Raw genomic sequence first — 69277 nt, 5'->3', positions numbered from 1 at the left:
TTATACACCACAAATGTTCTTAACGAGAAACAATAATGTTTTAGTTGTGGAAAAATATTATTATGGGCAACAAACCCTTCCTCCATTTTATTTTACAAGATTTTGTTTTTTAATTTGCTAATACGAGGGCTAGGGGCCAGGGTAAAATTTGTTTTTTTTTTCACCGTAAAATATCAAAGTCCAAAGTCTAGAAGAATTAGGGTTCTTTTGAGCTAGCATTTTGTTATGTTTTTTGCCCGTTGCGTTTAGGCTCTTAATTGTGTGTTGTTTCGAAGAGAACAGAAGGATAATGAAAAGGAAGTCTGCTTAAGGAAGCAATGTTAATGACTATAATTTTCAACAATTTTACAAAGAGACAAACATAATGTCAATGTTCCAAAAATAAATAAGTATGATGCACCTTGCACACACAAAAGGAAAGAAAAGATTATGCACTTAATTTGGACCAACTATCACTGCCAATATTTTGTTTCTAATAAGTGTCAAATTTTAGTTATTTTTGAGATTAAATTGTTATCACTTATCTTTTGATTGTAATAATTTTCTTATAAACTACCTTTAAATCTAGTTGTATTATATATACTATATATTTACTAATGTTGTTTAAATATGAAAGATTCACCCATGATTTTGTAGGTTTTGATGATTGTTAGGTAGATCCAAAAATAAAGCCAAAAGGAAGGACAAAATGGTTATTTTATAAAGATTTCTGACACCCAATTCGCCTAGGCGAATTTCCTTACACTCTTTGGTTGTTTTCTATAAATAGCCATGCATTGTTGAAAGGAAAGACATCCAGCAAAATTAGAAAGCAGAGAATAAATGCAGAGGCTAAGGAAGAAAAAGGAGAAAAGGAAAAGTGGAGTCGAGGCGCTGCAATGTTTACCATGGATTACATCCTTCGTCATTTCTCTTGTTAGTCTTATGCTCTAAGTAATGATCGGTTAATTTTTCTTAAGGATTAGATGTAATCTTTGTACCTTTATGTATCCCTTTTGATATTATATATGTATGAATCTTTTCTATTAATTATTGGTGATTTCATTCTACTCGTAATGATTGATTCTATTTGGTCACTAGTGTCATGAAATTGGATTTTAAGCCAAACTAGAAAGTAATCTTAGAATTTGAATCGAATGATTTTACTCTTTATGTTATGTTGCTAGGAATAAAGCATAACATTTTGATTGCAAAAAACACATAAATATGATTATAATGCTAGAGTATTTACTGCATGTGAGGGATTGATATTGAGTAAATATTCTTAGGTACCAAGTGCGAGGGATCGATTTGGGATAACTTAATGTAAGTAACTCAGGTCCCTATGAAGATGAACTCTTTTTATAAATGTGTAACCTACAATGACAATTGGTATGCTTGCCAAAAGTCTAACAAATTCCTAGATCTTGAAAACCATATTTGAAAAGCACAGCCGAAACCATTTTACATGCTAACAATTTTGAAAGGAAGATCTAAAAATTGAAAAAGAAACCACTTCGTCATTTTAAGATAATAATAACAAATTACTCTATGTTGCTGCTTCATCTCAAAATTCTGGGTGTTTTGGTGCTAATAATCCCATAGATTAGTCATGCCATAATTTTATTACAATTCTAAATTCTAGATAGATGCTTTTAGTCTTTTTTAGTAATAGAGATTTCATATTGATGATTAGTGATATGATCAAATTAAAATATATAACCTAAGAGTCCTAACTTTACAAATTAGTTTTGTAGAGTTGACTTAATTCCTAATCCAAAATTCTATAATGATATAAAAGTTTATCCTATCAATTATTGTTGGACCTATTAGATTAGTCACTATCGGATCATTATCAAATCATCTGCAGATGTCTAGTTTTATAAACTTTACATTTGAGATTTTTAGTTTTCAATGTAAGGGGAGTGTCGAATATCTCACATTGACTAATAATATGATCAAAATAAAATATTTAAAAATTGTCGCAACTAAATCCTTATCAAGTTGGGGTTGAAGTGTAACTTGTAAAATGTGTGTAGTGACTAAATGAATTGAGATTTGAAGAATTTTTGTACTTTATGACTATTTTCTAACAATTTGTTTTCCTTTGAACTTTTTTTTTTGGTTCCATGTTAGTCATTCTAGCTTAGAATTTGTTTTCTAATATGTGATTTGGGATATGTACCTCAATCAACACAAAAACTATCCATCACCACACTATCACAAGACATGCGAAGACAATATTTCAAACTAAAGACTCTTGTCCATAATCACCCTAGCTAGACTAGAAAGCATCACTAAAATTCTATTAACAAGAAGAGTCAATCTTCTCCCTATTTAAAAAATTGCTTCCTATCATACCCATTATAAAGCGTTCAAACATGAAAACAAAGATCATAAAATAACCATTGGTAGAAAACAATGTAATTGAAATAAATCTCTATTGGGATCCATATCTACCAACATTTATAAATAAGTAGAGCTAATTATTCTCCCTCTAAGTACACTATTCTCTCCCTATACTAGGGTTGGAAATAACTCTCAACTCAATTTATTAATATTTAATTCATTTCAAATCTTGACATTAATATTTTTTTTATTTGAATTTGATTTGATTTAAGCTCACAAATAATTTGATTTAGCTCGTTAGTTCAAATTATGTGAAATAAGAATATTTTTTTATAAGTCCTAAACATTTTAAATTTTAAATTTATTTGTAAATTTTAGATAAAATAATTTTATATTTTTATAAGAAAACAAAACTAAACTTATTTTATTGGCTTTGTAAAGCTACAAGATATGATAAAAAAACAACTACATCCAAAATATACATAAATAAAATTATCCCATCTTACACATAAAATAATAAAAAATTCAATCAATTATATATATATATATATATATATATATATATATAATAAAAAATTCAATCAATTATATATATATATCTCCGATTCATGAATCAAATAAATCAAATTATATATAACTCAAGTTTAATTTATTTTATTGATGAATCAAATTTAATAAGTTAATTATCAAACTAAATTTAAAATTATTTTTGAATTTATTCGGTTGATTATCAACCCTGCTCCCTATTCTCCCCCAAACAGTATTTTCTTACCAGAATCCTCTCTCCAACCATCATATATTGAAGTATCCTACCATGAATCAGTTGATCAATCATGGGTCACTACAATACAATACTCTCTTTTTATTTTCGACATCTTACGGAATATCACGAATTATGTAACAATCCTTCTTTTTAAATTGACAAACAATTTTTTTTAAAGATATTATCGCTGAGATTCCAGACGCTTTTTGGCTTAATTAATTTAACAGTATAGTACCAATGAGTTTAACCATAATAATAATTAACACCATTAAGTTAACAGAAATAATTGATCATAGTTACCAGATGTCAGACTATGACTAATGCTGGTGCCATTTTTCCATCCCACGTCAAAATCAGCGAGGCACGAGTGTCTTAAGAGCCAAATATTGTGCTTGTGCGCACTATTCACAAATTTACATGTTCTCATTTTTATTCCCCAGTAAGGTAATTTCCCCCTCATATAAATAACATTCAATGAAAATTTCCTGAGTCTGACTCTGAGATCATCATCCTCACTTCCGGATCAGCGGAATCAATAAACTATAATTTCTTTACCACTTAAAATTTGCAATCTTGGATTTCAGAAAACTCTACGGGGCCAATCATAAACCCTAGATTCATAGAGGGGGGATTTTGTTTTTTCAGTGTAATATAACCGTATTTCAGTTGATTTTTCTGTTATTTGGGGATCTGGAATACCCAGAAAGAGAAATCAACTTTGTTTTGTTGTTAATTTGTTGAGTTTGGAGTGAGAGAGGGATTGGTGAGAGTGCATTGGGAATTGGTGTGATCTGGGGGTGGAGGGAGAGAAAGAGAAGGGGGTGAGGAATGAGAGGAGGGGCATAAATGTCTGCTCCATTGGGTATTGGAATTCGTTCTGGAAGTTATGGGTCTTTGGATAAACAGGTACAGAACGGGATTGCACGCAAGGCTTCGAAGATGCTCAAGGAGAAGGAGAAGGAGAGGCTGTTCCTTTGGATCTGCAAGTTCGCCGGCCGCAAGAAGGTCGGAATGCTCTTCCTTTGCCTCATCTCCGCCGCGGTTTTCGTCTGGGTTTTGTATGTTGGAAAAGGTTCCTCACTTTCTTCCTTTTCCTTAAAAGGTTCCTCACTTTCTTCCTTTTCCTTTCTTTCTTCTTCGATTTGTTTATATATATATATATATATAGTTACTGTGCTAAATTGTAATTATGTGATTGCATTAAGTATCATATTGTAATTTGAGCACCAACCCGAGTTGGGTCTAGCGGAAGGGACTAGTTTCCGTAATGTGGCGAATCAAGGTTTGAATAATGCTGGTTAGAAGAGGTGTCTAGTGTTTGATAGTGTCTCAAACAGGATTGCGTCTGAAGGGAGGATAACTAGGAGGGATTACAATAATGTGTGGTGAACCACGGTTCAAATACATATTTGAAGAGGTGTCTAGTGTCTGATAGTGTATTGAACAGAATTGCCTCCAAAGGGAGGATACCCGGTAGGGTGGATTTGGGATTACAATTTGAGCTTTCATATTTTTAGTTTTGATATGCCGTTGCTATCTTGTTCTTTTGATTGGCTCAACTGGGTATACTACAATGTGCTGTGAGTTGTGATTTGCATATGTTGTTTGATTTCTACCTTAATTAGAACATAGCACGGTGCTTGTGGTGTGGCTTGCTTTCAGGTGAAGATTCTCAGGACGGAAACACTGTGACAAACATTAATGTTAATGAAAGTGTGTCTACAAGTGATTCTACATTTGAGAACTCTATGACAAATGCAATGGGCTTAACTAAGAGATTGGTATTACTCCCTCCACCCACGGGTTATTTTTTGGGCTACCATCTTCCTCCAGGGCATCCGTGTAATAGCTTCACACTCCCTCCCCCGCCTGCTGATAAAAAGCGTACTGGGCCACGTCGTAAGTTTTAGTTTACTATTTTGCTAGATAAGATATCTTTCTTATACACTATTTGACTCTTAATAATTTGGAATAGTTTCCATCATCCATGCATATATCAATTAGTTTTTGGAAGTTGTGATATATGACTGTATGGACGACATGGGATATATTTTAGATCGCCTAATGTGTATGGTATTTCTACTTTCTACTGAATATTTAGGCTTGTGTTATGTTTTAGCATGCCCAGTGTGTTACCTTCCTGTGGAAGAAGCCATTGGACTGATGCCAGCATTGCCCTCACCTTCACCGGTCCTTGGGAATTTAACATATGTCTATGAAGAAAATTTAAGTAGAGATGGAGAATTTGGTGGTTCAGACTTTGGTGGGTATCCTACTTTGAAGCAGAGAAATGATTCTTTTGATATACGAGAGTCGATGACTGTGCACTGTGGGTATGTTTTGCTTTTTGTTGAATGTTTCCCTAATAAGTAACATCTATACCCACCAAGGAATGTTCTTTGTGGTTATAGTTGTCTGCGCTAGTAATTAAGCATTCTTGTAATTTCTTACTGACATGAATTCATTCTCCATCTTCAATAATGAATATACCAATCAGATTTGTTAGAGGAATTAAACCTGGCCGCAACACAGGATTTGACATTGATGGAGCTGACCTTTTTGAAATGGAGCAGTGTGATGGAGTGGTTGTTGCATCAGCCATATTTGGTCTGTATTATGTGATTTCTGCATTTATTTACTTGTTTATAAGCTTGCAATTGATAGTATATCAAATTTATTGTTCAGGAAACTTTGATGTGATAAATGAGCCAAACAATATAAGTGATTATTCAAGGAAGACTGTATGCTTCCTTATGTTTGTAGATGAACAAACAGAAAAATATCTGATTAGTTCTGGTAAATTGGGAATCAGCAAGAAGATTGGTTTATGGAGAACTATTGTTGCTCGTAATCTTCCTTACCCTGATGCAAGACGGACAGGAAAGGTCAGAGTTACATAATTCACCAGAACCATGGTGACTGAAATAGAAATTAGCATATGGGATGTTAGCCATTTTTGTTACTGAAACATTTTTTACTATGCGGTTCTTTATGATCTAAATGTTTGTGTAGAAAAGTAATACTTTTTGGCTGTGGTTTCATCTTTTTGTATTCTACCTGTCGGTTAATATTGCTGTACTGATTTGTCCTCAATACACAGAAAGGGGAGGGGAAAATTCTTAGATCAATAGACCTCCTAGTATTGGCTAGATCCTATGTATGAATTGAATAAAATTAAACTTTTGACTAGGTGCTGATGTGTTTTCATGTTCCTAAAGTAGTACTTTACATACCCTATAAATTTTACCACCTTTTCCACAGATTCCAAAGCTTTTGTTGCATAGATTGGTTCCGAATGCTCGCTATTCTATATGGCTTGATGGGAAGCTTGAGCTTGTTGTGGATCCATATCAAATTCTTGAAAGGTATATTCCGGTGTATCTCTTTGTTACTGCATATAATATTATACCCCTATACCTATTCATTCTATATGTGAATGTGATGTAAATATTCTCATTTCAGTCCCATGCTTAGTTTTATATGTAGTTTGGCATGTGGTTTACTGTTCTATCCACTTCTGTTTGAGATAGATACCATATGCCTGCTATTTTGCTTTAAGACTGCTTACATGTTTCAAACTAGATCCACCGTGGGACTAGATGAGGTGATAAGAGTTTGATGTTTGTTAGTATGCATCCCTTGCTTTAACTAGATTGTTATTCATGTAGTTTTGCTACGTGTAACAATTCCTCTGTAAGTCTATATGCTTATATTCTCTTCACAATCCAGTGCATGATTTGTCCTCCAAGATTGAAGGTGCAACTCACATATCTCCATATTATGTGCTTGCTGCTTCATTAATATCTTTCTCTGATTGTTATAGCTTAACATGAAAATTCTTTAAGTCCAAGTACGGAATTTCTTTTCTGCCCAAGGTGAAGGTGACATATTAATCTATCTAGACACAAAGGCCCATTCAGATTTTCTATAGATTATGTCCTTAGTGTAGTTACGAGTTTTCAAAGAAAACAAATGAATGGTCTTACCACAGAGCGTTCTGCCTTGAAATGGTTGCCAATACTCAAGCTGTAGATTTTCTTATTTTTCTACTATTGTATGTTGCGGAGTAGATTGCTAACCAATGATAAAATAGTCTTTTCAGAGCATAGCAGTGGAAAATGAGGATAACTTACTAATCAACTAGATTAAACTCTACTATAGTTCCACTTTCAATTAATCCCCGATAGACTGCTAGTTTAACTTTTAGGAACCTTAAAAAACAAGCCCTATAGTTTATTGCACTTGGGAGTTGGGACTCAATATTTTCAGCTGCATGGGCCCAGAAACACCTGATGCACCAATACAATCTCTCGTGCTTTTTTTGAATGAGAAAGAAGTAGGGAAACAAAAAAAAGGAGAATAAGAAGTCCTCTAAGAAATAAGAATAAACCAAAAGAAAAGAAACAATAGCTCTGCATAGCTCCTACATGTGACTCATTTTCCTTCCTCCCAAACTTCCCATCTGGTCTGCATGGCATGCCTGCTTGCAGATCCCAAAATACCATTTATGACAGCTTGGTGTAAAATTGTTTGTTTTGGGGGCTACTGAGGTATGGTAACATGAGACTAGAAGCCCGTGATTACTGGCTAGAAAATCAATGCATACTGTAGATAAGATTGGATCAGAAGTCTTGATCTTTGCCTCTGTTTTGTTGATATTAGGATAATTATTGTCTTGTGGTGTAGGTATTTCTTCAAATTGATCTCTCTGACATTAGAGCTCATTGAGGGCTGGCATAAGTGGAGTTTTCAGTTATGGAAAAGTTGAAAGTGAATTTTGTCTCTGAAGCATACAAGTAAGGGTATATCCACTCTCGACTAATTTAAAATACATTGTGATCATAACTCACTAAAATTCAATGGTGGATATACCCTTCTTTGAGCACTAAAAAATAAGCTTACTTGAGAGGAGCCTTATCCATCAATTATCTCCTTTATTGCCTTTCCTCTAGGAAATATTTTATAGGCTTGTAACATTAATATTACTTATATGCAAGTACTAGAATCTTGTCAAATGCTTACCTCAGCTTATAGGACTGTCATTTAGAGGTTGTGTAATTGAAATGTTAACAGCCTTGATGCTTTCATTTTTTATTTTGTTGATGTTTACTGCACAATATTGTTGGTTTTGCAATTGATTTTGTTTGATTCTTCTCTTCCCTTCACTCTGCTGAATTTACCTTCCATTTTGAGTGACTTTCCAAGGTGTAACAATTTGTTCATGGATGAACAAGATACTGATATATATTGTATTTTTTCTATGAAAATAAAGCTTTAGATTTTACTGGATTTGTATGTATGTTAATTTGGAGTGTGTACCAAATTGTAATTAATTTGGGGTCATATTTCATACATGATTTTTCTGACTTTTTACAAGCTATATTTTGCTTTATGTATCCATAATACATGTTTTGACACCTAAACTCCCTTCACACTTGTTTAGGTTTTTGTGGAGAAAGAATGCTACTTTTGCCATATCAAAACATTATAGACGCTTTGATGTATTCATTGAGGCTGAGGCAAATAAAGCTGCTGGAAAGTATGATAATGCCTCTATTGACTTTCAGATAGAGTTTTACAAGAAAGAGGGATTGACCCCATATACAGAGGCTAAGCTTCCTCTTATAAGTGGTAGGTAAAACTGCCTTCCTGTACTTATCTAGGATGAGTTGCACCTGTTTCATTGTTTTTTTAAAAACATTTTTCAAACGCTACAGATGTTCCTGAAGGATGTGTGATAGTACGAGAGCATGTTCCTATTAGCAACCTCTTTGCTTGTCTTTGGTTCAATGAAGTTGACCGATTTACTTCAAGGGACCAGATTAGTTTCTCAACCGTTAGGGACAAAATTTTGTCGAGGGTAGATTTTCATTTTAACATGTTCTTGGATTGTGAAAGACGCAACTTTGTAGTTCAGGTAACTATTTAGACATGTTTCTATATCTGACTAAAACTTTATATTGCATTGATTTCCAGAAGGTACAAGCTGATTCTGAACAGACAAAAACATTTAGTAATGCAATAAAGATGAGCACATGCATGTGCATGATTCTGAACAGTTAAACATTTAGTAATGCAATAAAGATGTGCACATGCATGTTTGCACTCTTTAGTAAGCAACTAATGTGATAACATTTTCCATATTGATGATTACCCATTTATATTTTCAGAGATAAACCCCTTTATTTCATTTCATTGTTTTTCTTTGTTTCTCTTAATTTTGTCACACTTAGATATGAACTTCCCCTTATTTCACTATTTTAAGTACTTCACTATTTCCATTCCATCATTAGTTTTATGATACAAGCATTTCCTTTAAGTTCACAAAATTTAATTGTGTTATGATAAGTGTACTACAACGACCTTGGTTGAGGTTTTTGATGAAAACCTTGTCTCAAGAAAAAAAAAAAGGTTATTGTTTCTGTATTCTGAATGTCATGTTTTTTATATTGCTAATGGAATTTCATGGTCACTTTTCTCTCATGTTTGGGTGCTTACAGAAATACCACAGGGATCTATTGTTGCGCCTGGCGCCACCAGCTTCACCCCCTCCCCCATCTCCTCCTCCTCCATTGCCAGTGCTTGAAACATCACCTGAAAAGGGTGCAAACTCACCCATTAGAAGAGGCCCTGGAAGGCATGGAAAAGATCGACGAGCTGGTTCACGGCGCCACCGCAAAGTTGTTGCTGGAGGTAGAGAGATGGAACCAAGTTAACAATTTTGTTTGGGTGATTATATTATTAGTAGTTTTGTTTAAAATTCCACCTACAGAAATCATTCGTTGCAGAGCTGGAGGGAAAAAATGTGCAAGATGAGTGTTGTATTGTTTCCACATAGACGCTCTCATTCTTTTAACTATCCGCAATTGTCCATTTTTGTTAATTTTTTGCTGTATATATAGTAAAGTTTTCAATAATTATAGTGGTAACCCATTTTGCTATTCCGCTATCACTAAATTCCTCACAGAAAAAGTGTACTTCCTCTGTTATACTACTCTAAAGATATATTCAAGACTCGTTCATTCGTATTGATAGAAGTAACTTTTATACATTTTAATAGATTTTTTCACATATGTCTGTGTGCCTAATAAGTGTAGATGCCTCTCTTAGTCTCTTTGACTAAATTGATGGTTTATTAAGAATTTCTAAAATCATAATAGAGCTCGTTCACTTTACTCCATGAAGAATTTAAGAAATGAAAATAAAAGAAACAAGAATCCCATAATAAAATCACATTGTTTTAACAGACATGTCGACATTCATTAAGGATGAAAATAGTTGAATTTCAAAGAATAATGTTTTATTTTACAAATCTCATGGAGTAAAGTGAACGAGCCCTACTTTTAACATTCTTCTTCCTCATCCTTTTTACTCCATGCAGCCTACTATTCCCTCTCCTTTCTTTTCCTCTTCAACATCCTTTCTTACAAAATAAAAATTCTGATCGTAGATGAGATCACGTGAAAAACTATGTTCACTTGCACTTCTATTCTTAATATCAAACACAATAGCATAAAATAACAAAATTTAGTTGAATTCTTAATCTCAAGCATTGTTACATAAAATAATTAAACAACAAATTTGTCTTTTTTTTTTATCTTTGCATAAAAAATAAAATTTTTATTTAATATAAACTAATGTTTCACACTTGCTAGTTTCTTCCATATAATAATAAGTCATAATTTTTTAATTTAAATAATAAAAGAAAAATGTATCTTTTTTTTTCTCTCTTAATTGTTCTTCAGACTTCACAATTCATATATATATATATATATATATATATATATATATATATATATATATATATATATATATATATTTGTTTTCGAACATTTTCTCTGGCTGTATCCTGCAACCACTAACACTAATCAGTTAGACTCCACTCTATCCAGAAATGAGAAAAGTGAAAACACGACGTCGTTAACGAAAACGAACCCTATTTATTATCGGCATTGGAATTTGGAAACTGGAACCCCCAATCCAAGGGTACGAAGAAGGATGACAGCGCTGGTGAGAAGAGCAGTGATGAAGCTCAGTCTCCAATTCCAAACCCCTTCTTCTCTGTCTCTCTCTCCTTCTTCCCTCTCCATTTCCAAAACACCAACACCACCCTCTCTCTTCTCTTTCCGCCACCCTCTTTCCCATTCAACCCACGCTTCCAAAACCACCACCAGCCCTCCTCCTTCCTTCGAATTCCAGCTATTCATCCCTCCAGGGATTGAACCCGACGAGGTCAATGACTCCACGGTCCTTCCCGGCTCCAACATCGCCGTCGGACCCTACGCCGGCGATTCCCACATCAAGGACGTCCAGTTCGTAAAGAGCAGCGCCCGCGCCAGGGATTGCCCAAAAGACAACCGACCTGAATTCGCCGTTCTTGGTCGCTCCAACGTCGGAAAATCCTCCCTCATCAATTCCCTCGTCCGCAAGAAAGAGATTGCTCTCACTTCTAAGAAACCAGGTTAGTTAGTTACTTAGTTAGGTTAAGCTTCTTCTTTCTTTTTTTGTGCCTTTTTCTTTTCTATAAATTGATTTCGAACAACTTGCGTAATGTTGGAGATCCCGCGTCTTCGACTAGTGATGAGCATAAAATAGTGTAACAATTGCGTAATGTTGGAGATCCCAGTTTTGTAGGGTTGAGTTAGGCCTATAACCGACATTCTAAGATGTAACAATGTTGTTGTTGTTGTTGTTGCAGGGAAGACGCAGCTCATCAATCACTTCCTGGTCAACAAAAGCTGGTACCTTGTTGACTTGCCTGGTTACGGGTCAGTTTAGTCACTCGCTAATTCCCAATTAGCTCTGCTTCATGCCTTCATGTTTCTATGCTTCTAATGGATGGTTACTGTCATCATAATCTAATAAGTCTATATATCAAAAAGCTTTTAAATTTATAAAGTATTAAGTAGTAGTTATATACACAAATTAAAATGCTCTTGCTGCATGTGTTTGGGTGATCGTTTTGCTAAATTGGTTTAGGTTAATAGAGAGTTTAAAGAGAATGTTTTCAAGTTTTTATCTTATAAGTAGAATTGTGGTATGAAATTTTTAAATCGAAATAAGAGTTACATTTTTAACTTTTAGTCAAACGTGCTTTCAGTAGTAAAGTTTTAAGTGCATGCTTGGATTTACAATTTTCAAATCAAGTTGAAATCCTGGTTTATGTGATTTTAGGTACAAAATGAAATGTTTGTCCTACATTGAGGAATCGATTTTAGGTCCAAAATTCATTTTGACTTAAAGAAACTTTAAGTAGATTTTGCATTGGATTCAAAATTTTATAGTTTTACTACTAACTTGTTTTAATAATAAAAGTGTCCAAACATAAACCACTTTACTTCAAAATCAATGTTGCAAAATCAATTAGTATAAAACCAGCATGACATAATACAAACTACATGGAAATGTATTTTTTTATTAAATCTCAAAGTTATACAGATAGATCCATATTGGGAGAGGTCATCTGATTCCATATTTGATTAATAAAGCTGATTGATGCAGTCCATAGATACCCTCCTTGCTTTTTAAGTTTCTCTAGTTGTTTAATAGTAGTAGCAAATAATTTTTTTAAAACGCTTAATAGCAGTGTCGTATGTTTACTTGTATTTCCTAATTGTCCCGCTTCATCCATGTTTTCTTGAATGATTTTCTTCCATGTATTTCCACCTCCCTCTTGGTTGGAGAGGATTTAGGGTTTTTGATTGGTGGTGATGCTGTCAACTACTCATGATATACTTTTTTTTTATGCAGCTTTGCTAAAGCACCTGAAGCTGCTAAAACGGATTGGTCCTCATTCACAAAAGGGTACTTTTTGAACAAAAGTACTCTGGTCGCTGTCTTGCTGCTCATTGATGCAAGTGTTCCACCTCAAAAAATTGACTTGGATTGTGCAAATTGGCTTGGACGCAATAATGTATGATATTTTATATATAGTCCTAAAGTAACGTTGTCAAGGTACTGAAACAGGTCTAAATACTGTAAAAACTTTTGTGAATTGTAGATACCGATCACTTTTGTTTTCACAAAATGTGACAAAATGAAGGTGGCAAAGGGGAAACGGCCCGATGAGAACATAAGGGATTTTCAAGAGTTAATCAGACAAAACTACAAGCAACATCCCCCATGGATTATGACCAGCAGTGCCACTGGTATGGGCAGAGATGAGCTTCTCTTGCATATGTCTCAACTAAGAAACTACTGGGATCAGTAGGAGAAAATGCTCAAAATTAAGCAAGATGTGACTATCCATGAGAAAACAGGCCATGCAGGGTCAAAGTTGAACTTGTAAAAGATGCAACTATATGGAAGAGTCATGTGAAAGAGCTATGGGTTGGGTTGAGCCTTGAAATATTTCAGCTGGATCTTTGATCAGGATTCAGGATCTTTGTTCTTCTTGAACTGCAACAACATATACAACTTACTTGGGAATCAAGTTTGAGTTGTTTCTGGATAATGAATTTCCACATACTGACACTGAGTATTAGGGTTAATGGTCACGTTATATGCAAATGGGGATAAAACATCACAGGAAATGTTGTATGCTTTCAACTGGGATATAGTATCGTGCTGGCTTTATTTATCCGTAGTTGCCTGAATACATATTTTGGGGTACCATTGCTTTGGCAAGGGTAAGGCTGCGTACAATATCCCTCCCTCATACCTTCGCATAGCGAAGAGCCTCTGGGCAATGAGGTACGCTAGTTTATTGCTTTGGCATTTAAGATTTTCTGGAGCAAAACTAATCTTTTTGCAATATGTAAACATTGTAAATGCTTTGATGTATTTTTAGAGGCTCGAATAATAATGTTGCCAAGTGTGCGCATGTTTGAGAAACCGTCCGAATTGCTGTGGTGTTCATTCTGAAGCACCTTCAACGCATAAGGGGTTTCTTCCTTTTGCCAACGCAGTCGAACAAACATACTCTGTCATTATTCCACTAATAGGATTTCAGATTATGTTTTTTAAGAATGCATATATTTGTTGCAAGTCCCTTTCTCCCTATATTATTAACCTTTCAGTTTGTCCAGAGTTTGGTATTGTTGCTTGCGCAAGGATGTGTCCTTAAGTGTCACTTCTTTTTCTACTGCAATTTGCTCATACTCCGTTTAAACACTTGGTTTTTGTCATGGGAAATGGTTGTTCCACATTATATGTATGTTGGGTGTCGAGAACAATAAATTTCGACCACATAAGAATATATTTATAGGAGGCATAGTTTTTAGTTCACACATTTTGAACTTTTTTTTTTTTACATTATACTCTGGATCAGTGCATAAACGTGTACAAGTTAAAACATGCACCAGACTAGAGTAAACTGTAATAAAACATACACAACATTCTTTTTGACCAAGAAGGATTCTTAATGCTACTCAGTACACGATACTTACAGATGATTTCAAACCTGCATTATTCCCTTTTGCATTTTATTTTCTTTTTTGTTTTTAGGAGATCAAATATTAAATCCATTTTAGTCCAGCTAAGGTGAAGAATAATAGAACATTGATTCAGTTGCTGGTTTGTACACATATTGGACTAGGCTGTAACACTATTTGGCACTCCTCGTCCTGTTGCCCCACGTTCAGAACTTGGTATAAGCAGTTCATATGGTAAAACGTTAACGCCACATCTGTTTCTAAGTTTTGGATCGGCATTTCTTCTCTTGATCTCCATCTCAATACTTTTCATCTCCATTGAAAATTGATTGAATGCATCAATGATCTCAGGCTCTCCCGACCAAGAGGACAAATCCTTTGTTTGTCCTATATATTCCTCGTCAGGCGAGTGTGCAGAACCAATGTTGATCACAGCCATGAACCTTGATGCCTGGAATAAACTTGGCAGTGATGATAAGAAGTATCTCTGTGGATCCATGACAAAATCTGAGTACTCAGGATCCTCTTCCTTGGGAATTAGTTTTCGCATTAGTGGTGGACGGATTGGAACGTACCCACCATATGGGTATTGACCAAAGTTCAAGACAGCATGTTGTGCTGATACAAGCCAAATAACAGTGGTAAGCATGGAGGTGAGATCCTCAGGGATGTCAAGTTTAGGCCACCAACTAGCATTTTTATGATCAGGGTGTCCGAGATTGATGAATTCTCTGTACCAAGATTGGAGTTCGTTGTCAGAAGAAACGGCATTGGAATTTTTATAGTAATGGTTGACATAGGTCCTGACCAACTTCTTTATGCTGGACCATATGAGGAGTCCATCAGCTGCATAAGGGTAGTCTTCAATAAGTAGTCTAATGCCGTGAGGTTGGGTTGCATCTGGAACTGCTAAACCTCTATAGAAGAAAATAAATTATTAGATCTCATCATCAATGCCTAGGTACCTAGCAAAGGATAATGTTAAGGATAAAACTTACATATAGTTGAATAGATGTTATTTGTATCGTTCCCCAATCGAAATTATGCAGATGATTGGGGTAAAACTTTGAAGAATAATACATAACATCTATAGAATTGTATCTAGGTTTTGTCCCAATGATAAATAGAGATAGCTGCTTAAAAGTTGTAAAAGTTGGTCCATTATTACACAATCTTATTTATATGCAATATATCGAAACAAATGCATCAAGTACTCCTTTTCATCAATATAAAACTAGGAAAATATTACATAATCGTACATAAAATGATATTCGAATTCAAGATTTCAAGAATAATTTTTATGGGGAATGCATAAATTTTTTTATTGACAAATGCTAGTTGTTAGTTTTGTTAATAGTGAAAACAATCTTATTTACCTTCTTATGAGATCCGCAGGAAAACCTTCCATGTCAAACCGCCACCAATCTTTATAGGCAGCTGAGCTAAATTGCATACAGTATCTCCCTGGAGTGTGGTCTGTCTCAATGGTACCTTCAGCATTGATGAGTGTCTGACGTGCTATTGCATTTGTCTTGAGTGTGTATCGCATATGGGGATGCAGAAGCTTGAATATAGGATGCATCACACTCAATTGCCGATGAGTTGCAATTATCAACGGTTCCATGCAAGCATGTATACGTAACCTGTTCAATTATAAAGAGGTCAATGCCATCATGTTCATTACTAACGAGTTATAAGATTGATTCAGTGGTTAAAGGAAGGAGGGGAAAGGAAAGATCATGCAATTGAATCATCCCACTAACAAAAACTAACAAACTAAAACAACTAATATTTGTCGATAAAAAAAATCATATTCATTACTATTATGTTTTCTAATCTCTCCTGTGTAACTTGTTCTTAATTATTATGAAAGATATCTGATACATGTACAAGTTTGTTGTTTTCTTTTGTTACATTCCATCATTGTTAGGTTTATGCGGATGAACACCTGCCCTGAACCTAACTGCTGAGTGTTAGACTTCTTGGTTCTTGCCAAAAAGATTCACTTATAGCTCTAGTATCAACTATGTAATCCCCACATTGCATAATATGATAATTATCATGATTTCTTTGCTCAATGAAGCCAATGATCATTGTTATGAATATGGAGCAATGACATCATTTATTTCCTAAAATAGATGTACAGGTAAGGATTTTGTTTTTCAAAAATACTATTTTTAATAAGAAACAAAATAGACAAAATTTAGTTGCACTTCTTTAATTTAGGACTTTTTGATACTATTTTCTTATCAAAATTGGAACTCTCTCGGTATTCAATGTTGACTATTGACTTTTATTGTGAGTTACTAAGGTGGAATTTCAATTTTAATGAGAAAGTAAAGTGAAAAACACGTAAGAAATTGTATTTAAGTATTGTCCAAATAAAATTTTATACCAGTGGTGCACAAGTGTATGAACACCAGCATCATTGGAGCAAACATGTGCTTTGCCAAGTTGCCAGAGCCATTTAGAGGTGGCATCTTTGGGAGGAGTGAGAACTTGCTTGGATGAAGTATTTGGATTCCCAGTTGGAAGAGCAAGCTGGATAGCAATAGGCTTAAGAGTTCCCATTTTGGTGAGGAACAAAATTGTGGTCGTTGCATAAGCTTTTCTCTCTTCAAGAGCATTAATGCGATCAAGGAATGGAAGGTAAACATCGTGATAGTCCAGCATGAACAACTTATTCTCTTCCAATGCCTAAATTTTAAAAGCAGGGAACATTTTATGATTTGTTATTAGACTTATTTCCATGGAACTTAGCCTTTGGTAAGAGGACAATTTTTATTTTTTTTTTGTACCTGTTGAATTGACATCCCTTCAATATGGCCTATAATGTGTTCTTCTTTCAAAGCTGATTCTACTGAACCATATTTAGAGGGATCCAATTTGCTCGCGGGAGGGAAAACCTATTGGAAAAGTGACAACATGAAATAACATTTAATAAATTTTAATTAATAATAAAAAAAAGTATTAAAAAAAGTGTAGTGATCGTGTCAGTAACATTTCTCTTGTTGTAATTATTACCTTTAGCCTTTCAATACCTAGAGGGAACGCAGCAAGCACTTGACGCCCAAATTCATCATCCAGTAAGAAATGTGATTTTTCCCCTGAAAATCATTCCACTTCACTTGAATAATTTCTGTCTAAAATGAAACCACATTCACACAAATATTAACTTGGACATGAAGAAAATTCATTTGATAATAGTAAATGGGAGTCTTTAGTTTCACTAACTTGAAAATGTTTTTGGAGGATCGAATTTAAAAAATTCCTGTACGGCACCTCCCAAGTTGAACATAATAGATTGCCCTGATTCTTTAATAAAGTAATCAATGTTGAAAACTCCTTCATTGCCCATGATTTTATCTACTAACGCAGGCATAATATTCTTAAGCATTGCCATCAATTTTCCTTGATCAATGACTTCTTGCTTTATGTCCCCCAGTTCTTCATCTCTAGGAACGTATATTAACTCTGATTCATCACTCGGTCGTGACTCCATTTTCGTATCTGTCCATGTTTGTATGTAAAATGAAAGAACGTCAAAATATAACATGCATGTCCATTTCTCTTCCCTCACTTGTTAGTTTTGTCCATGCTATGTGCCTTATTTATTTTTCAGTTTTAATATCAACAATGCTTATTAATATTCCAAGTTTACTGGCTCCAACCACTTAAACAAAATCATATAATCTGCGAATCTTACATTTAGGAAGGTGATAAATTTACGATGTGATTGAAAGTGTTAGGGTAAAGTTGATATGTAAGGAGTTAAGACTTAAGACTAACTTTGGATCCTTCGTTTAGTAGAGATAAAGATAAAGATTTTATCATTTTTATAAAAGTAAATAATAATTTAATTAGAATATGGTGATAGTGTGAAGTTTTTTACACGGATAAAATTGTTATGTGATAATTATTTTATGTTATATATTTTAAAAAATTATTCCACTGAATATGTGTTATAATCAAACTCAGTAAGTAAATACTAGTATTACACATCACTCCAAAAAAGGAAAAGAAAAGACAAAAACTTGAAGATCTCTAGTTTTGCTATGTTTGGATTTTCAATGGGAGTATTCTAAAAGTCAGTTTGAAACAATGTTTACTTACCCACAAAAGTATGTTTAATAGTAAAATTTTGCATGAAAACCAAGTTTTGGAGAATCAAGACTTATGATACTTTTACAAACTCAGTTTACAAACTTAAATTAAATTCAAACTTTAATCCAAACATGCAATTCATCTTACACTTCATCTGTTAAAATATTCCATCCATATAAGCTCATTTAGGCAAATAAAATAACTTTGAATCTGACTCTGTTGATAAGTGCTTTGATAATAATGGTCAATCAATGTTCAATAAGATGTATTAAATATTCTTCAATCATAGAGTATATGTGTGTGTGTGAATGGACATTTTGGATTCTATTGGTGCAGAAGATGATGCTACACAACTAAATAATTTGGAATAATTTTTTAGTGAGTGTGCATGGCCAACATAATGCAACAAATTAAAGCTAAAAAATGTCATGCATGCTATGATGAGTGAAACTGACCAACGGTAGATGGTGGTCGTCCAGTGCGGCAACGTGTGGGGTAAGGGTTGTGTTGACCACCCAGTGTTGGCCTTGCAAACCTATCTCCTTTGTCTGAATCACCCAAATCATTGTATACATCATAGTCATAGATTCTATCAGAAGATACCCTAAGTCCCCATCCATCACCCCTTAGCTGTTTCAGTTCCTTTTCTCTTAGTTCTTTCACCCCAATTGGTGTTTCACAGGGTAGATACACCTGTTGTGTACAGATACATCAAATTTTATTTTTTTTAATAACCACCATAATTAAGATTTTGCTAGTTATGAAACTAGTCTTTAGAGACTTAATCACACTTATAATATAATTAAGGTTGGCGTTTCGAGTGGAGGATACGAAACGGTGTCGGTGCTGAAATCAGTTGCGTCTGATTGTTAGGTTGCTCGTCCTTGAATATATTTCTGCCTTTTTTATTCAATACAAAAGGAATTATTTATAGTCAATGATTGCACTACATGATAACTACTACTATCCACTATATGATAACTACTTCTATCCACTACATTAACTACTTCTAGAATGATAACTATTCTTATGACAGGTTTTCATGGCAGATCATCTTTTTTCTAACACTGATCCTGATGAGTTGAAGAGTGTCAGGGAAGATATCAAGGAGCTTCTCAACTCCAAGTTCGGCCATCCTATTCTCGTAATGTTCGCTTCTTTTTTATTTGTTTATTGTTTTTCATTTTAAAGATCATTGTGCTGCTATGTTGCATTTGATTTTAATGTAAACAAAATTAAATTAACATAAAACAAGTGAACTTTCATTTGATTTCGTGGAGATTAAAATGAAACATGTTGGCAAATTTGGCAATTGAGAAACAATATTGTTTTCAGATGATATTAAGGAGGTTTCGTGGCAGTGGTTCCTATACAAGAAAGGAATTAAGCCTGGTCTCTTCTTCTCATGGTGTGTTAATCCCATGGGTTGTCTTGTATAGTCTTTGCAGCAAGGGCGGTATAATGATTTAACTATAGGCAAATTATATTACTGAATGGTGATTATTTTTGTGTTCATAAAAACAATTTTCATTTCTAAATCTTAAAACAAAAATCACCATATGAAAATAATATTTTTTGTGCGTGAATATTAACAGTTCCTTGATTCTTGCCGGTGACCGAAATGGGTTTCATAACATTGAAACTAACTGTTTTACATCATGGTTGTAGAAAGAGAGAACTTAAGCACGTTTAATTTAACAATTTAGTTGACATGTGAAATGCATGTGAGAGAGAGCATCTTTAACATGGTTTACAATTTTTATATAGATCGTATAATGTTACATTAATTTTTTTATCCAAATTATGAAACAATCTATATTATTAATAATATAATTTTAAAATATTTATGAAAGAAATCTCGCAATATCTTATATTTTATTAATTGCACATGAATCTCATTTTGTTTATTTTACTTTTCTTTCAAGTGAGGCTTATTTCACTTTAAATAAGAAAGAGATCCTTTGTCACAACTAGTTACTTTACTAAGATTTAATTAACCTTTTCTTACCTAAAATATAATTTTTAGATTACCTAATATTCTTTTTTTTAATTAAATACTTGAAAAAAACTAATTTAATTTTACTATCCGCCATTAATTTCCTTCTGTTAAAGAGATGATGTGACAAACGGAATGTTACACTATTATGTCTTGTCACAAACATTTCATTGTTACATCATCACCTTAAATGTTGTAGTAATGTCGTATCGGTGATTGGACGTGATGATGTGACATATCATCTTTTACATCATCATTGAACTTAAGAGAATTAACGGTAAATAGTAAAATGAAACCAAAATTTTTTTCAAGTAAATATTTGACAAAAAAAATGAATTTTTAGATAATAATATAAAAACGATCTTTTTTTTCAGGTATGAAAAACTTATGCCAATTTGAAAAACAATTTTTTAGTTAACAAATAATAAGGAGGAATTTTATCAAAATAAATAATTTAATTTCAGGTAAAATGATAAATGATAAAATTTTATCATTTTATTAAAAATGAAAATAGTAATCATAAATTTAAGTTATGTTAAAAACAAATCTTAAGTTAATAAGAAAAAATCATTTCTCAAACACTTTTATTTGATCAAATATTTGTAAACTTATAAAAAAATTTAAGAATTAATTAAAATAACTTGATGAACATATATGTAATTTACTTTTATATAGACTTAAAGAAATTTTATCCTATTTTTTTAAGATAATTCCTCATTCAAAATAAGAAATACATTAAATTAATAAAATATTTCTTATTGATAGGAATAAAAAAATACTATTTGAAATTTATAATAACTCACGTATCAATTTATCATGTTTAATCAATTGAACTAGATTAATAAGATAGTATTAAAGGTGAAATTAAAAAGTTAAGATGCACACAATTAATATTTGAACTAAGTTAAAAGAAAACCCAACAAGATCAAATGGCGAGATATATATTTTAAGTCTAAAGAATAATGAATGAAGAGTGAGGGAAGACATGACATGTTATATGTGTACATTGATCATAGAATGTAAAACACCAATTATATATTGTTTAAATAAGTTTTTCATACTTGAAAAATATGTCATTTTTATATTATTAGCTATTTTTTTGTCAAATACACACCTAAAATATTTTTTTTTTCATTTTATTATATGTCGTTAGTCGTCTTCTATTAAGTGATAACATCAATCACAGTTGACACGTCAGTATCATGTCATTGGAAGTGATGACATAACAACGAGGTATCTATGACAAGACGTGATAACTTGATATTATATTTATCATGTCATCGCTTAACGAAAAACAACTAACGACAAATAATAAAATAAATATGACTTCTCTTTTTCAAATACTTGATTAAAAAAAATAGCTAGTAATATAAAAATAACTTATATTTTAAGTATAAAAAACTTAATTAAACCCTTTAATAATAATATTGGGTTATATTGAGTTCAAGGTTGCTGTTACATAAATGCAATTTAAAACCTAGTGTTTTTTTAAAGGTCAATTTGAAACTTAGTTGAGTCAGCTGACAACCAAATACAGCGTATCCTTCAATTGGGTGGTAAGTAGCTAGGTATATTTTGGAGTAGAAGTCATGTCGAGTAAAGGTTTTTGTTTTTTCAAGAAATCTTTATTAATGAGGCATACAGGGGAGCATAGAATAAAACAATTGTTGGGTTTAAAGTTGGTGTTGAAAATTTGAACACGTTAGAGATTTTTAAAGAGTATAGTATCAACATTTAAAAAAATGTAAATTAGTGTTGTTATTTAAACTTTAGTTTTAGATTATTTTAAATTTTTAATAGTTTTTACCTTATATATAAATATAATATATCACAAATTTTTAAAACGATTAAAAAATAATACGTGTTTATAACGATACAAAACAACAAATATTTTCTTAGAAAACAAAACAAGAAATAATTAGCCAGCTTAACCTAATCCTATTATATATTTCTTTTTTATCAAATCCTATTATATTTTTACTTTAGCAAAAGAATTTAATTTATCATATAATCAACTGGATTTATTTAAAAATTAATTTCCTGTAAAATAATCAATCAACTTGAATAGAGTAAATCCAAAGTTGATGCATATAAATTTTAATTTGATCTACTAGTTCGTACCAAATCTCACACTAGTTTTTTTTTAATCAGGAAAAAGATATCTATTAAAATGTATAGGGCACATAGGGTACCCCAAACCTATTTACAAGAGATGATCATCACATCCAAACCTCACACTAGTTAATTTTGCTAAAATTCAGTTGAGTCAACAAACCATGCATGTATATTAATTACCTTGTTAACGAAGAAAATTCTCTTCTCTGGGTCAAGCTTGTTTGGTTGAACCCAAGATTTGCAAGCAAAATGAACATTTTGTGCCATGGTTATGCTTTCCAAGAAGAACTCATTGTCAAAGCCGTTAACCACGGTAACAGCACCAGGGATCCCAAAATCAGAGTCCACAATGAATTCAACTTTATAGGTGCTGATTCTTCCCTTCTCATCAACTTTATGGTCTTCGGATAACTCCAAAACGGTTTTCTTGCTCAACTTTGCTTCCATTCTCCCTTTTATTTTAATGTTACAGCATAACAAGTTGGACATTAAAAATTAAGCCGACACTATATATATCAAATAGTTGTAGTAGTTAGAGACAATCATATTTAAAACAATCCCCAATAATTGAAAACAATCATATTTAAAATGAGTGTAACTATTATGGACAATCAAAATTTTCATCTAAATATTCAACATAATTACATATGGATGACTTAAAATTGAATAAATCAACCCCCAATTGATCCACACATATTTAATGATAAAAAATTTTCTTGTTTTTTTCTCCCGGAGAGAAGAAATATTTTAAAAGCTAAATTACTTGTATACCTTTATAGTTTTTTTATTTCAAAATATAAGTTAAGATAGTTTAGTCCATACACTTAGAATGTTTTAAATCTCCTCTTTCCAACAAAACTCTCAAAAAATTGGAAAATAGTAAAAAAATAGATGAAAAAAAAAACTACTCCCCCTCTTCTCTTCTTTAAGAAATTGAACCAAAGAATAAAACTTCATAAAAAATCATACTCTTTCATTTAATTTCCTCCCATCTAACAATATGTTAGATCAAACATAACCCTACTAAGCAAAACTCCAATTTTACTTTGCAGTGAAGATTTTCATGGGTTGAATAGGGTAGATAGACAAAAAAAAAATAAAAAATTAAAAAGAATGAATTGAAGAGATCACGTACTGGGATCAAGCTGTGTGCTAACAAGTTGAAGAACAACACCTTTGGTCTGGTTTTGAGGCCAGAAAATGGTTAGAAGGTTATTCACTATCTCATTTGCAAACACCTTGTTATTATCTTTACTATTCCTCACAGCCACCAGAGCCAAGAGCTTCACGGTAGTGGACTCCTCAGAGATGGCCTCATGACCCTCATTGAGAGCTACCATCATGGTTGGTGAAGAACTTTGCTTCCCCTTCTTCTTCACTCTAAGTTTCATCTTATTACCACCACCACTAAGTGATGAAGAGCACACTAACCCAAACCTACCATGTTCCTTGATGGAATGCCCGAGACCAAGGAATTGGCAATTCAAATGAATTTTGTTGTTGTGCAACATGCCATAATTGCCGGAACTCGTGACCATGAGAGTATTAACCCTTGTCTCAGTCATCTCAGTACAATACCTTCCTTGAGGACCTTTATATAAGATAACAAAAAAATGATCCTGTTACACTCAATTCAGGAAAGTGATAACTTGAATAAGCGAGTGTTAATTGGGGGTATAGTATTTATAGTCAAAGTTTGTGCCCGGCCATGTATATTAGGAATAGGTTAAGAGATCTTTTTATCTAATAATTTAATTAATTATGTTTAATTTATCAATTAATTATATTATCATTTTAAAACTATTGTTTTTTCTTTATACTCATTTAATTATTTCTCTTGGAAAAAAAAATAACCAAGTAAAGATACATAAAACAAAACAAAAATAATTAATACATTTATAACTTTAAAAAATCTTATAAGAAAAAGACAAACAAATTTTAGAAAAAAAAATCTTACAATTAAAAAAATAATTAAGAAAAAATATTTATCATAAAAGAATCATCAAAGAAAACAAAAGATATCGTAAATAATAATTTAATTTTACTCATTTCAATAACAATTTTTTTACTTTAAATTTTTAACGAACAAATATTATTTTTGCGTTACGAATATTAAGCACAATCAGGCCTCACGCGGATGCCAAGGTCATAATTAATAATTTTCTAGTATAGTAATGCGTAGTAAATATTTTCTAGTTCGTGTCACACTTACGTCAAGATCGTATTGTCTACGAAAAATATGGCGTGTGAATTTCAATTTTGTTTACTTTTTTCTCAAATTCCAAATGCTTAAATATTTAAGTTTATTTTTTATTTTCTCTTTTTACATTATTTTTTTTTCTTAATCTCAATTATTTCATCTTAGATTAACAAAGAGTACATTATATTTTGAACTGTTTATTTACATATCGTTAGAATTTTAATATTTCTTTTAGCATTTCTTAATAAGTTTAAAATTATTTTATATTATTATCTAATTATATATTATTATTTAAATTATTTTATGATAATTATTTTAAAAGTTAAAAAATTTATGCTACATAATAAAAAATTATGATGGAGTGATTATATAAAATTATTTATATTATTAGTGTATAACATTTTTCTCTTGTTTCTATTCTTTATGTAAAAAGCTGAAAAATCCAAAGGTAAATCCTGGGACATTTTACTCAAAACCTTAGTATTTATAGGATTTAACAAATTTAATAATAATATGGTTCTGTCATTATACATTATTCTTGTCATAAAATATTTATAGAGTCACGACAAAAAAGTTTTTGTAATGATAATATATTTTATTCTTATCCTTCATTGTCAAAATATGGCCCAGTTAATAATGAAATATACAAGTCTCTTAAACATGTTTATCACGATTTGATTTTTAAATAAGCAGTTGAAAATTATCGTTTGAATTTATTTTAAATAGCGTTAATTTAACTTATAAGCTGAAAAAAGAAATAGGATGATGTTGCAAAGCACAGAAAGTTGTACACTGATATAAACAACACTGCACGTGGAGTAAAATAAAATTTAAAATTTTTAAAAGTACAAAAAACTTATTTTACCTTTATTTTTATTTTTTAAAAAGATAATTTGTTCCGCCGACTTGGATCCGTCATCACCTTGACATTTTTTATCTTTACCAAAAAAAGCTTGACATTTTTAAATTTTTTATTTACATAAAGTACTAAAAAAAAGCAAAAGATGTTGAACATTTTACACGTTGTGAACTGTTTCTGTCCTTTCAGGACGATTACTATCAATAATTAATGTCCTCACTCAACTGAATTATTGTCCCAACAAGTCTTTGAACAGTCCTAAGAAAATGAGAGAAAAAAGTTTATGCACTAATTTTTCATAATCATTCGACCAATAAATTAAAAATCATACAAATGATTTTGTGATTGTATTTAATGTTGTACAAAAATCGGTGTCAATTGAATTGATTCACTTAAAGTTTGCTTATTTTTAAAATTAGATAAAATTAATTATAAAATCGTTAAATGCAATTGAAATATGTTTAAGATCCAAAAAATCACAGTTGTTTAGTTAGATAAACGGTGAAAGATTGAAGTTATCACTTTTGTCCCAAAGTTTTAATTTAGATAACAATGAACAAAACAAGTATTTTTCCATGCTAGAATATCACCTTGAAATGTTTCTCAATATCAGTTCTTTAATTAGGTAAATGGTGAAAGATCAAAGTTATCAATTGGGTCCCAAAATTTCAAGTTGAGTCACAATGAATGAAACAAACCCAATTCTTTCAAACAAGTACCTCACCTTAGGAGGACACATTGCCTTTAAGAGGTTTCCAAAAGCATTCTATGGTTCCACAATGGAGTGTTGGTTGGTTGCTTTTCTTGGTCTCATACACTTTGAGAAGGCAACCAAATAACTCATATGCTAGCTAGTTATGCTCAATCTATTGATGATAGGATACATATTTTTTCATGTAGTTGCTTCTTTTCTTGGTGTTGCCTTTATGATTGGTGTAATCTCTATGGTGTTTTATCGCGATTTTTAATGGTTATCGGGGTTTTTTCCTATCATTTCACCAAAAAAAGATTAATCTTAATTAATTAGTTTCTTTATTAAAAAAGTATGAAAATTAATTTTTCCACTATAAAAGAAGTAGGTACATAAGCATCCTTATATTTAGCACTAATATATATTTTTTTTTGATATAGTTTTAATGTTTTGGGTGAAGCGGGATAATTCTCGACCAAGAGCTAATAATTAATATTCAAAATACAGAGATGTATTTAGGGGGGTGTATTGGATTAAGATTTCAAAGGATTTTAAAAAACTTTTTTATGATTAAAAAGTCTTGTGGTATTCAATCAAGACTTTTATAAAATATAAACAAATCTTGTGGTATTCAATTAAGACAATAAAGATTTTTTTTTCAGGGCAACAAAATCTGTTGGTATTCAATTGAGATTTCTTACCACTTTTAAAATGTCTTTTGGTATTCAAAAGTAAATAGATTTTGATGGATTCTTTTGTGGAATGGATTTTGAGAGACTTTTTAGTTAGAAATACACATAAAATACTCCTCCAACAATCTCATCCAAACCCTTGAGACTTTTCATAATCTTCCAAAGACTTTTTCTTCTCCTGCCGAACAAGACACAAACCACTACCAGGTTCATTCTCTTATAACTTTTCAATCAATTTTACCTATTTTTTTAATGGCAATCGATAGTCAATATTGTTCATACTATATGTATATTACGCAAATCAAAAGAAAAGGGTGTTGTATATGCTTCAAGATTTCGTATTCATATTGTTTTCAACGTCCAGGCAATGAATATGCATCAAAAGAATGGCAATTGATATGCATCAAGATTTCATATTGCTTTTTTTTTTAGTACTGTATATGCAAATCAAAATAAAAAACTCTTTTTTTTTCTGTTTCTTCAACTTGTTTTTTTACAACGTCCATTATTATTATTATTATTTTCTTGTGTTATTATTAAAATGTTAATTATTAATGTGTTATTATTTTTTTTTTGACAGCGTGTTATTATTATTATTATTGTGTTAATAATTTTTTAATTGTTATTGTGTTATTATTATTGTTATTTTGTTAATAGTTTTTTTAAAATGATTTTATGATATATGAGTATTATTTTTATGGAAAATGCTAACATGTGCCCTTAAGACACTTGTTAGTGTATTATGTATAGAAATTTTGTATTGAAAGTTGTGCAATTTACTTTTTTAAAAGTAAAAAATTGTTGTTTTTAAGACATAGTTATTATTGGAAGTATCCTTAACATGTGCCCTAAGTGCGCATGTTAGCATGACCCTTATTTTATTATTAGGTAGTTTTTTTATTGGTTTTTCTATTGAATTGTATATTATTCGGGATATAGTCACTATACTTTTGACAATTAGGAAACAATAACTATTTTTGTCAAATAACTAGTTTCTTATATATATATTAGCGATCAAATGGGGAATTCACAAGAAAATAACAAAGGAAAGAGTAGAGACAAAGATAATTATGTATCTTGGACTATGGAGGATACCAATGAGTTGTTGCACCTCTTGGTGGATGCTATGAATAGGGGATTGCGTGATGCCAATGGGTCACTTAGCAAACAAAATGTAGTACGAATAATACTTCCTCAACTCAATGCAAAAACTAAATTCCCTAAAACTTATAGTCATTATTTGAGTCGGATGAAGTGGTTTCGAAACCAGTATAACATGATGTCAACCCTTATGCGCAACAACTCTGGCTTTGGATGGGACCCAATTGGAAAAACTTTCACTGCTCATGAGGATGTATGGAAAGATTACTTAAAGGTGAGCTAAGTTCATAATCTTTTAAATATATTAATAGTTATAAATTAGTAAATTATAATATTTGTAGTATATTAACAATGATTTTTTTTTTAGTCCCACCCAAGTCACAGCAAACTTCGAGGAAAAAGTATGGTTGATTATGAGTATTTGAAGATCGTTGTTGGGGGTGGAGTTTCTAGCGGGAATAATTCTATATCAGTCGATCTAGATGATACTGATGCAACAACTTTTGAGCCAGAAAATAGAACTGTTGGGATAGAAGAATTTTCATATGATCCTAATAGTGATACATTCATAACACCAAATAACTATGAACCAGCATATCAGTATCGTTTTTATTTTCTTTATTCAAACATTATAATTTATTTATCATCTTTTTCATTCACTTTTGTAACTTCCGTTATTTTTTTGTTTAAAATGTATTAATCTTTCAAAATCTTAAAAATCCATAAAGTACTTTGAAATCTTAAAAATCTGTGTTAGAAATCCATTAAAATCTTGGGTTAAGAATCCTGATTGTAAAAAGTCTTTTAAAAAAAATCTTTTAAAATTCCACAAAATCAATACAATCCCACATAATCTTTTAAAATCTTCAAGATTGTTTTTGTCAAAATATTCTCTCAAAATCCCAATCCAATACACCCCCTTAAGCAGCTGAACTCTTTCTACTAATATTTTTTGATAAGCATGATATATAAAATGCTATATGCAACAAGAAGCATTATGTTGGGTTTTCTGGGCTCGAATTATGTTGGGCCCAAGTGAGCCATATTTTATGGGCTAGTACTGTTTGTTTGTTTAGTGGGCTGAGGCAGGCCCATATGTTGTGGAGGAGGAGCATGTAGCGAGCGCGGGTACCGGTGGTTCCCCTGCGTCGTGTTGTGTGAGATCAAACCCTAGTTTTTAGACACTGCAACAGTAGCAGCAGCAACCATGGCGAGTAGGAGGTGCCTGCGAGCGTTAACTCAAACGAGACCGTTTCTCTTCCGAAAAGCATCCTCTCTTCGCTCACTCGCCGTGCTTCCATTTCCCAACTCCAACGCTTCTCCACACGCTTTCACCGCACGCGCCTCTGTTTTTGCGCAATGCCCGCACCTCCGTTGTTTCTCTTCCGACAAAAAAGACGACCACAGCGACGAAGAAGATGATAGTGACGAGGATTACGATGAAGAAGAGGATTATGTTGACGATGATGACGTCACTGTGTCAAGAGGGAAAAAAGTATACACGGCGGAGGAGAAGGAAGCGGAAGCGGCGGCTATTGGGTACAGAGTGGTGGGTCCTCTTCAAAAGGAGGAAGATAGCGTTTTTAAGCCTTACGAGCCTGTTTTCGCTGTTGTTCAGGTTCCATTTTTCAAACTTTTGTTCCCTGATTCTGTGTATATCAGTGTTCAGTGTTTGTTTTATAGCTTGTTTGATTATTCTTTTTAAAAAATAGTTTTTGATTTTCTAAAATCGTAAAACTTCTTTTATTAAACAAAACTTGCTGGGTTTTTTTTTTTTAATAACCGCAAGTTTGCCTGTGTCCTCAAATCAACCATGTTTGATAAAACAAGATTCCTCTTAAAAAATAGTTCCAGTTCATCTCCATGTTAAAAGTAAGAAAATGACAACTTCTTTGGGTTATTTTTGGCTTTTTTTCTTTTTAAAGCACTTGTTTAGAAATGAATTTTCAAGACTTGATTGGTTTTGATTAAGAAATTAGTTAGTGAGTAGCATGAAACTGTTTTAGAAAACTGTTTTTATAACTAAAAAGTGGAAAGAGAAATCTGATTTCGATTTAAGTGATTGTTTGTGGTTTTATTGGTTCAGATTGGTTCGCACCAGTTTAAAGTAAGCAACAGAGACAGCATTTTCACTGAAAGATTGAAGTTTTGCGAAGTGAATGACAAGGTGAGTATCTCTTTTGCTAGAAGATCCTAACTCCTAGTATGTGTGTTAGTATGATTGGCTTCAGGTAGAGGGTTATTTTTAAAATGGTATTCTTTCTTGGGTGCTTACAGATCGTCTGTTGTTACAAACTTTAAATTAAAGAAGGAGAATGACTGAGGAAGATAAGGGCGTGAATTGTGTCATTATAATTTTACTGTGTGTGTTTACCCATGATATGTTTGGAATTGGGTATTTCTATTTCATTAAGGTCTTATTAGTTACTACTATATGTCAGACTTTTATCCCCTGCTCATCCATTTTCTTCTTGAGTCTTTTCTTGTTGGCTAATTGTTTTTATGATGGCATCTGTCTTAATTTTAAATTCCTTCGTGTTGTAAGATCTAGGCAATCTATTATATTTCCTATTATTGAAGTGTAATAGATTGGTTATGATGAATGAGATTATTGCTATTATGGGGGTGTTTGAGATGTTTCACATTAGGAAAGCATTCCTTAAAAAAGCAAAGGTTCCAGGAACAGATTGTCATTTTTATTTTTATGAAATGAAATGCGAGTTTGTTAAAAGTGGAAATTTGAATTTTAGTTCTTTTAGCATTGTATAAGAGACTATAACCTACTCCCTGTTTGTGATTGCTATTACTTTTTAAACACTGTTATTGCTTGACACGTGCTGTTATAAATTCTACGAAAAGTAGTTTCGAATTTTGTTTGGTAAAAATATGATAATATTTATTGTGAGAAATGTACTTTGTTGCCACCAAAAATAATAAGCCTGCTCAAGCTTTAGCTATTGCACTTTTAGCACTTTAGCTCAACAATTTGTTTTGGGCTACATCAATATTTAATGTTATAATGAGTATATTTCAAATAATATTTGGCATGAAACATATTAAAGTAGTAGAATACAGTTGAGATGAAAAAAGAAAGTTAAAAGAAATAATGGATTGTCTTTTCCCCCTACCAAAAAAAGTAAGGATAGTTGATCTGAACTTATCAGATTGTATGACGTTTCACTAATATGATTTTGGTGACATTTAACATTATTTGAAAACATTATTGTTGAAATACAGTTGTTGCTTATTCCCTACCCAATGGTAAATGGCTTGTGTTACTATTGTTACACAGTTGCTTCTTACCATTTTGATAGTTCTACAAACTAGTTTGTTTGCCTAGGTTTTGTAATTGCAGTATGTTTGTATAAGTGTCAGCAGTCTTATTAAATAATAATCTATGGCTTGTTTTCTTTGTACTAATTATTTGCTATTTTCTTTGTTATAGAATCTTCCATGCCAGTTAATTGAATATTCCATTGCATTTTTGCCCATTGCAGTTGATTTTGAACAAAGTACTATTGCTTGGCTCTGCTAGTCAGACAATTGTTGGCAGACCCATAGTACCAGATGCAGCTGTTCACGCTGTTGTTGAGGAGCATGTTAGTGTAGAACTCCCTGTTTAAATTATGCAGAATCAGCTTTTTTACAATATGTTTGGTTGAACTTAAAAAACATTTTTTAGAAAATGTTGCTGAAAGTATGCCCAAATCCAAATTCTAAAAACAAAGAATAGTCGCTTTCAGTGTTTTCCTATCATGTTCCAATTCAACATCTCAATGGTTCTGAATGCTACTGGTACCTCTCAACCTTTATTCCTCACTCTCTTTTGCCACTCATCATTTGCTCAAAGTTGACAAATTTTAAAACCATTTGTCATAATATCATTTTGGTCCATCCCATCCATTCACTTCATGGTAGCCGTGGAGGCAAAGGGGATATCTTGGCTCTAGGTGCTAGTTGAAGAGGATGTTGTTTTGGCAAGGAGAGATGGAGAAGATGAGTGGAAAATAGATGGAAGAAGAGTATATGCCTCATGGTGCATAGTCAAGTGACCCTTTAACTCTTTCATATGTTGAGCACATTGAGTTTTGGTACTAAACACTTGTCTAATGATGGAAAAGATAATGTCCAAAAATTCTTTCCTGGAAGTTTGAAAAAGATTCAGGCCAAACTCCTGGTGGAAAGGTTGCCTCAATTCATGGAGTTTTATTTTATTTTTTAAAATTTGTGAACATAATCTCATTGATGATGGAAGTGCAGAAAAATGGAAATGCAAAATTAGACAGCAATGGTGGATATGATAGCACAAAGAGGCAACGAGCTAGGCATAGTTTGAAGACAAAAGCAGAAAAGAGGAGTTTGAGGCAAGAGAAAAATAAGACAAACTTATAAAGGAAAAAAAATTAGCAACGTCCCTGTGAAATGTTTTGTAATTGGATTGAGTCTCAGAATCTGACCCTGGAAACGAAATAGTTAGCAAATATAATGCCTGCTCAAACATAATCTTCTTGTGATTTGTTTTTTAAAATGGTAGAATAACGGTGCTCGTAATGATTTCCTTTTATCAACATGGTCTGTGTGCTGCACTGCTGCCCCCTTTTCCTGCAGGCTCCCATTGCCTATTCCTCTGTTATCTGCATCCATGCATTATAATTATCCTTTTTCTAATAGCTTTTGATTTCTATGTGATGCAATAATGAAAATTTTCTGGTTTATTTAACCAATTTTTGTTCTTCTTTCTATACACTTGCATGTGTGCTCATTTTTCCTTTATGCCAGGCACTAGATGCAAAGGTAATTATTTTTAAGAAAAAGAGAAGGAAGAATTACCGAAGAACCAAAGGACATCGTCAGGTGTGTTGGAAATCAATTATTTTATCATGTGAAGTTTCATATCATTTGTTTGATGCTAATTCTACTTGATGCATGGTTATTGTCTTCAGGAATTGACTAAGTTAAGGATAACTGATATTCAAGGAATTGAGAAACCTCAAAATGTATTGCCTGAAAAGCCTCCAAAACCTGCTAAGAAAGAAAAGGAAAAAGTTGCAGTTACTGCTTAAAAAGGATGTACCTACCCCTTTGGGTGTTGATGGTTATTGCTATCTTTTTGTCTCAGTGAGTTTTGATAGTTGGATGGTATGTAGTGAGCATGGTGATATTGTTGATAAGCTCTTCATTTTGCATCTGCAAATTCTAGGTAGGTGGAAATAGTCAACCATCCACTCAGTAGTCAGGTTTTGTAGAATTGTTACACAAATTTTCTTTTCCCTCTGTAGTGCTATAATTAGTGATTCAATGTTTGAACGGGTTTCGAGGTCTCAAGAAATTTAATAATGACTCCTGTAATTTTTGTTAGTAAAAAACATGATACTATATAATACATTTTACCAATTTCTGACAAAAAAAAAATGCAAACTTTGACTATGTTTGGTTATCAGTTGAAGAAGTATTTTTGGATGCTACAAGTACTTTTGGAGAGTGAACTCATTTTGGTAGTGTTTGGTTACCCAAGAGTGTGTTTGTAATGAAAATTGTCTTGATACCTAGTTTTGCAAAAGACTTTGGGTTACTTTTGCAAACTCAGTTTGCAAACTTAAGTTTAACTCAACTTAACTTTGCAAACGTTAATCCAAACAGGCATTTTGACATTATCATCCTGTGTTAGGAAAAGCAAAGGTTCTGGAGAAAAAGGATCCTGACATGAACTGTTGAGAGCAGTCTAGAGATGCAAATGAGTTGAATCAACTTGAAAGCCAAAAGCTCAAGTTTGGCCTGCTAAAAGAATTATGGCTCTCAGGATTTACTTATACAGTTTGAGCTTGGTTTATTAGAAGAAAATAAAGTATGTACCTAGCAACTTGTTCGGCTCAAAAATATAATAATTGAGTATTTTAACATAAAAATATGTAGTGATAATTTTTTAAGAAAATTATATACATAAATTATTTACAAGTTTTTAATGTCAATTTTGAGCTCTTTTTTTTTTATCAAAATAAATTAGCTTCTCGAATACTTAACAAGTTAGGTTTAAATAATTAAAAAAAGTTTATTTATACTTTTAACGGGGAACTATGTGTATCTATATTGATCTTAACGAATTTGATTATTTATATAATTGAGTTTATAATTAAGATTAAATTTTATTTTTATTAAAACAAAAAACTTTATCAACACTTAGCAAATTGTGTTCAAATAATTCACAATATCTCAGGTCACCTACACTTGCACGTCTTTGGTCTATGTTGTGGAAATCTCTTCCTTTTTGCTTAAAGAATTTTTTAAGAAAATTATATACATAAATTATTTACAAGTTTTTAATGTCAATTGAGCTCTTTTTTTTTTATCAAAATAAATTAGAAAAGGCCTTCATTATTAGATTGAGATTCGTTCTCAGCATTTGAATAAAAATTGTCAGAATATTGATATAAATTGTTTGGTTTATAAGTAAGTTGCCCTTTTTGTGTGCAAGTGTTAATTTTTCGAGTTCTAATTCCACAAAGGCTGAAGCCTCCTCAGTGTAAGATTGCATACGCATATACAATAGGAATTTCTGTGTTTTTTTTATTACCCTTTTAACAAAGAGTTTTGAGTCAATCAAATTAATTTCTCAACAAACACAATAAAATAAAATAAGTAAAATGAATCAATTTAATTTTTTTGCACATGCACTTTAACTTCTTTAAAAAGTCATACCTAACTTATTCATAAATACTTACAAATTTAGTAGATTAGCACTTTGCTTTAGAAAGTTCTAGTAACAAAATTTTGTGATAAGAAACCGTCCATAAGCTACTAACTCTTTGAGGTGGTAAAGAAGAAAGATAACAACACAATCTATTTTATGAACGATGAATCTGTTATTAGGATAATACTCTTTCCAGAGGCTATAAATGAGTTTGCGGGTCTTGAGACATCTCTTTCATTGATAGCCACCCCTTTATGAAAAAAAAATAGTAATCAAACTTGTCAATTATCATGATCCAATGTCCATTACGAGTTTATATCCAAACTTAGGACTATTTACCCAACTTTGGATAGAGATAGAGACAATGACTGAGTTTTACGTTAATTTCCACAGTTTCCTATGGACAACAATTCAAGTTCAACCTATCCACTGCATACAGCTAGTTCCCTCTACTCAAGTACTAGCTTGATTCAAGGAAATGGATGAACATTCATGTCTCCCCACACCCCTTGGTAGACCTTGCAATTGATTATTATGGACCATTTCACACGTGGCCATTACCACAATGTTGAGGAAAATTATGATTAGTGAAAGATAAATGTTATTATAATTTATAAAACCAGGTGAGGTTAATAAGCTGTTTTATTTTTTTGGTTGAGAAAATTTTAGGAAGAGTGGATGGTAGCTCAATTGAAGGTGGAGAAATTTTTTAGTTTCAAGAAATACTTTTAAAGAAACGTACATTTATCTCATTTTCTGTAGAAGAGTAAGTAGTTGAAAACATGCAACATGTCAGATACGAAACCTTGTTGTCTTGTTTTACTGTAACAAGTCATATGCGAAACATTGTCTTGTTCCACACGACCATCTTTAGAAGGTTACGTGTTTTATAATCTTGATATAAAATTTCAGATGTTCAATAAAAAAATGTCTAACGTTACAGATTTTTTTTTTCTTTCATTCTCATTTCCAAGTTCCAGCTCATGGATAACTTTTCTGTGTGTTACTGTTGTCTTGTGTGGATAGTTGAAGGGTTAAATAAAATAGAATAAGAAGTATCTCCTTCCATGGAACAAAGTGGTTCTAAGTGGACTCACTTTCTGTGTCACATATCAATCTCTGCTAACTACATACAAGGAGTTGGTAAATTGTAAAGCACTTCCGCCGCTTCCACTTCCGTTTTTATTATTATGATTATTCTAATGAATTATTTGTTGCAACAGCTGCTCCACTTCTTGCCACAGTATGTTATATAAAATTATGAAAAAATTGCAAAAAGCTATAAAAAGTTTGCTGTTATCTGATTTACTAGTATAATTGATAGTGGTTGCAATGAACTTTCTGTTTCATGTGACCATTATTTTGTTTTCAGTGTGCACAATCCGCAGATATCTTAGTTTCATGGTGGATTTTGATTAGACTTGTATCACTCAACCTTTTCCTAAATCTATATCTTGCAAACATGGGCCACTATGAGAAAGGGTTTTCATTTTAATATGTATTCCATAATTAAATAGTTTCATTTCTCACGAATAACATTCATCAAATCTCAAGGTTATAAATCAAGTAGAATCATAAGAATTTCATAAACTCAACTCTTACACTTAGATTTATAAACTCGTAAGAATTTAGTTCATATAAAAAATAATAACAACATACCTATAAATAACATATATAACAATTAAATACTTCAACAACATAATAAATCTAAATAATAAATTTTACAATATTTAAATAATTAAGTCTAATAATGTATTACTACTAGATAATAATTTGTAGAGATGATAATAGTGATACAATATTTTTATTGAATATTTGATATTGTTGGAAAACAAGGATCTGATGTTGTTAGAAGTGGAAGGATTCTTCAATTAATGAATAACACATCAAATGAAAGTATGTTGAACTCTAAACACTCAGAAAATAATATAAAATGATGTACATTTTGATTTGATTTTTTTAACTTACTAACTTGATCCTAAATTTGAGAGTCTATTGAATTTGTATAAAATATGCTAAAAAAGGATTTGCACACTAGTCAACTTAAGAGCATGATAACCATCATCAAATCATTAAAAAAATAAATAGTGAAATAAAATATTTAATTTCCCACAGATACGTGAATATCCGAGCTTTTTATAGCTTTTGTAAGTTTAGATACTTTATTATATTTTTATTAATTAGCTTTTCCTATTATTAAGTTTCATGGAAGAATTTATCAATAATTTAAAATATAAATTCCTTTTACCTTATCTTAATAAGTTTCGAAGTGAAATTTATAAATAAATTCTCAAATACATAATAAAATTTATTAATAAATATGTAACTAAGCTCATTATTTATCATATATCAAGTGCATAAATCAAATAATATAAGATTGTTATTCTGACTTAACCAATGATCTCAGGCTACCCAACTCAAATATAATAATTATTTTCTATAAAATATACATTTGACCTATAAAAAAAAAATTAAGCTCATTATTCAAACACACGGGAAGTTGACATGCATGCTCTAAATTCAAAGCAAACATATATAAGTGAAGATCCGTGCATTACCAGGCTATTATTGTTCATGAATACTTGAATAGCATATGCATGTTATTCGCTCTTGGACTTTTGGTATATTGGTATGCTATTCTTGTCTTGTGAAAGACATCTTAGCTCCTGTCTGTTAGTAAACTTTGATCATAGATCTCCTTCAATGCTCAATCATTAGAGTAACTACTTGTTAATTAACAAGTCCCATTTAATTATTAAATATGGACAATATACAGCCAAGGTACTAGCTTTTGCAGTAGTTGACGCAGACCTTGTCTTTGTTCTGAACCTTGCATTTTCAGTGCTAGTGTGCTACACATGTTTATTAATTGGCCATTGCACTCACCAGCCATAATTTCTTCTTGTTTAGAATTTACTATAAAGTGCTCATAAAATCACTTAGTTTTATTTTCACCGTAATTGTAATTAAATTATGGCAGCATTATGAAAGGATGACTCAAAATGGGGTTTAATTATTTGAGTAAATAATATATGTTTTTTTTATTCGTAGGAATTTAAGACAGAAAATATAAGTTAACTTAAACTTTTAGTATAAATAGTATATGTTTAACTGTATAAACTGTTATATACAAAATTTATTAATTTTTATAATAATTAACTTAAACTTTTAGTATAAATAGTATATGTTTAACTGTATAAACTGTTATATACAAAATTTATTAATTTTTATAATAATTAACTTATAGTTATAATCATATTAATAATAATTTCTAATTATTTAATGAAGGAAGATGTGTTCGTCAAAAATTAAGAGGGGGGATTGGGGAACAGTTTCGGGATAAGCATGATTTGGGAAGCACTTTTAGGAGATGTTTTCCTGCACAAGCATTAATACTGTCAATTCAAAACGTGGGCAAGCACTTTTGTGACCTACTGTATTAGGAAGTAGAATAATTCCATGTCCACCTTCATTGGCTAATATCGTTTTCCATGAATGTCACAATCTAACAAAATTGACACGTAAACACCCAACTCCCATTTCAAAAGCATATAATTAAATGCAACACAGGTGGCTTAAAGCCTACCAATTAGGATCTTTCACCTTATTATGCGAAGATTGACATCATGCTATGCGGATTATATTACATGCACCCAAGATTGTTAGTTTCTCGTGACATTCTTTCTAACATTTTTTTTTCTAATATTTCATATAATTTTTTGAAATTTATTAAAAATAATTTATTTTGATGAATTTCATATCTAGGAGATAGAATTATTAAAAATAAGTAAGACTCACCAAGAACCAGTCAAATAGAAAATATTATAAATATAGGGTCAAATGAAGTGTTCGCTAGCGTTTCTTGCACCTTACACCAAACATAATATGATACAAAATTTGTGCATATTCGAATTGGTACCCCTGAGGGATTTCTTGTGCTATTTTTACTTGCACTAGCAATGACCTAAGTATTCGTTAATGCAAGCCATCCACTATGCAAATAATTTATTTAATGTGGCAGAGCCAAATTGGAAAAAATAAAGAAAGAGCATTAGCAATGACAAAAACTGTAGATCTTGGAGCATATTTATATAAATTTGTTTCTATGGCCAATAGCACATAAGACCCAAAGTGGATCAGATGAAAGTTGCAATTATTCATCCAAGTTGCCTAACGTGGGGGTGTCATTCTTGGATACTTCATTCAGTCCTCACTGCCCAAAAAATCTAGAGATGCCCCCACCATAGTTATATGATGAGTGATGACTAGTCTAATTTCTGACATTTGACATATCATTCTTGTACGGATTTTTTTTCTATGAATACTTATAGAAGAACAACATAAAAAGTAAGGTAAATTTTTTTTAAAAAAAGTGATCTAATTGAGTTAGTTAAAAGAGATGCGTGAATTATTATATATCTTTGGTTCTTGTCTTTGATTTCAATAGGAAAAAAAACTTATATATTTCTCTTATAAATGCTTATAATTAGTTAAGAGACATGAGTGAATTATTATTTATCATTGGTTGTTTTCTTTGATTTCAAAAGAAGAAGAAAAAAACTTATATACTTCTCTTATAAATGCTTATCAGCATCATTGTTTCCTTATGATGTGTTTCAGGCGTTTCAAAGAAACTTGCATATAGAAACAAGAACCTCTATAGTGGTGCATTTCTTATTGGCAATGACCCTGTGGAATTTGGTTGAACTAAAGAGTTGGTGTTTTTTTTCTGCCTTGGCTGTTTAACAAGTAAAGCAATATAGGGTGGGAATTGAAGCAGAAAAGTTGAGTACAAACAAATGGGTTATACTAGTAAAATCAGAAGTCCAAAAAACTTTCAAAGAATTGCAACTTAATTTTAAATGCTTAATTGACTAATATAGAAGAAGAACCTTCAAATCTTTCCATAACGTGGTCGCCTAGAAATCATCAATGGTCATTGGAATTTAGAATCAAATCTTGGGAAATGCATGAATATGCATAACATAACAAAGTACCAAAAGCACTGCCAATCTGGAATCCACTGAGCAAAAAGAAAAAAGAGAAGGTTTAAAATTCCATTTAGTTATGGGGAGAAAAGTTGTTATAGGAGTTGATCATTTTCAGTTAGTGCCCTGTTCTACTTTTCCAACTAGACAGTGATTTAGTGCTTAAGTCACATTCTTTAAATATTGGCAACTACGAAAAGAAAGTCTTCTAGTTTTGTGGTTCAGTTCATATTACTACACAACAAACTGATTGGCTTCGAAGATCCTTTTTGTTTCTGTCAAGGACATTATGTAGCATATTCTGTCTATTAACAGGGGAAAAAAAAAAATTGAATCACTTACTTGTCTCTGCAAACATTCTTAACATGTTTGTCCCTTTGTCTTTAAATTATGCTAATGCTACAATTTTATGTAAAACCATTCCATTCATTTTTGAAGCATCAAGGATATTCTTTGGTTTTGGCTAGAAAAGTAACATGCATGATATGCAGGAGAATAAACTTGAGGTATCCCTGCTTAATGACTAGAAATTGCTATATATAATAGGCAAATTTAATTAGTGCCTTTATCACCAAAGCACATAAAAGATTGATTAATGGCACTATTGTGAGTTTGTGGCAATATATGTTCTTGGTTTTAAATACTTTGAATTACCTTTTGACAAGTAGTGTTGTTAACATCGTTTGAACAAAAAGAAATGAAGTGATAAACACTATCCTGTATGTACAGCTTCATTTTATGGTACACGTTTTGGTGGATCTAGATTAACATCTGGTATTTATTTAATTAGGAAAGTGAAGTTCGATACTCCATTAATTGACAACGCAAGTTATTTAATGCTTCAATCAGCTGGTATATATATGCATGAGGTGTTTCATTTCTTTTTCAAGTCTTTTGCATCTAATTTTGTTAATTAACCTTAGGAAAATGACTAATACTAATCTTGAATTGAATATGAGATTATTGTATGATAAAACACTATTACAAGGAATATATCTACTTTATTATTTTTTTTATGAGCAATATCTACTTTAGTAGATGACTGTTTCACTTATAAAAAAAAAAAAACAGTATAAATTCTTTTCTTAAAATTTCTCATGAGTTAACATATTTGAAATAATATTTTGTTTAAAATTATTTTTCTGGACAACAAAATTAACACGTTAATTTTCAACATTTTTTTATGCTAATCGAAATACACATATTATGTTGTTGATTATTGTTGATTGTTACTAAAATTAGACATATTCCTCAATTAATTATTATTCATTTTCTTAAAATCTTAAAAAAAATAAAAAAAAAATGATTTTTCTCAATATAAAAAGTTGAATGATGGAAGTGTGTAAAATTTTGAAGCTTTTGTACGGGGGATACATCCAAAAATTTAGGATTACATTGTACGGATATATAATATATAAAAGAGGCAAATAAAATAAACATTCATATACATTTAAATAAATCTAATCTTAAAAAAATGATTGATTTTTTACATATAAAAGATATTAACTTTTTTATGCTCTAAAATCTGTGCTGTTGGAAAGAAAACGAGTTTCCCTATCCAATAAAATTTGATTGTATTACAAAAACAAAATAATAATAATAATAATAATAATAATAATAATAATAATAATAATAATAATAATATAAAAAACAAGTAACCCAAAACATTTCAACATTATCATCCCTTTACCTGTTGTCTGTCACCGAAAAGATCAGTTCATTTAACACAGAAAATTGGCCTTCTAATTAAAGAATCATTATAAAACCAATTGAACTGGTTCAAAATCAGACATAATCAGTTTGTTGGAATTTTTTATTTTTTAATTTAAAATTCAATATTATGATAATTAATATAATTTTAACTCGATACTATAATGATTAATAACTATATTAGTTATATTTATTTAATTTCTAATTGTAATTGCTAATAAATATTATTGTGTGTTGTTGAACTTTAAATGTTAGGATATATAATATTTCTTTTTATATTTAATTTTAAATATTATATGTCGTGAGTTATGAATTATAATATTTATATGTTTAATTTTTAATATTATAAAATTATCAATATTATTTTATCTTTATATTAAAAATTAAAATTTCATAGTTCAATTGTAGTTAGATCATAAAAAGTAAAATTGATAGATGGCAGTGATTCTAGATAGCAATTTTAACCTAAAAACTAAAGTGAAATAAAATAAAACCCCACATGCACATAATATTAGAACCATTGGTACTAACCCACAATGTTTGATATGACTCAGAGTAAATTGTAACTAAGTGACATCAAATCTTTCATTTAGTCAATTAGGTTTCAATAATTCATCTATGAAACAACATCACAGAGGGAAAAAAAGGCGACACATAATAAGAATCAAAGGAAATTTCCCAAAATTACATAGTCACTTTCCTTGTGGCTTCAGACCAGTTTCAAAGTTTTGACTTCGGTGTGAAACATACAGTGAGGGCAAACAGGTAATTACACACTAACTGTCTGCTCGTATTATTTTGTGTCGGATACTATCTGGTATATTCTTTTCAGTTGGTTCAATAGTCACACTATTTATATGTAACAAAAAGTCTCCATTTGTTACACTAACACAACAAGTTCCCATCTTCACCAAAGCCTTAGCATTCTACAGAGAGAAATAGTGTCACTCTGCAATGGTTCCAAAGCTTGGTGGTGACGTGGAGGATGGTGGAACTGGGCGTGGAACTAAGCCTATCTGAAAATTCCCACCTCTTCCTTCTTCTAATAAGGTTGAAGTTCTTAGCTAAAAAAAAAGAAGAGAGCATAAGATAGCTTTTTGAAGCTGAAATCAAATTTTGTGAAGTAGCATATACTTTCAGTTTGTTTAGTTCTTCTGGGTGTAGTTCCTTCATTTTCTGTTTATAGTCATGGAGGTTTATTGGTTCTATACCTTTTATAGCTTTTTATGGATCCAACCACCTCAAATGTGCAAATGGTACTTTCCCTTTCTCTTCTAATTTACCTTGTTTCATTTAACTCTTAGCTTTGATTTCCTTGTTTGTTGAGTTTTCTTTTTCTTTTTTCTTTTTGGTGATACAAGTTTGCCGAGGTTAATAGATTATAACTTTCTATTGTGAACTCATTCTAATAAGCTGGATTCAATAAAGTTGATTTCTATGTAACATTATTCTGTTAGATGCTATTTCATATGATTTCCTAGGTTCAAGAAAATCTAAAGGAATGTTTTTGGGATTATCTTTCCAACTAAAGCAATAAAGCTGTGATAAATTTGACAGTAGCAAATTCTAGTTTGTTTCATGGATTATACAATATCGTTGTTTTCTATGGATAAGTTATACAAATTTTCCCTTTTTTTCTGTCTTCTTCAAAGACCAACGAGAGATGGTGGGAATTTATTTATTTATTTATTTTTATAATGAAATTTGAGATGAAAAATGCCCGTAGTTGTGTGCAAGCAATGGTTCTTCCTTGAAAAGTTGGATTTTTAACCTATCAAGATGGAAGGAATCTAAAGAAATTATTAATTTTTTTTTTTTGAACTTCTATTTTTGTTTGTCAAAACTCAGTGATGCCTTTAGATTCTATTTCCTTGATGTGCAACTAAACATATTTATTTATTGAAAGCAGTTCCCTAGTTTAATCTCAATCTCAGTTTTTTTCTCCTGAACTATGATGCTACAGAATAAAATAGTCAGCTTAGTTATCTGCAATCTCATTATTTTGTTATTTTCATTTTCTTTTCATATTGTAAAAGGTTAAAGGAAGCACTCACTAGTCATATTGTTGCAGGTTCAAAAGAAATGTTATGGTAACAGAAGCTCATCTCCCTTGTTACCTGATAGAGTGCTAGACTTAATCGTAGAGGCAGATGTCCTTTGGCAGTGTAACCCTCAATCTTTGAACAGGAAACTTCATCTATTTCAGATATCTCTTTATGATTGAAGATTCAGCTGTACTGGGCAAATCTTCTTTGGCAAAAGTTACTTAATTTCTTTTGGTTGGATACTTGGATTCCAAGTAGTAAAAATATATGAAGAACATTTTTTGCCTTCTTAAAAATATTACCATTCAGAGGTAATTTCTCTAGGAACTCCACCCTTTCTTGGGGGCAAATCTCCTTTGGCATATTATTGTTATCTTGGTCTGTTTCCTCCAATAGCTAGAATTTTTTCTTCCTGTAAACCACCCCCCCAAAAAATAAAATACAAAAAAAAAAGAATTCATCTGATAGTTGTTGCTACTTGACATTTTGTTGTTTTAAACCTCTCCCAAGGGTTTCTTTCTGTGAAATTCCAATTCAAATTGGGCATATCTCCTTTGGCATTTTGGAGTCCTTGATTGATTCCTATTGTCCTATTGGGGCAAAAACAGACCAAGATTGGGTCCTATTATCCTGGGAAAATCTCCTTTGGCATCAGATCTCCAGTTTCAGTGTTCAAGATAATCATTTGGAGATACTATCTGTGACAAAAAGAAGTGTCAATCAGAAATATTTTGTAGTACTCACAATTATCCATTGAAATCAATATTGCCATAACTTTTGTGGTCACTATATACACATTGGTGTTTGATGCTTCAATTTGCTTGACAAGGTAAGGATCTTCTTGAATCCCTATTTACTATTATTGTTCATTTATGGATATATTAAATGCTTTTTGTACAGTTTTAAAATATCCATATCAACAATTCTAAATAATGAAAATGGATTACTAATTTTTTTAGTTTTCTTGCATAGGTCTCACTCAAAGGAAACAAAAAATTATAGGATTAAAATCTACATCTGAATAACAGTTTGTGTCCTTTCCTCAGGATATCATTGAGGGTGCTGAATAATTCTGATTCTATCTATTTCAGAATCTGGTAAGAATCCCAATACATGGACTAACAGCTTTTTTTCTTTCCCTAATGCTATGTTATAATGTTAATTTATTGTACTTTATGACAGGCATATAATTGATGGATCCTATCATTAGTGATTCAGACTGGGAAACTTCCAGTGACAGCAACAGCAGTGAGGATCAAGAGGAAATCGATTTTCTATACGGTGGAAAAGCTCAGAGTATATTGTCAAGTTTAGAGGAAAGCATTGGTAGGATCGATGATTTTCTTTCATTTGAGAGAGCATTTGTTCATGGAGATGTGGTCTGCTCCTTGTCAGACCCATCTGGACAAATGGGGAGGGTCACAAGTGTGGATTTGTTTGTGGATTTGGAAAGTATTAAAGGAAAAGTATTAAAAAATGTGAACTCTAAGAAACTTTTGAGGATTCGCTCCATTTCAGAAGGTGATTATGTAATTAAGGGGCCGTGGCTTGGTCGAGTTCAGAGGGTGGTGGACAAAGTGACTGTATTGTTTGATGATGGAGCTAAATGTGATATCACTGCCTTGGAAAGAGAGAAGCTTTTACCACTGACTGGTAATTTTCCTGAAGACTGGCAGTTTCCATTCTATCCAGGGCAGAGAGTAAAGGTTAAGTTCTCCAGTGCTTCTAAATCAACTAGATGGCTATGTGACACTTGGAGAGACAATCATGATGAAGGAGCTGTTTGTGCTGTGGAAGCAGGCTTGGTGTATGTTAATTGGATATCTCATGTTCTTGTGGGTTGCAATTTGAGTATGAGTGCTCCCAAATGCTGGCAAGATTCTAAAAACTTGACTGTGTTATCTTTTTTTTCACATGCAAACTGGCAGCTTGGTGATTGGTGCATGCTCTCAGTTGCAGACCAAAAGGAACAGATTACTCAACAAGCACCTATAGGTGATCTTACTATGGAGCATTGTGTGTCAAGAGGGTATAAGAGAAGCAACCTTAACTCTAACATTGGTGAGTTGTTTATAATTGGGAAGATAAAGACCAAAGTTGATGTTGTATGGCAAAATGGTGAACATACTTTGGGATTGGATCCAGAGAATTTACTCCCAGTGAATGTTATAAACACTCATGAATTTTGGCCTCATCAGTTTGTGCTGGAAAAAGGTGCTTCTGATGATCCTCCTAAAGCTAGCAGTCAAAGATGGGGTGTTGTCCAATGTATGGATGCAAAGGAGTGTACTGTACAGGTACAATGGAAAACAATGTCCACATCCGACCCAAATAATTTGGCTGGAGACAAATTGGAGGAAACTCTGAGTGCCTATGAACTTGTAGAGCACCCAGATTACTCCTGCTTTTTTGGTGATATTATGTTTAAGGCGGCTCAAAAACAGCTGGGTAACCAAGCTGATAAAGAACAAGCAAAACCAGTGACCAACTTTAATGCAGAAGCTGTTACTAAAAATGGGAACCAAATGAGTTATCAGGATGAGTTCCCTGATAATCATTTCATGTCCTGCATTGGCAGCGTTACTGGTTTCCAAGATGGTGATGTGGAGGTTACATGGGCTACTGGTTTCACAACCAAGGTATGATATATAGTTTTACTGTGTTCAATATACTGTAGTTTATGAGGCTGCTAGATGAATGTGGTAGTGGAGGAGTCATGAAATTTATGCTTCCCATATCTCATTATCTAGATGAACAGTTTTGACAGAATTATTCGTACTATCTAGATATTTACGACTGTGTATTTCAGAGCTGAAACCTTAATTGATTACTGCATGCTAGTTTATGTAGTTGACACTTGACATTGGTTTAAATTCTTTAGAATGATTTTTTCAACTATTTTTGAAATATAATAGATAATTCTTCCATTCATAGTCAAAATATGGATATGGTGGTAATAGTAAAATAACTTACAACTGAGCTTGGACTACGTATTGTATATTTAATAATCTTACAGAACTAGCGACTACATCAATAATGGCCACTTAAAAATGACAAAAAAAGAATTATTGGGCAATATATTTTCAGTTTGAGCACTATTAACTATTCAACGGGCTAAATATGTTCAAAGAATGGTTTGTGGGTTATCACTTGCTGACTTAGATAACCACTCAAGTGGTTAATTAGTCATAGAATAGAAATAACCTTACCAATAATTCTTTTACTCTTAATAGTTTTTCCAAAATTATTTCTGATTTTCTATTGTAATGTACACATTTTGAAGCTTTTATCTACTGGAATTAATGTATGAATAGCTTTTGCTTTGCCCAACAGGTTGCACCTTATGAAATTTTTCGGATTGAGAAACATGAAGGTTCAACTGTAACCCCCACTCCTTATGAGACAAATGTTGAAGAGTTAACTCATGAGATGATTGAACACAGGAGTCTACCTTCTTCTGACAAGAAGGGAAAGGTGAGGGCCACTTTTTTATTTATTTATTCACGTGTTTTATCTCTGTGCATCCAAGTGTATTATGTTATGTTTATGCTTGTGCATTACTAGCATTTCTTGAATGAATTTTCTAATAGGAAACATTTGAGACACAGAAATGGAGAAAAGCCAGGTAGTTAATATATCAACAGAAAAAAAATAAAGAAATATATATTCTTTTCTAGTTTTATCAACAAGTTTAATTTGGAAATTATAGACGTCAATTATCATCCTAAATTACATTTTTGAATAATTAATTATTGACTAGGAGTTTACCAATGCAACTGTCTAATTATAGACTGATATATCACATATGTATGATCAGGACTTGTTAAATGGTGATGGTACTAGGAAGAATTGTGAAAAGAATCTTGGGGAATGTAGTTCCTTTTCCCTTCCTCGAGCTGCCTTTGAACTTTTCTCCAGCATTAAAGCCAGCATTTTCCAAACTTTTAGTGGAACTCTACTTTCAGGGGCAGTTTCCTCAGTACCTACATTTGAAAAGGAGAATGGATATGCTTATCCAGACAAGAAGGATTCGGAAACTTGTGACCTCTTTACTGAACAACATCCAATGACTGAGTTGCAATATACAGAAGACAAAACTTCATATCCTGAAAATATAAAGATTCATGAGAAGAATGATTTTCCATTTTCTTTAGACAGCAACAGTTCAAACCAGTTCAAGCAATTTGATGTTAAAGAAAATTGCCCTGACCACCATTTTTTTGTTCAGGGAAAAGGGTTGTCAATATCGCAGGTTAGAAATTGATCACCACTTACAGTGACATACTATTACATTGATATATTAAGCTAATTGCTTTCTTTCCTTTGTAGGTAAAAAGAAGTTGGGTGAAAAAGGTTCAGCAAGAATGGAGCATCCTCGAGAAAAATCTTCCTGGTGCTTACTATATCTTATTTATTTTGAACCATGTTCTTTTATATACAGTACACAGTCTTCGTTGAATATAATGCTTCTTTACATAATTTCATGTAAACGATGTGCTACTTCATTTTTCTTATGAAAGGGGAAATCTTTAGAAGTACATTGTGAATATTCACAGCAATTTCTGCAAATGCACTTACAATCTTCATTCACCGGAACAGAAACTATTTATGTTTGTGCGTTTGAAGAAAGAATGGATCTCATGCGAGCAGCTATTGTTGGTGCATCTGGAACCCCTTATCATGAAGGGTTGTTTTTCTTTGACATATGCTTCCCTCCGGAGTATCCCAACAAACCACCTGTAAGATTTTATATATGGTTTGCAGTGCTTGTTAATTATTTTCATTTGTGATTCATGCATTAACACCCTTGTTTATAAGGTCCTTCTCTTCATTGAAATGAGAAGAACAGGTTAACCATATGCATTTTGTAGAAAATATTTTAGTCTATATCATAACAGCTCATGTTCAAAGATCTAAAACTCAAATTTATATCTGAACTAACTCTCACGTTACCATCATGGTCTTTTCAAATCCAATGCAGATGGTGCACTACAATTCTGGAGGGCTCCGATTAAATCCTAATCTGTACGAGTCAGGAAAAATTTGTCTGAGTCTCCTGAACACTTGGACAGGCACAGGTACTGAAGTGTGGAACCCTGGAGCCTCCACTATTCTTCAAGTCCTTCTCTCTCTACAGGCACTTGTCCTTAATGAGAAGCCTTATTTCAATGAGGCTGGATATGACCAACAAATCGGCAGAGCTGAGGGAGAGAAAAACTCAGTCAGTTACAATGAAAATGCTCTCCTCGTCACAACCAAATCCATGATGTATCTATTAAGAAAGCCACCAAAGGTAAAATTACTACTTCTATTCTCTGGTTTTCCTCTATTGTCACTCTGCAAGTCTGCATTCAGTGATGATATAGAAAAATAGACAACAATTCTGAGTGGCATCTCCCATTAGTTATATGTTGAACTGTTGACCATCGGTTTAAGTAACAAGTAGTGTAAAACATGTCAAAAATGTGTCTTGGAACACACAGAAAGACATAAGACAATGTTAGAGCATAACCTAGATTTGGTTCATATATAAATAAAAATATATAATTTCTCACAGAAAGAGGAGGTTCAAATGATGATAAAATAGGTGAATTGGTCAAAGATATATAATTTCACTATATTGGAAAGGATCAGAACTAGCTGTTGTGTCCATGATTTCCAATTTTTCATGCTTAGTGGCATGGCGTAAAGTTTCTGTAGGTTTTTAATTTCCACTGTTAAATTTATTCTACTAGATTACACCGAGGCTTCCAGGGTTCGGATCCTGTATGTAGCCTAGTTCCTAGATTATGGTTCAAAAAAGGGGTCCATCTGAATCTTTGAATGGAATTATATGAATGGAATTATATGGATGGAATTGCTACTGACAAATGATGCCTAATGCAGCATTTTGAAGAACTGGTGGAAGAGCACTTCAGAAAGCGCTACCAACATATACTTCTTGCTTGTAAGGCATATCTTGAAGGAGCTTCAATTGGATGTGCTTTTGATAGTGAAAAAAATGAACATGAAAACCAGAAGGGTACTTCAACAGGATTTAAAATTATGCTTGCTAAGCTCTTCCCCAAGCTTGTAGAGGCATTTTCTGATAAGGGAATTGATTGCAGTCAGTTTGTTGATCTGCAGAAATAAACTTTACTTACTAAGTTGAAAGTAACTGCCAAAAATCCCGACCGAGATATCCCAATCTTATGTGTAATATCAATATATTTACATTCTCAGTATAATATCAATTTTAATCTCTGGGTTTGGTACTTTTGTGGTTTGGTACGGTGGTATAGTTGATAGACAAATCACATAACATGTGCTTGTAGTATGTGTATGTATGACAACATGGTTTGTAGATGTAAAATATGGAATAAGAAATACAACCATTGGAGTTATTTGCTTTATGTGTCTTCTCATCAATTTAATGATGATTTACAGATGTTTTATGAGGTGTTAAAGAAGAGTTGGAGTATGGAGTGAAGAAATTCTTTGGCAGCCATTGTTGTGACTTTGAGATACTATTATTTGTGTGATATAAATATATGAAAAATGAGACAAAAAACAATTTGATAGTGAATTTAAACCAAAAAATTTAATAATACATTCTTCTAATTTTATTTACTCGTTCAGAAAATGAATTTAAATTTTCAAACATAAATTGAAATGAAAGATTCAAATGTATTGTAATTTATTAGAGTTAAATATTTGACTCATGTGAGGTCTACATTCACAAAGGAGATAACAATTTTCAATGGTTATTCGAAAGGTGAAAAAATTAATATTCATCCACTCAATTATGAATGGATAAATTACACCACACCACTATAAAATGAATTTTTTTTTATAAAGATAAAAAAGGTGCTACTTTGACTTGAAAGGAGTCATGTAAATGAAAGAAAATTCTAAATAAAAGTTTAAGTCAATAAGATCTGAGAAGACCTCGTGTTAGAGAGTGTCTATCATTCTTTATAAGTAGAAAACTTAAGTTTTTTTTTGGATAAATTTGTAATTTTTTTAAGATAATGAATATTTATTAAGACATTTTCGTAAATGTAAATAAGAAGCGTCAAACTATGTTAAATTTGTTTTTTTCATTGTTTTCACTATGGTGTACTTTGTCTCGTGTTTCTATCTCTAAACCTTATTGTGTGTGGTTCAAGGTTTCTCTCCTATAGTTATTCAAATAAGAAATCATATTTAGCACCAAATATTTTGCTCGAAAGGTGAAAAAAATAGTTTGCATCACTTAGTTTGAAACTATTCCTATTAAATAGTATTCTTCTCTTTTACCTCTTTAGTCAGATTCACGCAGGTTTAAATCCCATCACCAATAATCTGAACAAGAACACGAGCCTTCTCTAAAATGATGGAAACGAAGTTTATCCCGAACAATTATCTCTCTATTCATTACAACAGAGATGAACTTAATAGCTGAATGACAGTCTTCACATATCCTAAGGTTCTTGACAATCCTGAGAGTCACCCCATGGCAAGTTTTCATCAGCCCAAATGCTACTGCTAGCTTCTCACTGTGGTATCTGAGGGCATACTCCCTTTCTTCTTCTTCCAACTCGTGCATCGCGGACTCGGGCGCAGGTGCATAGCCTGCATCCTTACACCTCCACATCAACTCATCCAAATAACAGTAAATCTCATTAGTCTCAGGGTGAGACTTGTCACCCATGCTAAAAAGGTAACTCCTGTTTTCGACATCTATGGTGCTATAACCCACTTGCTTCTTAAGGCCTCTTTGGATCATCACATTCCTAACAGATTCCACTCTATCCATCCTCCCCGCCAATGCATACATGTTAGAAAGCAACACATAATGGCCAGGATTCTCTGGTTCTGCAGAGATGAGATTCTCAGCAACCTCCACACCAAGGTCAAAATTCTTATGCATCTTGCAAGCTCCAAGCATCGCAGTCCACACCGCTGGAACAAGCTCCTCAGAACTAAGCCCTCTAACAAACTGGTATGCCTCATTGAGCAACCCACCTCGCCCAAACATATCAACCATGCAAACATGGTGCTCCACTCCTGGCACCACACCATACTCTTGCTTCATGCTTGCAAACACTAAACGCCCTTCGTTAATTAGCCCTGCATGCGCACATGCAGATAACACAGCAACATAAGTGACTCTATTAGGCACCACCCCACATGCCTTCATTCGATGAAAAACCTCCATTGCCTCAACACCATAGCCATGCATCCCGTAACCGGATATCATAGCCGTCCATGAAACAACATTCCCTTCATTCATCGAATCAAAAACAGCACGTGCTCTTCCCACGTCACCACACCGTGAAAACATGTTCACCAACGAGGTAGCAAGAACCACGTTCATTCTAATTCCAGTCCCAACAATGCACTCATGCAGCCAACACCCCAAGTCAAGCGATCCCAGTTGAGAGCAAGCAGATAACACTGAAACGAAAGTCGCAGAATCCGGCTCGCCCCCGGACTCACGCATTTTGTTAAAAACCTCCACAGCCTCACTGGCAAGCCCGTTCTGCTCGTACCCCGAAATCATGGAGTTCCAAGCTATGATACTTCTCTGAGGCATTTCATCGAATACCTTCCGGGCAACACGAGGGGTGCACGATTTCGCGTAGAACGTGACTAATGCGGCTTGGACGAAGGAATTTGAGGCATACCCAGAAACGAAAACGTGGGAATGAACGATCGTGCCGAGTCGGAGGAGGGAAAGATCGGCGCAGGCCTTGATGACGGAGGTGAAGGTGTAAGTGGAAGGAACAATGCGAGAGTGTAGCATGCGACGGTAGAAGAAAACGGCGTCGAGGGAAAAACCGAAGTTTGAAGAGGCTTTGATGAGGGAATTGAAGAGGAAAGAATCTGGGTCGGAAACGGAACGGAAGAGGCGGCGAGTGTAGGCGATGGAACCCGCGGCGCACGATAGCGTGAGGAGCTTCGTGAGCAGAGCGCGGCTCCGGTGACAGCCTGTCACCACCAGGTGAGCGTGGGCTTGTTGGAGGCGTCTCAGGTGCGGGCCTGCACTTACCACTGCTTCGTATTCTGCAGATTTTCTTCTCCTTTCTTTTCCTTCCATCAAACTCGTCGGAACGGAGTTATTTCAGCTTAACCACTCAAATTTGAATCGTGAGTATGAGTATCTAGTTCGTTACAAGTATCCTCAATGAGAAGAAATCCTTTTCAAGTTCCAGATGAGTAGAATCATAATGGAAGACAAACTTTTGCATCTAAATATTTAATAAATTTGCATATGACTGAATATCCATGATTCATAAATTTAATCTCTTGTTAGGTTAGAACAATCTCGCATCCAATTATCTAAGTTCTTATAGAGCATTATAATAAAATACACTTATTTACTTAGAATTCAAACTCAAAAGTTAAGATACTAGAATAGTAGAATTGATGCACGGGCTAGGTTATATAAAACGATAGTCACTAAAAGATATATTATTTTCAATTAACCATCATAATTTCCTTTGTTAAATCTTCTCACCAAAATATACATACAGATATACTCCTAATTTTTTTTATTCTTATAAATTAAGGTTAAGTTTCAAAATTTTATAACTTACATATCTTACTTAACCAACTAACTGAATTAAACCTTAATATATATCCTTCCAATTTAAAGCAGTCAAATCTCTGTTGAAAATTTGGCATTGAGTTTTAATTAAATATGGTAGAAAGAAACATTGTTACATGCATACATATATATATATATGTTGGATGTTATGCTAGTTTCGATCCCAGGACTTGATGGTTTGAAATCATCCTCCAAAATAAAAGCAAATTCGTTGGCTGTTAATGAACACGTATATATGAGCAGTCCTAAAATTAAGAAGCCATTAATAGGGATCTTTGTATTGATATTGATATCTATCTATGAATAAATAAATCAGTACAAGTGGGGTGAAGGGACAAGAACTAGAACCAGAAGATGCTTGATATGAAAAAGCGTAGTAGATCAAAAACACTTGATTGGTGATGGATGTATTAAGTATATTGTGTTTCTAGTACTTTCACAGATAGAGGGGGCTCTGAGCAGAGTAAAGAGGACAAAAAATAAGTATTAAGTATATTATAGCTGCAGCGAAACCAGCAACAAGAGCTCCAGTGACATGGTCACAAAATTTAGGAACTTGTCCACAAATTGGAAGCCAACCAGCATGAGTGTTGCCTTTCTTGCCAACATGAGCTATTGCTAGTGCTGCTGACACGCTTGAAGTGAGTAGCATTGCTATCACCTGAAAAAAGTGCACTAGATGTTAATTTTTGTAAAGACACAAAAAGGTTCAATATTGCAGAAGGGGTTGCTGATATATAATAATATTATTACCACATCAAGGATCAGAACCAAACGCCCAAGTGAAGTTTGGGAACATGTGAAGAGGAGAATTAGGCTGTATCCACATGCTATGGCTTCTGCTACCACAAAGTACCTATATATTCAGAAAACATATGGGGAATAAACTAATGGAAGTCAATTTGTAATGCATATAGTAGTAACTACAAATACTCCGCTAGGGTCATCAGTCTAATGAGATATTTGAGTAGTTTGTATAAGGTCATTCAGAGATTATAAGGTTAGCTAGTTGGTGAAGGAAAAAGAGAAAAAAAAAAGAAAAAGAACGTGAGTTCTAATCTTCTACTACAAAAATTAATAACTAATATTGACCGATAAAAAAAGAAGGTTTTAGGTTTAAACTTTGTTGTTGTCATACACACGTAAAAATAACTAGAGATTATAACATGTTCTCTTTAGAAAAAAGGAAAAAAAAAATGGGAGGGGAGAGGATCTCACTTGAATGCTGGATCGTTGCTATATTTGGCAGTGAAGGTTAGGTTGAAGACCTCAGTAGATTCATGGCTTGTCACCATAACGATCACTGCTGCTATAGTTGCTCCAATGGCAAGGAACCTTAGAAAAAGTGTGAGGAGTCTCTTGGTCTTGGCCATGGAGGACACTGCCTTGAAATTGATGATCGAGTTTATCACAAAAAACAAAAAAAAATGGCTCTCTGCTCGAACAAGCTTTTATTTAAAACACACAATTTGAACACAATATGCAGTGCATATATATTTGTGTGTTAGCTAGAGAGAGAAGTATTAGGTAGCCAATATATGGTTTCATTTAGTGGCCCTCTAAAGTGTAGCAAAAATTAAAACTAATTGTTTACCTAAGACATGTATTCAAACCAAGTTGATTATGATAGCTGAGACATTTGTCAGCAAGTGAAATAATAACTAGGTCACTAACTAGGAACCTAGAAAGTAAGAGTGTGTATTATTTGGGACAAGGTATCTACGAAGTACTTTTTCTTTTTTAAATAAGAATGTGATTATTTTTATTTTATTCAAAGTATGTTAGTGAATAAATTATTGAAATAAAAACTAAAGCTTGTACCTATTTAATATTTAATTTAAAGTATGTTAAGAATTTACCTTACTAAAATTAAAAATATATATCTTATTAAAATAGCAGGAGTACTGTATTAGGATTTTTTTGCATAATTTCTATCTACCATAGTAAATTCTCAGGAAAAAAAAAAACTATCATGCTAAATTGGACAGGAACTTAAGAAACAGGACTAGGAGGTTGGATCACCTATTCACCTACCTACCTCATTGAATTTCGAGGTTGTTTCCTGTGATTGTACAGGCATATTTATTACTTCCATTTATTTGGCTACTCGTCTCCTCGTTTTCATTCTTTTTTATTCAATATTTTAGTATTTTATATTTTAATTGTCATTTCACAATATTAATAAACAATATTTTTTTTCTTTTTTTCTCACTTGGTAAGTAAATCTTTTCTAATTCCACACTTAGTAAGTAAATCTTTTCTAATTCCATAATTAGTGCTTAGTAGTTACCTAGCATTTTAATTTCTACATATATATATATATATAACATTTTTTTATTTTTTATGTACAACTGTATAAAAATAGTATAAATTAAAATACTTTATTATGTTTTTTAATAAATCAAACGTGTACTTTATTTGTGATACTAGCATATGCTGACTTACATGACATGTAAAAATAGGAAAAGCAGTTGATAAAGTATTAAAGGTAAAGTTTAAACTCTTATGTCCATGCTCATGCCAACCAAGAAGCTACAAGTAACAAAACAAAATAAAGAGGGAAAAAAACTAGGAAGAAGTTGGATAGAAAAGACAAACAGTACCTTAATGTGAAATTTACTAAAATAAGAGGAAGAAAAACAAATCCTGAACCTTCACTAAACAATTAAACATCAAAGAAAAGTGCTGTTTGAAACAAGCTTTAATTGGGAAAGGAAGAAGCATGAGCGAGAGAATGAGATTGAACAAAGCTAGAATTCTAGAAGATTTTGAATTTTGAAAGTTATACACAGAAACAGCAAATGATGGGCATCGTTAAGTAATTAATAAATCATTTTTGCAGGAATTGTGTAGTTGGCTATGTGAAATCGTAGTTTAGGTAACATAAAAACGAATGAATTAATTAATGTTTAAAATAGAGAAGTGGTTGTGGGAAAATGTGGAATTTAGAAATCAACTTGTGTAGAAACTCGTGCACCGCACAGGACATTAGATTCATATACTCATATTGATACAAATCTAAAAAAATACAATTATAAAATTATTAAAATTTATTTAGAGAATCACAAATATAAGTTGATTTCGAGATATCACTACATTTAATTTACTTATAAAAAAAAAAAACAAATGATTGTGTAATGTAATAGTCAAGTCATTTTAAGAGAGAAAAATAAAGAGATGTAGAGGTCAAGGCTAGGCTTTGGAAAAATTGGAGAAATCAATTAGGAGATTATAAATATCTGAGATAACTTTTCTATTGGAAGGTTTTTGTATTATAACTATCTTGTTTCTCGCTCGTATATTTTGAAAATTAGGATATTCCATATTGGTCAATAAGTCTATTATAATTTTGAAAGTTGGCAAACCAAGGAATCCCTAATCGTGAAGAGATTTTTAATTAATAAATTCAATGAAAAAACATAGGGTTCTTGCCCTTACACTAAAAAATACAGAAAAAAAAATCGTCAAGAGATGTTTTACCAGAGGTAAAAGGGAAGGAGAAAGGAAAAGCGCAAAATATTTATGCTATGCAAATGGTGAGTCAAATGGATTTGTATTTGGGATTTGAGGGTTTTATGCATGTCTTATCTCACTCTAATTAAAAGGCCACATGTGGTATAAGATGATTATAATAAGGGCAAATTAGGTTTAACAACAGCTATACTCTTTTTTCGGGTTGATTATTCTCTCGTCCATTAATTTTTATTATTATTGTATAAGAGATTAGGGAAAGAATATATTTATAACAAAAACATATTTTATATTGTTAAATAAATTAAGAAAAAACTATAGAATGCTAAAAAAAAGTAAGAAGATTTTAGTGAAAAAATGTCAGTCATTAATTTAAATTACTTTCATAATTTGATTATTTCTATTTTAACTTTTCTTATTTTCTGAAATCTAGTCCATATTAAAAAAATTGTAAAGTCAAATTATTTTTGTGTCGTATATTTATTTCCTTTCATGAAGAAGAAGTATATTTATGTCCTATTAAATTGTTTTTTTAACATAATTAAATTGGCATTACACAAATTCAAGATTTTGACATAAGGTCTTGTTACATTTATAGTGGGAGAATAATTTATTTAAAAGATAATTTGTGTTTGATTTTTTTTTTCATGCGTAAAATCCTCATAAGACAGAGGTGTTATGCATTATTTGTGGATTTAATTTTTTTGACTCAATAAGTTGGGAAATAGCCATGGTCTTTGATCTAACAAAAAAAATAATAATAACATTAATTATTCAATTTTTTATAGGTGATTATATTAGAATAAAAGTTTCTTTGGTGTTGTTACTATACAATAAAGTGGTTTATGAAGATATGTTAAAGTCAAGTCTAAGTTTTTCTATCCTCATCAAATCCGTAATATGATATCGTCAATTTTTTATTAAATTAAACTTGAATTAAAAATAATGCGATCAAAGTGTGATATCATTTCTTTGTATCGTCTTTTGGTTTCTACAAAATCTAGAGCAATAGTAACGTTGAGAGTATTTTTTTTCTCTTAAGATATTATATATATATTAACAATAAAATATTCTATTTTAAATTTTCATTCTTGCTCAATTTTTTCAGTCTTTATATTAAATGAAAATGATACCTTTTAAATATTAAAATTATTATTTCATGAACCTAGTTAATCGAGAGTTCAGGACTCGCTAACTTAAATTGTTGTGTATATAACTTCTCAAATAGCTTGCTTTAGAAACTCAAATTATAACTAAAAGAAGACAATATGTAAATAAATATGTATTTATTTCAATGGGAAAAAAGACAAAAAAAAAAAAAAAAAGAAGTCATTTTTCAACAGAAGAAAGGTAGAAGAAAAACAGTAAAATTTATAATTGAAATATTGCGATACTAATATTCTCCAACAAATAAGGAAACATCATTCTAGTTGAGGATTGTTTGTATATACATAATATTGCGGTACTAATAATAGTAATATGCATGATTAACTTATATTTTGGTCCATAAGAACCATATTAATGGAGTAGATAATTTTATTTTATTTTAGTTCGTGATTTGCCAAAGTCTGACGATGTAATAATCAAACTCCATGTCTCTCTTGACATATGAACGTTGGAAAGATTTTCACATTTAGGTGTCATTATTATTGAGGGCATGAAGACAAAGGTTTTAATCGAAAAAGCCAAGAAGATTGGTGTGTTTTTCAGTATGATTAGTGTGTTTAAATAACATTACATATGAATTTGGTGAAATTAAATTCTAAAAAACTGAATAAATTAATTTCAAATTTTTCGTCATTTCCTTTTTCGGCATTAAATATTTCGTTAATTTGGTCATACGATAATTTCTTATTTAATTGTTGTTTCAAATAGTTGCCGAAACCAATTGATATTTAGTTGTCATGACAAAGGGTAAGAAATTAACTATTTGAGTCAACAATTAATTTGACAATTATTTTTGGATGTTATGTTAGGAATTGTATAGGAAATTAATTGAGTCAAGAATTATTTTCACTGTTTTTAATTTACCATTCTTAAAATAATCTGTCATTAAATTGTTGTTTATAAACTGATTGATTCAATTTTTTATATCAAGCTTTAGGTGTCAAGTTTCGTCTTTCCATGAGATCTCCCAACTTCCCAACTTCAATCCAAAGCAACCTAATGTCTCTTTCTTCCTTCTGGAATATTCACTCCTGCATCACAAAAACACCCAACGCATAACAAGTTTCACAAAGAATGCGAAATCAATGAAAATATGCTATAACTAAGTCCTAAATGTCAAATAATGAAATTTTTTCTAACTAAAGTATCACCTACTAAGGATAGTATGAAATGCAACGCATCAATAAGAAAGTCAAATGTCAAAACACACAATAAAATGTCAAAGCTCCTTTTTTAGAGTATACAAGATAAAGACATGGACTTGTTAGTCATTTCATCAAAGTCATTAACTCCAATAATTAATGAATGAGGGTTAGTGTGATGTATTCCAACTAAGGGGGAATAAGAGTATCCAAATTAGAAAGGGTAGAGTTATGTCTAATAAGGGGTATTGTTAAGATATTAATGAATTAGTTTGTAAAAGATAAAAAATTTAAATTTAATTTTTAAATATGTAAAAAATATAATAAAAGATAAAAAATTTAAATTTAATTTTTAAATATGTAAAAAATATAATAAATTAGTCATACAGATAATTCAATGAACAATTAATATTTAAATTTTATAATTTAATGTCGAATTTGTTCCTAAAAATATAATTTATTATCATATTTAAAAACTAAATTTATATTTTTGATGTGCTAATTTATCTTGAAATCTCAATCTAATATGAATTTTGCTATTTGCCCACCCAAATATGATAGGCTTAATCCAATTCCAATGCAAATTATCAATTTCATTTTTTTTATAAAAGAAAAAGAAATAATCAAATCAGCCCAAACCGATTAATACCCATCAATTTGCATCTAGAATATTTGATAAACCCGAACCATGACTGGTAGCTTCATTTCATGGCTCCAAAATAAAAAGTGAAGGGTGGGAAAGGGGGAGGTTGTGGAACTTAGCAGCGAAGCGAGGAAGATGCAAAGTCAACAAACAGTGAAAGAAGAAGATGATGAAGGTCCACCTCCGGGATGGCAACCTCTCCCCGCTCAGCCACCGCCACCGCCACGTCCATCCGGTCAGTTAATACTTTTCTTTTCAAAACCCTTTATTCACTATTTTCTATTACTTTTCTTTTATCTTCGTCACTCACACATCTACTACTTGGTTTGCTTTCATCCGTTTGAAACTTTTAATATTCAAGGATACCCACTTGACTTTTATGTAGAAATTTCTAAACTTTTTTTAATTATTCATGCGTAATCAGCTACTGCTCAATTAAGCAGATTAAATTAAGTGCCTTTGTCTTCTGAACTATTGAACTTTAAAATATGCAATCCATTTTTTTTTTTTGGCCTCTAAGTGAATCTGATTATAGGAATATGTATTTCATTTTCTATCACGGCACAGTGAGGCACAAGTGTTGTGTTATTGAGTTAGGCTTTACTTTTTCTCAAGCTAATAGCTTCGTCATCCAGGTTAATTTGTTTCTAAAATAGATGGTTTTTGAATAAGGAATAACACCTGCAGAAAGGGCTTTGAATGCAATGTTGCAATTTTTGTAGCTTGAAGTCAGTGAAAGGGTTAAAGAAAGTGATTGACTGATTGTGTTGTGTGTTGCTGGATTGTATTTGAGATATCCCTGAAAGAGTCCTTGATTTTTTTATTTTGGTCTTTGATCACCATTGCATGAAATTGGGTATTAACTTGATCACTCTGACTGGCAAGCTTTGTGAACAGGTTGGGCTCAAATGGTTTGCGGTTCTTGTCGTCGCCTGCTTTCATATCCACGAGGTGCCAAACATGTCAAATGTTCATGCTGTCAGACTGTCAACATTGTATTAGAAGGTTACTTATCTTTCTGTTTGCTCTGAGTCTCTACTTTGCATTTCAAGATCAGTTTTGTGCATTTGATGGGGCAAGTTTGGATAAACAATTTAATTGTTTATTTCAGCAAAGCCTATCGCATGAAAATGAGATGAAAGCTTATGTCATAAGTGTGTGATTCAGTAAGCTTATACGAGGGTCATAAATAACTTTCATAATCTTAACTGAATACCTTCAATTTTCTACTTAAGTGCTTATATGATAAGATAAACCTGGTAGAAGCTCTTTTAAACACCCACTTTCATGAGCAATTTTATGCTTCACCTGTGATATGTACTTGTGTGCTCTAAAGCTTGTGTTAATAATCTTGTGTATTTGTTAAAATTTATAATATTTTTCTCAAAGAAAATTCTGGTCTTCATAGATTGGTTGCTGGCCAAACACCAATGACCAATCACATTTGGATTTGATGATTGTATCATGATTCAAGTTTTCGACTTGAGTTTTTGGTATGGTTGTATTTTACTATGGTAAATCTCCATGACTGGTGATACATTATGTACTGACATCAAATCCTTCATATTTTGAAGTTTTCAGTTTTCACCTATGAAATTGTATTCTATTTTCTTGAAGTTGCCTTACTTTCTTGTTCAAAATATTACATATGATATATGGCATTATCTTTTTTGTGTGGTAAGCTATTTATATTAATAATCCATTCCTTCATTACAGCTGATCAGGTTGGGCAAGTTAAGTGTGGCAGTTGTGCGGTATTGCTGATGTACCCATATGGTGCTTCACAAGTTAGATGTTCATCATGCCGATTTGTGACAGAAATTGGGGTATGTTAACTGTTTATGTATTTAGTACTTGTTTGAAAAATATAGTCTTCTAAGTTTTTTTGAGACAGGGTTTGGTTTTCCAGATATATCATGAAATTAATATAGAATTGGTCATATGTCAATTGGTCACTATACATAACCCCTGAAAGTTCTGTCAAAAAAAAATGTCTCCAGCATGCAGAATAAAAGTTAGAATGTACAATTACAAAGACTATAATATCTACATATTGTGGTTGACTTAATGGATGAAGGACCATGTATGTATGTGTACAAATTCTATTCAAATTACTGTTAATGGTTGATTTATTTTGGAATTTCAAATACTGGAGAGCATGAATCCAATGCAGGAAAAAAGACACCCAAATACATGCTGCTAAATACCTAGTGTTCTCTATGTAGTTATAGTGGTATTCACTCTAAATAGAACTACTCATTTGAAACCTTTAGGGCCCAATTGGTGGCTAAGATATGATAGGATGTGAGACTTGGATAAAATTTAGATAGGATAGCATCCTAATCCGCTCTCATCCTATGCATACAATATAACTCATAGGATAGTATTATTTATCTTATCTATTTGAGGTGGACTGGATAGTGGTAGGATATGAATAAACTATATATTGATTATTATTGAAATCCCACATCAACTAGAGATATGACCAATGTAATCTTCATAAGACTCGGGAAATTCTTACCTTTCAAGTCAGTTTTATCGGGCTGAGTTAGGTTCTAAGCTGTTAGGAAACAAGTCCTTATCCTGCAACGCACCATGGAAGGTGGTCACCAACGTCCCAAATGCAAGAGCCACCCACCCGACATTTGGTGGATTACATCTAACGGAATCATGACCTGGCAAGCCCTCATTGGAAGATAGAGATCGTGCTGTCTGCTGTTTGCTCCTTACCTCATTCATGCACCATTTCTGTTATGATATTCCATTGTTGTCTGTTACTCCCCCATGCACCCTCGTTGTATTCATCCCTGAACTAGTTATAAATAAGCGTCCAGCTGGTATTTGAAATAGCAGAAAATTAATACAAGTTTCTTCTTTATCTTTCTCTCTTATGGAGGTTCCTAGCCCTCGAAGCTAGGTTGTTATTTCCACCCTGTGCTTGCGTCCGTAACATAAGCCTAAATTCTAAGTTGGTATTAAAGCCTATCTTAGATCCATTATTGGGCTACCCATATTTGTCTATGCCCTAGATGTCTATTTCTAGGCATGAGGGGGTATTATTATTGGGCCATCCACATTTTTGTCTATGCTCCAAATGTCTAATCTTGGGTGTGTTGAGATCCCACATCGACTACAGATAATGGGGTGGGAGATTACTTTTTCAAACCAAAATAGATTGCCATACTCAATTGGGTACCAAAACAAATTGTTGGCAATGCATTAAGGCAGACTGCATGTACTCTGGTTAATGACATAAATATTGACTTTCTAACAATACTTTATTAGATATCAGGTAAAGAAGTGACATTTGAGCTAACACCAGGTTTGTCTTAGGTAACTAAGAAGTAGGCAATCAACAGGGACATGCATTCGCACATCAGATGGCTAGGTAGTAATAATAATAATAGCACCACAACATAAAGTTTTTAGAGTGAAACTACCATATTTGAACTAAAAGAAATTACCTAATCCATTAACCATAACTTGCAGAAAAAGTAATTAGAAAAAACCCCTTCAATGAGCAAGAGAAGTAATGAAAATTTCCTATACGTTGCTGTAAATCCATCAAGATGTGATGATTAAAACTGAACTTTTGAGCCAAATTTATATCACCAGACTTTGCTTCCAATCCAAATCCAATTTTACACTTCCTACATTTTGCAGAAAAAAATACAAAATAATAGTAAGGGCTTGACAGATCAGATGTCTCATACAAGGGAGAGAGGGGGGTTAAGAGATGGTTGCGAATGAAACAAGAACAGTGTATAGCACATGGTTGAGAGGGAAGAAAAATTGTTATGTTGTCATGATAAGTTTGTATCCAATGTGTTTAAATGGCAGCACCATGGCTACCATGTGGAATGGCGCGACAGATTTTTTGGCCAACTGTCATAGGCAATTTGTGAAGGGAGGCCCACTATGACGGTGCCATAGGCTGCAATGGCATGTTTATATAGCAGAATTTTGGCCTTATGTCATTGTAACACTTTGTATCTCAGCCCCCTCAACTGGGTTAATTTTTAATTAAAGAATAGGATATTGTAAGTGATCTAATAAGCTTATTTTATCTCATTAACTGACTAAACTGTGGATTAAAACAGGTTAAAATAGTTTATCCTATCCCAGTTACCAAATGAACCCTTAAGGGTTAAGGTTTATGTTATCCAAGTTAAAGGGAACTTGAGTGTTTTGCTATTGTAAGGGATTTTATTATTTAATCATTCTTTAGGCTCAACGATATGTGCTTAATAAAGTGGAATTTATTCTTTCGTAGTCAGACCCGATTCTTTTAATTCAATTCTAAGTCTCCCTACAAATGCTATAGAATTTGTTGCCTAAAACAACTAATATTTTTCATTTAAACAATAATTTCACTCATGGTTTTTTGTGCAGGCACACAACAAGCGGCCTCCATGGTCTGTACAACAAAGGAAGCCATCTCCTCCAAAAACTGGTTGTTAGTGGCCTGTCCGTTGGCCTAGTAGATGGATCATCCTTGTACATCAAACAAATTAGGTATGAGGATTCATGTACCAATCTCAAAATTGCTTTGTTATTGAGATACGCATCCTTAAGGAATTATTTATTAATGTAAAGTTTTGGAATTTCACCAGAATTTTTAAGATGAAGTTTCACTTGAGAGTCTTCTATTCCTGCTTGCACCCTTCTTTTTCATTCGTATCCCCTTGAATTTCATATTTACTTGAAGATCTCAAATGTAAAAAAAAAAAATATGATATGGCAGCTTAGCTTTTCTTTTTTATATTTGAAAATCATGTAAAATTTTTCCTTCACAGAAAGAAATTTTAAGACTAATATGGGCTTGAGTTACTTCAAAATGGCAAATTTCTCCTGTTTTTAGTTACACTAAAAATCTAAACTTGGATTGTTTGGGAAAAAAATAATAGGACATCTATAGGGGGAGTTCCATTTTTAAAAGCAGTATTGATATTGAAATATCTTGGCACAATTCAAATTTTCTAAATTCTAAGAATGCGTTGGTTTTTTAATTTTTGTTTAATAATTACTTCTTCATCGGTGATAATGTTACCTCTGATTATGTACTGGTAATAAAGGTACTGAACTCATACTATTAGGTAACTAAATTTCTTTCAACACATTCATTCATTGCTAGCCCAATCTTTTAACACAATTCAAATTTTCTAAATTCTAAGAATGCATTGGTTTTAGCTGTTGTAATTTGAGCTAGAGATATAATGTTAATATTTTGAAATAATGTTCATGATTGATTCTCTTTTCCCTCAATTCACCGTTTCTCCTGATTCTAGAAAATAACTATATTTGGTCACAACCCATTGTTCATGTTAAAACTTAAAAGTTGTAGGCTCGGTTTCCGTTATTTGTCATTCTCACCTCAATACATTTACCGCTTCTGTCGACAATTGTAATTACCCATCGACTCGAACAAATTACTAGCTCTTATCGGTATCTTTTATGTTGTTCGACTATTTGATTTTATGACCGATGAGAGAGGTGTGGAGAGATGAAAATTGTTAAACCAATCCTAACCATTTGTATAAGAATGATCTAGGCTATTTTATTTTAATCACTCGTACCTGATTAGTATAGTCAAAGAAATAAGAGGCGTTGAAAACAAATGGTTTTCTATTAGCTATGCGGCTCAGACTTAGGCAGGAATTTAATCAGAATCAGCAACCATGGTAGCCAGTAAATATATAGAGAAACAGCTGCAACATTGCCACAAACTCAGAAAATATATCTTAATATAACCAAATATTGCACTGAATATCTGTCGCAAGGATTATATTTTTAACAATTGATTGTAATTAGAGAATGAAGTGGAACTATTTAAAGAGAGTTGATCTCGAGTTTATCTATGATTACGTTTTCCAGTGAAATAAACAGAATCCGTGATTGTGACTTCATCAAATGATCTCTGTGCATTGCAGTCTCAATCATCTGGAGGGAAATCCTCGTCCGAGGTACTTTCCAAGAATGAACCAAGAGTTTTCCTTAGAATGCTGAAAGTTTTATCATCCTGTGTGACAGAAATAATCAATAAGAAGTGCTTATACCCGAGTTAATATATGAAACATGAATCCAAGAGAGATAAGGACATAATGAAACTGAAAATGTAGATCCCACTGCTTAATTTACCTGTTTCTTCTTTCTCAACGAGTCTTCCAGTTGGGCAATTTTATGATTGCAGGCTTTTTCTTGTTCAGATATCATAACTCTTTCCTTCTTCCCTAAAATATTCGTAAATTTTATAGAAAATAAAATTATTGAAATCAGATAGCGGTTTTCTATATTCATAAAGACGGATTAATTGGCGTAGCTTACTCAGTTGTTCATATCTCACAAATAGCTTTTCCTTTTCCTCTTCAAATTTGGAGATAATATCTATCAAATTGGCAGAAGTAGTTAGCATCTAATCAGCAAATAGTATGATTATATCACATAAATAAGATGAATTACCACTATTACCATTTATTTCAAAAGCAACACTTTATTTCAAAATTACCACCGCTATAGTATATATTTCAATTTTCAGAAACTGTCAAAAGAATCATATTAAGATATCACTCGTGGAGCTAATTAGTCCACCAATGACAATGTTTCAGGGAGTACCTTTCAGGGCTTGCAGAGAAGTGGCTTTCTCTTTGCAAAAATTCTCATGAAATGCTTGAAACTTGGCAGTTTCATTCTTCAATGAACTTTCATACTGCATGCTTGTAATCACACACAGCAATGATTAAACCAGTTTTGAACAACACGCAATTCCCTTCCTAATTATGAAACGGTTAACAATATCATACAAAAAAGTAAAACCCTCATCCTCTACAAACCTCTTTGGAACTCTTTGAAAGCGCCTTAGCAAAGCTTTGCCTGACATTGCAAGAACAATACGCTCTTTAATACACTGAAACAGTGGAAACAAAAAAATATAAACGACATGTAGTTTTGACTTCAAATTTACCTGTCCTTCTCAATTTTTGACTTCAATCCCTCGATCATAGACTTAACCTCAGAACCCACACTATCACAAACAAAAAAGCACCAATCACTAAAAATAATGATTATGCAAACAATAATAAGAAAATAAAATACAACAGTGCTTGTAATTGTATCAAATTCTATAGTTCCATTGGTTAAAAAAATAATTTCATTTGAATTCAATTTTACGATGGATGTTTCTGGAAAATTTACAAGTCCACAGTAATAAGCATGTTTTTGAATCACAATTCACCGAATAAAAGAAGATCTAAACGGAAACAGAAGTAAAGCAACAATTAAAAATCAGAATCAAAATCGGTAAATCCTTTCACTCGTTCAAATCGTTCCAGGCGCAATATTTCGAAGTTCAAACGACAGTAAAACAAAAGTTTCAGATACGATCGAAACGCAATCGTTTCAGGTACCTGGAAATAGTCTCTTCGTTCTTCTTCTGACCGTCCTTCTGAGCCTTGTCTCTGATAAGGTGCAGCGCCGAGACGATTCCTTTGATGTCACTGCAGATTCGCACAATATAAGAAACTGTAAGAACGATTCCGAAAAAAAAAATAACGAAAAAGCAAAAGCAGTGATCGAATACGAACTCTGAGAGATCGAAATCCAAATCGAGATCGAAGTTATCCGTGGCTGATCGCTTGTTCTTGTCAGATTTTGCGCGTTCGAATTCGGATGCTCGCTTTCTTGAACCGGATTTGCTTGCAGACATTGCGAACGCTTCGTAGCTAAGTGAAGAGTGAAGACACAATTTCTGAGTTGAGAGAAACTCAAGCGTTGATGATTCCGCGTTTGCGCGCGCTCGAATGGCTATGTTATGTTCCCTAATTTCAAAACTTCCACGTTGACAAATCATATTGAAAATAGTGTTATGTACAAAATTGATTTTCTTCCTTGGAATGATGGAGGCACACAATGAGCCAAATTGACCAAAGCGGATTCCTTTTAGAAATTTTTTCTCGTCACTATAGAAATTAAACTATTAGATTAGATAGAGAAAAAAAATTGATGAATTTTTCATTTGAACTAGTCATTCCCATTATTGATTCTCTTCCTTGGAATGATGGAGGCACGACAATGAGCCAAATTGACCAAAATGGATTCCTTTTAAAAATTTATTCTCAAAAGGGATTGGTTTCGATACTTTTTGCATAGAGGATCAGTTTTTGAAGGGATTTTGTCAGTGGAGTTGACGAGTTGAACACGTGACAACAGTTGGAGGAACTCGTCAATGGAGATGATGAGACACGGTCCACGTGGCGAGTTTCGTCATGGCGAAATAATTTTTTTACGAAATTTTTTTTAACTTGAAATGGGTATAACTTTTAATAGAAATGTATGTTTGAGGTTCACAATATGTCAAAATGTTCGAAATTGAATAAGGAATTCCCTGACAATCTCCATTACGAATGGCGGAACCCGCCACGTGAACCGTGTCTCGCCATCTCCACTGGCGAGTTTCCCCAACTACTGCCATGTGTCAAACTCGCCAACTCCACAGGTAAAATCCCTCTGAAAATTGACCCCCTTCGAAAAAGTTTTGAAATAGACCCTTTTGGGAATAAATTTTTAAAAGAAACTCACTTTGGTCAATTTACCTGACAATAATTATAGAGAGAGACTACCAATAACTTCTTTGTTTTGTCTTTTTTTTTTTTTTTGACATCAATTTGGTCAACATTATTTAATATTGACCTCTAAATACATTAATGTCACTTTTAGTAGCCATAACTTCAAGATTGTCACTTGATGGATACAAAGTAGTTATTAACATGGACATTTCAAAAGGCATGCATTATTATTGTGTAGTGTATGCATAGAACTAGCATGGCAAATTGCAAAAAAAAGAATTCTACGCCCCAGCGGCTAACAACCTTGGACAGTATCTGTATTTAATTTATGTGGTAGACTTATCTCTCGTACACTTGCAATTTCATGTTCATTAATTGTCGCATGTATATTATGGAGGACCACTTGATCTACCGTCAAACTAAGGTGCTCTAGATTTTAAGAATATCTTCATTTTTCTTTTCTTGACAAAGATGATTAGATGAGTTTTTTCTAGACGGAAATTTTAATAATTATTTTTATCCTTGAATGTGTAAAATGTTAATAAATTCATCTTAAAAAATAAAAATTCAAATTTTAGTTTCTAAAAATAAAAAAATATCACAAATTTATCAATCTATTAATTTTTGTCTTGTTAATGAAAGAATTTAATGATATATTCAGGAATAAATTTGTCAGTATTTTATATATTAAGAAACAAAAATAACTATTTATCAAAATTAAAATCAAGAAAATAAACCCCTAATCTTTTTGCCCGTAACAAATTCAAACTATACAATACCTCACCATGAAATTTTTTCTTTCTCTAATGAAAACAAAACTCTTCTCTTTCTACTCGTATCTCATGCAACATTCCATGCATGCCAATGTTGAAAAAACAACCATACGAATACCATTAAAACCCCTAATCTTTCCTTAATCCAACATTGACCCGTATGCACCATCACTTATCCTTCACTACTTCATGCATTGCATGCACCTAACTGCACATTCCTAATAGTAATGTTAATAATTAATTAATTTTAAGTGGTCGACCAATATATTACTCTCTTTATTTTTATTTATAAGACAT

General features: G+C 32.3%; 10 protein-coding genes across 15 annotated transcripts; 6 read left to right on the top strand and 4 right to left on the bottom strand.

The window, feature by feature from the left end:
• The first annotated feature begins 3427 nt into the window (after positions 1–3427).
• On the top strand, positions 3428–10125 carry LOC100783387 (probable hexosyltransferase MUCI70). 2 transcript variants are annotated; one of them, XM_006583757.4, is made up of 9 exons: positions 3429–4163; positions 4754–4990; positions 5211–5424; positions 5589–5698; positions 5777–5976; positions 6353–6456; positions 8535–8722; positions 8809–9008; positions 9592–10125. In XM_006583757.4, exons 1-9 carry the CDS (start codon positions 3938–3940, stop codon positions 9805–9807), a joined length of 1695 nt encoding a protein of 564 aa, XP_006583820.2. In that variant the 5' UTR covers positions 3429–3937; the 3' UTR covers positions 9808–10125. The 2 variants fall into 2 exon arrangements, with proteins under 2 accessions (XP_006583819.2, XP_006583820.2); XM_006583756.4 differs by having other exon boundaries at positions 3428–4163; positions 5589–5976.
• An 812-nt stretch (positions 10126–10937) lies between these two features.
• On the top strand, positions 10938–14077 carry LOC100782853 (GTP-binding protein At2g22870). The gene is made up of 4 exons (XM_003529279.4): positions 10938–11552; positions 11790–11859; positions 12842–13004; positions 13092–14077. The coding sequence occupies exons 1-4, from the start codon at positions 11090–11092 to the stop codon at positions 13299–13301; spliced, it is 906 nt and encodes a 301-aa protein (XP_003529327.1). The 5' UTR covers positions 10938–11089; the 3' UTR covers positions 13302–14077.
• Positions 14078–14401: 324 nt separating this feature from the next.
• On the bottom strand, positions 14402–24345 carry LOC100810270 (linoleate 13S-lipoxygenase 3-1, chloroplastic). The gene is made up of 9 exons (XM_003528407.4): positions 23814–24345; positions 22859–23130; positions 19023–19260; positions 17698–17973; positions 17488–17570; positions 17262–17369; positions 16859–17160; positions 15840–16106; positions 14402–15380 (listed from the first exon to the last, which is right to left on the bottom strand). The coding sequence occupies exons 1-9, from the start codon at positions 24241–24243 to the stop codon at positions 14624–14626; spliced, it is 2733 nt and encodes a 910-aa protein (XP_003528455.2). The 5' UTR covers positions 24244–24345; the 3' UTR covers positions 14402–14623.
• A 3613-nt stretch (positions 24346–27958) lies between these two features.
• LOC102667021 (uncharacterized protein At2g29880-like) lies at positions 27959–29402 on the top strand. The gene is made up of 3 exons (XM_006584337.4): positions 27959–28495; positions 28589–28826; positions 29311–29402. The coding sequence occupies exons 1-3, from the start codon at positions 28139–28141 to the stop codon at positions 29400–29402; spliced, it is 687 nt and encodes a 228-aa protein (XP_006584400.4). The 5' UTR covers positions 27959–28138.
• LOC100781947 (50S ribosomal protein L21, mitochondrial) lies at positions 29236–33550 on the top strand. Of its 2 annotated transcripts, XM_003529277.4 has the most exons (5): positions 29236–29839; positions 30308–30388; positions 31719–31820; positions 33001–33075; positions 33165–33550. In XM_003529277.4, exons 1-5 carry the CDS (start codon positions 29429–29431, stop codon positions 33282–33284), a joined length of 789 nt encoding a protein of 262 aa, XP_003529325.1. In that variant the 5' UTR covers positions 29236–29428; the 3' UTR covers positions 33285–33550. The 2 variants fall into 2 exon arrangements, with proteins under 2 accessions (XP_003529325.1, XP_003529326.1); XM_003529278.4 differs by lacking the exon at positions 31719–31820.
• Positions 33551–43737: 10187 nt separating this feature from the next.
• LOC100809740 (probable ubiquitin-conjugating enzyme E2 24) lies at positions 43738–50044 on the top strand. The gene is made up of 9 exons (XM_003528406.4): positions 43738–44481; positions 44699–44749; positions 44835–46291; positions 46986–47126; positions 47470–47904; positions 47982–48045; positions 48252–48391; positions 48634–48945; positions 49539–50044. The coding sequence occupies exons 3-9, from the start codon at positions 44846–44848 to the stop codon at positions 49782–49784; spliced, it is 2784 nt and encodes a 927-aa protein (XP_003528454.2). The 5' UTR covers positions 43738–44481; positions 44699–44749; positions 44835–44845; the 3' UTR covers positions 49785–50044.
• An 846-nt stretch (positions 50045–50890) lies between these two features.
• Positions 50891–53022, bottom strand: LOC100809199 (pentatricopeptide repeat-containing protein At2g33760). The gene has a single exon (XM_014778123.3). It carries the CDS (start codon positions 52711–52713, stop codon positions 50965–50967), a length of 1749 nt encoding a protein of 582 aa, XP_014633609.1. The 5' UTR covers positions 52714–53022; the 3' UTR covers positions 50891–50964.
• Positions 53023–53474: 452 nt separating this feature from the next.
• On the bottom strand, positions 53475–54813 carry LOC100808659 (CASP-like protein 1C3). The gene is made up of 3 exons (XM_003528404.5): positions 54442–54813; positions 53977–54079; positions 53475–53884 (listed from the first exon to the last, which is right to left on the bottom strand). Exons 1-3 carry the CDS (start codon positions 54594–54596, stop codon positions 53660–53662), a joined length of 483 nt encoding a protein of 160 aa, XP_003528452.2. The 5' UTR covers positions 54597–54813; the 3' UTR covers positions 53475–53659.
• Positions 54814–59639: 4826 nt separating this feature from the next.
• Positions 59640–65802, top strand: LOC100780865 (protein LOL2). 4 transcript variants are annotated; one of them, XR_005892353.1, is made up of 5 exons: positions 59640–59881; positions 60544–60651; positions 61363–61472; positions 64039–64161; positions 65577–65802. XR_005892353.1 is itself a non-coding variant. In XM_003529275.5 (4 exons), the coding sequence occupies exons 1-4, from the start codon at positions 59782–59784 to the stop codon at positions 64105–64107; spliced, it is 387 nt and encodes a 128-aa protein (XP_003529323.1). In that variant the 5' UTR covers positions 59640–59781; the 3' UTR covers positions 64108–64295. The 4 variants fall into 4 exon arrangements, 1 of the variants encoding a protein (XP_003529323.1); XR_005892352.1 differs by having other exon boundaries at positions 65521–65802; XR_005892354.1 differs by lacking the exon at positions 65577–65802 and adding an exon at positions 64260–64295.
• On the bottom strand, positions 65374–67592 carry LOC100780328 (DNA ligase 1). Its single transcript, XM_026129309.2, has 8 exons — positions 67227–67592; positions 67050–67139; positions 66608–66667; positions 66477–66516; positions 66259–66352; positions 65971–66030; positions 65785–65876; positions 65374–65665 (listed from the first exon to the last, which is right to left on the bottom strand). Exons 1-8 carry the CDS (start codon positions 67490–67492, stop codon positions 65579–65581), a joined length of 789 nt encoding a protein of 262 aa, XP_025985094.2. The 5' UTR covers positions 67493–67592; the 3' UTR covers positions 65374–65578.
• Positions 67593–69277: the final 1685 nt, after the last annotated feature.

The sequence above is a fragment of the Glycine max genome, chromosome 7 (assembly GCF_000004515.6).
Source record: "Glycine max cultivar Williams 82 chromosome 7, Glycine_max_v4.0, whole genome shotgun sequence".
NCBI lineage: Eukaryota > Viridiplantae > Streptophyta > Magnoliopsida > Fabales > Fabaceae > Glycine > Glycine max.
This window is presented reverse-complemented; position numbering and strand designations above follow the sequence as displayed.

Excerpts from the sequence above, each read along its gene's own strand:
- LOC100810270 (XM_003528407.4), bottom strand. The coding sequence starts at position 24,243 with ATGACTGAGACAAGGGTTAATACTCTCATGGTCACGAGTTCCGGCAAT. Across the intron at positions 17,370-17,487 it reads TAGGTATTGAAAGGCTAAAG|GTTTTCCCTCCCGCGAGCAA; the intron begins GTAATAATTACA and ends CTTTTCCAATAG. Across the intron at positions 15,381-15,839 it reads CCTGCGGATCTCATAAGAAG|AGGTTTAGCAGTTCCAGATG; the intron begins GTAAATAAGATT and ends TTTCTTCTATAG.
- LOC100781947 (XM_003529277.4), top strand. The coding sequence starts at position 29,429 with ATGGCGAGTAGGAGGTGCCTGCGAGCGTTAACTCAAACGAGACCGTTT. Across the intron at positions 29,840-30,307 it reads CTGTTTTCGCTGTTGTTCAG|ATTGGTTCGCACCAGTTTAA; the intron begins GTTCCATTTTTC and ends TTATTGGTTCAG. Across the intron at positions 33,076-33,164 it reads GAACCAAAGGACATCGTCAG|GAATTGACTAAGTTAAGGAT; the intron begins GTGTGTTGGAAA and ends TATTGTCTTCAG.
- LOC102667021 (XM_006584337.4), top strand. The coding sequence starts at position 28,139 with ATGGGGAATTCACAAGAAAATAACAAAGGAAAGAGTAGAGACAAAGAT. Across the intron at positions 28,496-28,588 it reads TATGGAAAGATTACTTAAAG|TCCCACCCAAGTCACAGCAA; the intron begins GTGAGCTAAGTT and ends TTTTTTTTTTAG. Across the intron at positions 28,827-29,310 it reads TGAACCAGCATATCAGTATC|GCCCATATGTTGTGGAGGAG; the intron begins GTTTTTATTTTC and ends GGGCTGAGGCAG.
- LOC100809740 (XM_003528406.4), top strand. The coding sequence starts at position 44,846 with ATGGATCCTATCATTAGTGATTCAGACTGGGAAACTTCCAGTGACAGC. Across the intron at positions 48,392-48,633 it reads AGTATCCCAACAAACCACCT|ATGGTGCACTACAATTCTGG; the intron begins GTAAGATTTTAT and ends AATCCAATGCAG. Across the intron at positions 48,946-49,538 it reads TATTAAGAAAGCCACCAAAG|CATTTTGAAGAACTGGTGGA; the intron begins GTAAAATTACTA and ends TGCCTAATGCAG.
- LOC100808659 (XM_003528404.5), bottom strand. The coding sequence starts at position 54,596 with ATGGCCAAGACCAAGAGACTCCTCACACTTTTTCTAAGGTTCCTTGCC. Across the intron at positions 54,080-54,441 it reads AGCAACGATCCAGCATTCAA|GTACTTTGTGGTAGCAGAAG; the intron begins GTGAGATCCTCT and ends CTGAATATATAG. Across the intron at positions 53,885-53,976 it reads TGGTTCTGATCCTTGATGTG|GTGATAGCAATGCTACTCAC; the intron begins GTAATAATATTA and ends CACTTTTTTCAG.
- LOC100783387 (XM_006583756.4), top strand. The coding sequence starts at position 3,938 with ATGTCTGCTCCATTGGGTATTGGAATTCGTTCTGGAAGTTATGGGTCT. Across the intron at positions 5,425-5,588 it reads TCGATGACTGTGCACTGTGG|ATTTGTTAGAGGAATTAAAC; the intron begins GTATGTTTTGCT and ends TATACCAATCAG. Across the intron at positions 5,977-6,352 it reads ATGCAAGACGGACAGGAAAG|ATTCCAAAGCTTTTGTTGCA; the intron begins GTCAGAGTTACA and ends CCTTTTCCACAG.
- LOC100780865 (XM_003529275.5), top strand. The coding sequence starts at position 59,782 with ATGCAAAGTCAACAAACAGTGAAAGAAGAAGATGATGAAGGTCCACCT. Across the intron at positions 59,882-60,543 it reads GCCACCGCCACGTCCATCCG|GTTGGGCTCAAATGGTTTGC; the intron begins GTCAGTTAATAC and ends CTTTGTGAACAG. Across the intron at positions 60,652-61,362 it reads TGTCAACATTGTATTAGAAG|CTGATCAGGTTGGGCAAGTT; the intron begins GTTACTTATCTT and ends CCTTCATTACAG.
- LOC100809199 (XM_014778123.3), bottom strand. The coding sequence starts at position 52,713 with ATGGAAGGAAAAGAAAGGAGAAGAAAATCTGCAGAATACGAAGCAGTG.
- LOC100780328 (XM_026129309.2), bottom strand. The coding sequence starts at position 67,492 with ATGATTTGTCAACGTGGAAGTTTTGAAATTAGGGAACATAACATAGCC. Across the intron at positions 65,877-65,970 it reads TGTGAGATATGAACAACTGA|GGAAGAAGGAAAGAGTTATG; the intron begins GTAAGCTACGCC and ends CGAATATTTTAG. Across the intron at positions 65,666-65,784 it reads CGTTGAGAAAGAAGAAACAG|GATGATAAAACTTTCAGCAT; the intron begins GTAAATTAAGCA and ends TCTGTCACACAG.
- LOC100782853 (XM_003529279.4), top strand. The coding sequence starts at position 11,090 with ATGACAGCGCTGGTGAGAAGAGCAGTGATGAAGCTCAGTCTCCAATTC. Across the intron at positions 11,553-11,789 it reads TCTCACTTCTAAGAAACCAG|GGAAGACGCAGCTCATCAAT; the intron begins GTTAGTTAGTTA and ends TTGTTGTTGCAG. Across the intron at positions 13,005-13,091 it reads ATTGGCTTGGACGCAATAAT|ATACCGATCACTTTTGTTTT; the intron begins GTATGATATTTT and ends TGTGAATTGTAG.